The following is a 72,089-nucleotide window of genomic DNA, read 5'->3' on the forward strand; positions in this document are numbered from 1 at the left end:
CAGTAGGCCTCCGAAAATTAAGTTTCTACGAAGGGAAGGGACATACAACACATTACGCAACATTAATTGTTTCAGAGAATACCACTTACCTCGGAGACGCTAGAGTTCCCCATGAACACTTGTTCCCTTTCAGAGATAGGCTCGAACTCCTTGAACATATTTGTGTTGTTACAGAAGTGGCGAGATGCTCCTGTATCCACAACCCACTCTTCTAGATCTCCAACGATGTTGGCCTCCCTCAGTTATCACAGCTTCTATTACCTCAGTGTTCTCCGTGTTTTCCAATATGGGAGATTGGTTCTTAGGTCCTTCATTGTTTGATCTTTGTGTGTTCTGATTGCTGACCCCTTTGCGGTGATAGCATTGAGCTGCACGGTGACCTCGTTTCCCACAAACGAAACATTCACCACTTCTTCCTTTTTTTTCTGAATTTTTCCATTCTTGAAATGATTATTGTTGTTGTTTTTGGAGTTCCTCTTTTGGTTTCTATTTTCGTCACCAGCTTTTGGCCTGTCAAAGCCAATACTTGTTTCAACAACGTTAGCTATTATATTATCATAAAGAATACCAGACATGTACACATTATTGCAGGATTTTCCATTTATAGGCAATCAATTTACTAGGGAAAGATCCCGCGGCACAATGGATATGGTGGAGGAGAAACTAGATCGGATTCTTAAAATTGATACTTGGCTAATACTGTATGAAAGGGCCAAGGCTCAATCACTCATTGTTCTATATAGTGATCATTTACCTCTCTTGTTTACCCCAGTGTTAGTCAAATCAGTTCCGAGAAAGATACTTGTGGTTGCGGGAAGATACTTGCAAAGAAATTGTAACGCAAAGTTGGGATAGAACTATGAGTTTGGATGTTTGGCCAGAATTGAGGTGTGTAGTCGTGACATATGGAATTGGGGACGAAATTACAATAAAGATTTTTTACGGAAAATTGAAGCATGCAAAGCTAAGTTAGAAAATCTTCGTTCCAGAGTTGATGGTGACGGATGCACAGAATATGGACGAACAGAGAAGGAACTACTTACTCTTCTTGAGCAGCAACACACATATTGGAAGAAAAGGGCAAAAGAGCATTGGTGGAAAAGTGGAGATTTAAACAAGAAATTCTTTCATAACTCTGTTACGGCTAGAAGGAGGTGAAATAAGATAGGAAAACTCAAGAATGATCATGGTGTGTAGGTTGATAACGAAAGTGAAATTGGAGTAGTTATGGTTGAATATTTCAGAGACTTATTCATGGTCAAAAATGGGAATATGGATGAGGTTATTGCATGTATCTACACTCACATGCAACCTGAGGAAAATGCAAGACTAATTCTTCCATTTAGTGCGGGGGAGGTGCGAGGTGTAGTGTTTCAAATGCATCCGGACAAATCTCCCGGACCGGATGGTTTTGGACCCGGGTTCTATCAACATTTCTAGGAAATAGTCGGTGGTGATGTGACTCAGTTCTGCCATAAGTTCATTGAGACTGGACAGCTGCCAACTCGAGCAAATGACACTTTCATTGTGTTAATACCTAAGAAAGGGAACCCGGAAACCATGAAGGATTTACGGCCCATAGCACTTTGTAATGTCATCTACAAGATTCCTACAAAAGTGTGTGCGAATATAATGAAATCGTTACTTGATGGAATTATATGTAGTGCTCAGGGTGCGTTTGTGCCTGGCCGGCTTATCTTAGATAACATCATGCTCGCTTATGAGGCCCATCACTATCTTAAACGAAAAACACTAGGGAAGGTTGGAGTTGCGGCACTCAAAGTCGACATGAGCAAAGCTTATGATCATGTTGAGTGGAAGTTTCTTAGAGCTGTTATGACTAAAATGGGCTTTGATAAAAAAAAAAAAAAAAAAAAAAAATGGGTCAGCATTCTGATGGCAACTGTTAGTTCGGTGCAATACCATATTCTACATGAACCGCGCAAACTGGGACCTATAATTCTTGGAAGGGATCTTAGACAAGGAGACCCGCTATCTCTTTACTTATTTTTATTGGTTGCAGAAGAACTAAGTGCACTCATTGAAAACAAAATGCAGAGGGGCCAATTGCATGGAATTAATATTGCGAGAGGAGCTCCTCCTATATCACACCTCCTTTTTGCTTATGACTGTTTTCTATTTTTGCGTGCTAATAGGGAGGAAAACATACAGATGAAGAGCATCCTGAACATGTACTCTACCGCTTTTGGCCAAAAGGATAAATTTTGATAAATCTTTGGTATGTTTCAATGCTAATGTGTAACAATAAAGCCGAAGTGAGGTCGTTCATATTCTTGGCGTAAGTCAAGGGGAAACTCGTGGGAAATATTTGGGACTTCCAACACTCGCGGGAAGAAATAAAAAGGAAATTCTCAGTTTTCTCAAGGACAAGATTTTGAATTGTATCAAAAGCTGGAATTTGAAATTTCTTTCCTGTGAGGTGTTATTGAAAACTGTTCTCCAAGCGTTACCATGTTATGCCATGATGGGTTTTCTGCTTCGGATCGGATTAGCCTTTGTAGGGATATTGAAAATGCTCTAAATGAATATTGGTGGACTGGGGCTATTGGTAGCGGAAAAGGGATGCGGTGGCGTTCATGGAATGGTTTGTGTGTGCCTAATTGCAAAGGTGGCTTGGGTTTTCGTCGACTAAGGGAAATGAACCTGGCTCTACTAGGTAAGAAGGCGTGGCGCCTTATTACAAAACCTGATTCACTGCTTGCTGGCGTCTACAAAAGTAGGTATTTTCCGCATTGTTCATTTTTTATGCCACTACGTGTAGTAATGCATCTTTTATCTGGCAAGGCATGTTGGAAGCGTAGAAAGTAATAAAACAAGGCTGCAGACGTGGTATAGGGGATGGTAGGAGTACATCAATTGGGTTTGACCCATGACTCTCTGCTGATGATGAACCATATATCACTTCCAATCTACCAGACAATATTAAAGATGCTAATGTTTTATCTCTATTTAATGCGCAGAATATGGGGTGGGACGAAGAGTGTGTACATGACATTTTTAACGATCGAGATGTGAGGTATATTCTGAATATTCCAATTAGCATGCGAAAACCTCCATATACTTGGTTTTGGTACTAGAATTCGAGAGGTAATTATTCTGTTAAGTCATGCTACAGAATGCTTGTTGGTGAGGTTCATGCTGATCGACCATGGTCGCGACTTTGGAATTTACGGGTTCCACAGAAAGTAAAGTTATTCGGTTGGAAATTAGCCTCATCTTTCTTGCCAACGCGTGATGCTCTGAACAGAAGGAGGGTCCCGTGCGATTTGCCATGCCATATGTGTTGTCATGAGGAGGAGTCGACCCATCATCTTTTTGTTGAGTGCCAAGAAGTTGGTCGAGTATGGAGCAGTATGGGGTTGCCTGTATTGCCAATCCAACAAGGTAAAGTGATTAACTGGTTTTTTCATTATCTTACTGTGTGCTTAATGTGCGTCGGTTTTGTACTTTAAGTGCGTCAGATTAATGCTTAACGTGCGTCCACCCGCATAACCGCACGGGAAGCCCCACCCACACCTGATCCCTTCCTTTTCTATATATATATATATATATATATATATATATATATATATATATATATATATATATATATATATATATATATATATATATATATATATATATATATCATACTAAAAGTTCAATAGACAATGAATCATTATGAATCACATTAAATATTATTTTTATTGTTGAAAATAACATTTTTATTTTTTTTACATACCTTGGTAAAAAAGTTTCGCTTTCAAATTTAAGTTTATTAATATTTATATATAAAATACAAACAAGCTTCAAAATGGCAAGAACTTGTACTTTTGGTAAAAGATGAGGCTTTAAGTTAAGGATTGTCTATTTTGTGCTAATTATTTTTGCATTTGGCCTTGCAGGTTAAGTTAAGCCAATTTTTCAAAAATATTTTCCAACATTTTGTCATTGATCGAGAAGTGAAGCTTACTTCTCAGTTCCGAGAAGTGCCAGAAGCAGCTCTATGACCGAGAGGTAAACTTACCTTCCGGTTACATATGAGAGTTTACTTCTCGGCTGAACTTACATTTTAGTCCAACATTTTCACTACATTTTGAAGTCTTTGGGTGTCTAAACTCGTGAACTTATATATATATTCAGTATTTATGAAAGTTACGAAACGAACAGCGTCAATATACCCCTATACGGGGGTTCGAACCTGAGACCTCTCGTTTGAGGGGTCACAACTATGTCACTCAACCATGAAACTTATTAAATAAAAAGTATATGAGTTTTTATGAAAGTTATGAAACTTATTGTAAAACTCAGTGTTGCAAAAAACCCGCCTAGGCATCGATTAATCCCCGCATAGGCGCTGGCTGTTGACTATTTCCAAAATGGTTCCTCGACTATTTCTCAGTGTATAAGCATATAATAATAGGTAAACGGACGAAAATGCACCCCCCCCCCCCCCCATTTTAACATTGAGGAGACGAAAAACCTAATGGAGAACTAAATTGAGTGAGTTTTTGAAAGTCCATGGACCACATTTGGTGCAATTGAAAGTCGAAATGCAAAATTAAAAATAAAAAATAGTCGAAAGACCATTTCGGGAAAAAACTCTTTTTAATATTGCAATTCGTTTACAATAATTAGTTTAGTGAAAATATTATTATTATTATTATTATTATTATTATTTGAGATTAATGGTTCAAATCTTATTTTATACAAAATTATTAACTTTGATCGAGAGAGAGAGAGAAAGAGAGTGTGTGTATATATCAATTGGCATTATTGTATAAAAATAAAAAATAAAAAAAAAATGAAGTGCTTCAATTAGGTATAACTTTGATGGTTAATTATGATGTCAGTATTTAAATTTTATTTCAACTACGATGTAAGTGGGTATAATTATTTTATATAAAAATAAATAAATACTTCGGATCTAACTCAAAGTCGGCTCACAAGAGGCCCCGAGCCAAATACGGAACTGGCTCAAGTAATTTAGGGTTGATCCCAATCCGTACTAGCCCAAGTTCGGGATTAATCCAGGACCGATCTAAGTTCGAACTTTAACCACCTCTACAAGTATCATTGAAAACTACTCATTTTTCATTAAGAAAAAAAAAAAAAAAAAAAAAAAAACTATATGTCGAGTATATGAGATTGGGCCAGAAGAAATAAATACGGTGATGTACTGGCCATCTCGTTTGACCAATTTTGGCTATAATAAGCCTCCAGCTCGCATCTCTTCTCTTGTATTAGCCGCTTGCCTTCTATAAATATAGCTGTCCCCTCCCTCGGTTTTCACTCACATAACATATATACTACAGCTAGTTAACCGCGATGGGTTCTCTGGATAACCACTCTGTTCATGGCTTCTCCATTCCGGCTGACACTGCTGGCAAGGTCATTACCTGCAAAGCTGCTGTGGCGTACAGTCCTGGCCAGCCCTTGATCATCGAGGATGTGCTGGTGGATCCGCCTCAGAAGCTGGAGGTTCGAATCAAGATCCTCTTCACTTCAATATGTCACACAGATCTCAGTGCTTGGAAAGGGGAGGTACATACTATTTCTGTTGTTGGATAGATTTAATTTGTTAACAAATTAAAGTTAGTGAATTTAATTTGCGGGCAGAACCAAGCTCAACGTGTTTTCCCTCGAATTCTTGGGCATGAAGCCTCTGGGTAAGTTCCGTTTAGTAATTTGGATGTGATATATATTATGTTCATGCAAGTAAGTAATGAAAAGTTGGACGACGATTAGAGTGGTTGAAAGCGTGGGAGAAGGCGTGACGGAAATGGAGGCCGGAGACGTGGTGGTGGCGATATTCAACGGGGAATGCGGCGACTGCGCCTACTGCAAATCCAGCAAGACCAATCTGTGCAAGAAGTTCAGAGTGAATCCGTTCAAAAGCGTGATGGCGGGGGACGGGAAGTGCAGGTTTTCCAGCAAAGATGGGAACCCAATCTACCATTTCCTCAACACTTCCACTTTCTCCGAATACACTGTCCTGGATTCTGCTTGCCTCGTCAAAATTGACCCACTCGCTCCACTCAAAAAGATGACCTTGCTTAGTTGCGGTGTTTCTACCGGTATCATCTAACGCCGCCTTAATTTCCTGCCCTTTTTAATATTCCACTTCTCTCTCATATTTATTATTATTATTATTATTATTATTATTATTATTATTCTTATTATTATTATTATTAGTTTTTATCCTTTTCTTTTTATGCGCTATAAATGCTAATTCAATAAGAAATTAGAAGTAATTATGATATATTTCATAGAAACAGTAAAGGTCAAAGAGTTGCTTTTCCACGTTTTCGTGATCAACTTTTATATTTATCAGAGAAGAAAGCAGAGACGACTAAGACTACAACAAAAGACAAGCCAAGTCAATTTTTAATAATAATAATAATAATAATAATAATAATAATAATAATAATAATAATAATAATAATAATAAGATAAATGTATATAAATATATAATGTCTTGTGATGATACTTTGTGCTAAAGTTTTTACCAAGTTTTACGAGTATGAATATTTTATAATAAACATGAATATATATATAATTTCACTAAGAACACGTAAGGATTTTATATAGGACTATATAGTTCTCTATTTCTCTTTGCATTACGCATGAAAAAAAAATTACTCTTTATTTTTTTTATGTAATATTATTATAATTATAATTATCTATAAATTGATGATTAATTATGAACAGACATGTATTCGATGATAAATACAAAATAGAATGTAGTATGCACTCATTAAAAATATTATATAATTAAAAAAAGGAATTACCTTTTGGATAGTTTTTTATTAGTATTTATAATTTTTAAGTTTGAAGCCCTAAACTTAAGACTTTCTCATTGTTATTAATCCGGAGATAGATGAATGAGGTAAATCACATTGTGGAGCTATTTGGTACAATCGTTATACCCTACACCACGGCGCACATAGCATTGTGCGCCGCTCGCCTCCCAAAACGACGTCGTTTTGGGGTCGTTTTGGGAGGTGCGGTAGGAAGTTGCTGGGATTATGTGTATTTGTTCACACAGTTATGTACATTTTTTATACAATTATGTACATTCTTTTTATACAATTATGTACATCCGAATCAGAAAATTTGTGTATATTATGTTAATAGTTGATGTGTATTATGTTAAAAGTTTATGTCTATTATGTATTATGTTAGATTATGTGTATTATCTTTTAAAAAGAGTATGTATATTTTGTTATATAATTATGTACATTCATGTATACAATTATGTGTATTCTAGTATAACATTATGTACATTCTTGAACAGCGAGTTTTTTTTAAAGAAGAAACTACTGCCATTCACTGGGGCGGAAAATTTCAAAAAAAACAAATTAAAACGACGTCGTTTTGCATCTAGGCGCATAGTGCAACGCGCGCCGTGGTGTAGGATATAAATTGCCCCTATTTGGTAAATAGTTGTTAACGGATGGGGTTAGTGGATTTGACTAGTTGATAACATTAGTTGATTGTAAAAAATATTTGGTAAATTAGCTGTTAGCTGATAGTTGATTACATGTATAATTATTTTCTCAAAAAGCTGATTTGAGCAGCTTTTTGAATTTTAGCATTTTGGAGCAATAAACTGTTATAGAAAGCTAATTAATCAAACACTCATATTGATTATTTAACCAAGTCAAACAGTTAATAGTGGTTAAATAAACCAAAATTGTTTGATATACTAACTATGTTACCAAATATGACTATATGTGCATCAACTGGTCTATATGTTCTAAATATTTTGTACATTAGTACCAATATATAAGAAGGTTAAATTCATACTTTTTTTTTTTTTTTGCGGTTTATAATTTTTCAAATTAAAAGTGGGATGTTAGGTGTTTTATTTATTTATATATTTCTTGCTTGGGAGAATAATGATGTGATATTGCAGGCCTTGGAGCTGTATGGAACACCGCCGACGTTCGAGCCGGCGAAACGGTAGCCGTTTTTGGCCTGGGAGCAGTCGGTTTAGCGGTAATTAACTGCTTTCCGCTAATTAAGATATAATCAATCCTTATTATTATCGCTCTTAATATATACTCTTAATATAATTTCATAATATAATTATAAGCACACAATTAATATAAAGAAAATTGACTTCAAATTGTCCTCCCGAGTTTAGGTTACTGGTTCAGTAAGTAGTATTTGGAGAAGAGACTAAGCTAGGTTTGGACCTCGAAAACGGTAGTGTGGGGATTATACTCAATGTGGACAGATTCTTTTTGCGTACCGACATTTGACCATGTTTGAACCATTGAGTCACCGTAATTCACATATATCCTCCCAAATGTTTTCTCAGGCCTTTAAGGTTGGAGATTCAATATTTTAAGAGAAGAAAAATGGACTTTAAACTATAATATAATTTCATATTAAATGTACCTACCGTACCGGCCTTTTTATTGACTGGACATGCATATCAATCGGGACGGTTTTAATTCGTCACATTAGCTTTATGATGTCGCCTTCTTCAAATTAAATGCAACATTTAATTTATAGCTAGCTGTTGTAGAGTGTAGACATGTAGTAAGATATAGCTATTGGTTAATAATTAATACAAGGTGTGAATCTCCATGGCCAAATTGATAAGATTGAAAACGATCTTACGCTCTGATCTAAACAATTATTTGTTTACTTGGGAAAAAGGGCTATTAGGTAAATTCACGTCCAATGACAATACATATTAATAATTCAATAATAATTACAATCTTACTATCAATATACAGGTAGTAGAAGGTGCGCGAACTAGAGGTGCGTCAAGAATTATTGGAGTTGACATTAACGCTGAGAAATGTATCAAAGGTAACGTTTGCGCATTCAATTAAATTAGTCATAATTCATAAATTAAAATTAAAGTAAAACCGAAAGGAAAATAATAATAATCATAAAATGAAGTAATAAATCATATATGTGCTCTTTTGTCCGCAGGTAAAGCAATTGGAATTACGGACTTTATAAACCCTAAGGAACTTGACAAGCCTATTCACGAGGTTAGAACATTACATGTTTACATTTTATACTAGTAAGTATAGTATTTTTTACCAAAGATCTTGTGATCGAGCGCGGCATGATTGTGACTCTCCTAAATGAAATGTCGATTCTTTGTGCTTCAATAAGTTGAGAAAGTATGTATGAACATATATTACATTATAACAGAGTTAGTAGTACTCAAAAAAATACTCCGTAGTTTTTTTTTTTTTTTTTTTTTTTTTTTGTATTATAACAATTGTTATTATATTTTGATGATAACTAGCGTGGCATTTTGTGTGGGTGCAGAAAATTCGGGAAATGACAGAAGGAGGGGTGCATTATAGCTTTGAGTGCACGGGAAACTTGGATGTTCTCCGCGAAGCGTTTTTGTCAACCAGCGACGTAAGTGATGTTGCTTTAATTTAATAATTCCTTAAACTTATTATTATTATTATTTTTATTATTATTATTATTATTATTATTATTATTATTATTATTATTATTATTATTATTATTATTATTATTATTATTATTATTATTATTATTAGGGAAAATGGCACTTTTTCCCCCTATGTTATATACTTATAGCACTTTTTTCCCCTCAATTATTTATGTAAGCACATTAGTCCCCTCAATTATTTTAAAAGTGGTGGTTTTTCCCCCTAATATATTAAATTGACATTTCTACCCTTAAAGTAAACATTTTATTTATTTTACTTCTCCAACAAATTATTGCGTATATGTAGCGATTACCACGGTTCGGTTCGAACTAAACCAGACACTATAGCAATCGAATTAAAAGCTTTCAGTTATGATTCAGATCTAAAACCCAATATTTGGATTTCAATTTATTAAATTTAAGAATAAAAAAAACTGGATCATGAACCGGCGGTTCCGGATCCCGTTCGCGATTTTGAACTGTCTATATTTTAAAATTTTATTTTTTATTTTAAAATAGTTTAAATTCAACAATAAATGTATTTTATTTTTTCAGTTCGGAACATGAACCGGCCATTCCAGTTCGCGATTTTAATAAACTCTAAATATCGCGTTTTGATTATAAATTGTAATTGGAATATTTTGGTTTGGTTACTATAGTATCTGGTTTGAACCAAATTATAGTAATAATTTATTGGAGAATAAAAATAAATGAATTATTTATTTTAAGGGTAAATATGTCCATTTAACATTTCAGGGGGAAAAAGAGCCACTTAAATAATTGAGGGGGAAAAAGTGCTATAAGTATATAACATAGGGGGAAAAAGTGCCATTTTCCCTTATTATTATTATGTCATCGTTTTCATCAATTGTAATTTGTAAACTAAATTTACGGAATTTAAGGAGCACATTAAAGTCGTATGCCGCCTAAGCTTGACCAAACAATATTGATTCAATGAATGTTAATCCGCAATAATATTATTCAAATGTTATACTATGGACCAGGGTTCGTCCATCTTGAACTGTCTATACTCATCCAAAAATTATGCTTTTACAATTGACATATTTTATATTTGTAGTTAATAGTTTATTTGTCTGTAAATAATTTGAAAGTACATAACATATATTTACCATGTTATGTGTTTGCAGTTAACATGTTATATGTTCAATTTATTTACATACATGTAAACGATTAATTGGAGATACAAAATAAATAAATGCAGACACATATATAATTTGAAGATTATTTTGGATTAGAATTCACAATGCAAGATAATTCATGTATGGTATGGTATAATTTGCCAATAATATTGGAGTCAATTTAGGGTATGGAATATACAGAAATGGGTTGTACTGTGCTTTTATTTATATATGTTTTGTTAGTTGGAGGCAAGAAGCTGTCTGTCTGTCTATCTAGTAGTAGTACAGTACTGATTTACTGACACATGATGTGGATTGGTACTGCATGTATCATGTGATTGCGTCCAAATTAGTTCCGCAGTATTAATTAAAAACTTAAACTGATAATTGGACTGACTCTCACATGATTTGCAGGGTTGGGGGTTGACGGTGATTCTGGGAATCCATCCGAGCCCACGGCTGCTGCCGCTGCACCCAATGGAGCTGTTCGACGGGCGGCGAATGGTGGCGTCGATTTTCGGGGACTTCAAAGGGAAATCGCAGCTGCCGTTGTTCGCAAAGCAGTGCATGGCAGGGGAGGTAAATCTGGACGAGTTCATAACTCACGAGATGCCCTTTAGCCGCATCAATGATGCCTTCCAGCTGCTCCTCGACGGCAAATCTTTGAGATGCCTTCTTCACTTTTGAGGTGTATGCATTCGCAATTTCGCATTCCTCCCTCCCTCCCGCTCCATCTTCGTATGCGCGCTCGCTGTTAATTGCTTTCTACATACTTATACTTATGATATGATCGAATTGAAGATCGATGATGATCTGTACAACTCTACTCTACTTAGCTTTAATTTCGATAAGCTAAGGCCATATGATATGCCTATATCTATATATAGTGTGTTTGGTTGCGATTTAATAATAAGAATAATGAGAGATCGATTTAATGTATTATTATGACAAAAACCTGTGTGTCTGTACATGCTTTTGGACATCTCATCTCCATCTGTCAAGTCATTACCAAACCATTTTTTTTTCAAAATTTACAGCAACCTCATTAGTTACAAATCTCATCCCTGGTTTTTTAGGTTTGAAAAATCTCTCCAAAATGCAAAAAATTGAATGCTCTTAGTGGTGATGTTTATTAACATATTAAAATAATAAAATAAATAAAACATTATATTATAAACTGAATTTAATTTATACTTTAATCAATAATAATAAAGATCAGTTAGTTATTGCCTAAAAAGTAAATATTAAATTTTATCAAAATGCTTTACATTATTATTAGACAAAATTAAGTATATAACTATTTTATTTTCTTGATATTTTTCAAATTTGGCAATTAAAAATTGATCACTATAATAAATTATAAAAGATAATTTGTCTTAAATTTTTTAAATAATGTTAACAATGCGTTATTATGAGACATAAATTTCTTTGATTTTGTTCTCAGCAATTGGCAGGAGGAAGGGAGGAGGGGAAAGCAATTATTATACTATGATTCTATGAACCATAGTTCACCTGGTAAGGTGGATCAATGACATAAAGTTCAATTTTAGTATATTAAAATTTTATTTTCAATACATTGAATTATCATTTTTAAAAAGTTTATTTTTATTTTAATAAATTACATAAAATAAATATTCAAAATATTAACAATAAATTTTTAATATATTAAAAATAAAAATTTATTAATGATTCATATTGTAATGTGGACCATGTTCACAGTATAAGGCCGAATGGGCATGAGGCCTTGATATGGGGCTTGTTGGGTTTTAGCTAAATGGGCCGTGCCAACGCTTCAAGTGATTAGTCCGTTGTATATTGCATTTAAAGGTGTGGAAAACATTTAGAAATAAAACTAAGAGTTAATATCACAAATGGTTCTCTGAGTATAGGGGTAGCAAACTAGCAGGGTCAAATTTTGGGTTATGCAAACTGGGTTACAGCACAGGATCCCAAATTATAGAGGGTCCCAAATTTTAGATACCCAATATTTAATTTTTACCTAGCTAGTTTGGAAATAAAAACTAAAATTTTTAAATTAAATTTAAAAGAATCTATGAAGAAATGGTAGGAATGCATGTATATTGTATTTCAACTAGGAGGTTAGAGGTTTAAAACTTTATTTTACTCCAACTTTTGTTGTTGTTGTTGTAGTAGTTGTTGTTGTAATTTATTCCATAATTTGTCTTTTGACTTTTTCTTTGCGCACAGTAATATTTTACCACCTTATTATTATTAGAAAAATTAAGGTATTGGTTTTAAAGATTGTGATTTTGGCACAGGGCCACAAAAAATCTAAAAATCGGCCCTGATGGTAGTACTCCTTTTAGTACTCGACTTTCAATTCGACCAAAAAACATATCTTGACTTTCATCTTTTACCACGAATAGTCTTCCGTTATAATTTCTGCTAAGGGTGTGTTTGGAAACCTGGAAAATGAGTTCTGGAAATCATTTTCCAAGTTTCCAGTGTTTGGATGTGCCTGGAAAATCAAGTCAACGGAAATCATTTTCCGTTGACTTTGGAAAATAGGCTTGTTTTGGAGGAAAATGACTTCCCATTTTTTTGGGGGGAAGTCATTTTCCAACTTTTACACCAACATCACACCACCACCAACATCATCAACACCATACCACCATCACCACCACTATTACCGCCGCCACCACCACTATACCCCCGCCACCATCACACCCCCACCACAACCATCACCAACACCGCAACCACTACCACCACCACACCACCACCTTCACACCACCGCCGCCGCCACCACCACTACCATACCACCGCAACCACCGTTGCCGCCACCACTACCACCATACCACCGCCACCGCCATCACCACCATACCACCGCAACCACCGTCGCCGCCACCACCACCACCACCACCATACCACTACAACCATTGTCGCCGCTACCACCGCCGCCACCACCATACCACCACAACCACCATCGCCGCCACCACTACCACCATACCACCGCCACCGCCATCACCACCATACCACCGCCACCACCACCACACCACCACACCACCGTCGCCGCCGCCACCACCACCACCATACCACCGCAACCACCGCCGCCACCACCACCACCATACCACCGCAACCACCGTCGCCGCCGCCACCACCGCAACAACACGACCACTGCCACCACCGTCATACTACTACCACCATAACACAAACACCACTACCGCCGTCGCCGCCACCACCAGCATACTACCGCAATCACCGTCACCGCTGCCACCACCATACCACAGCAACCACCGCCACCACCATCACACCGCCGCCGCCGCCACCTCCACGACCATACCACCGCAACCACCACCGTCGCCACCACCACCATACCACCGCCACCACACCACCACCGTCATATCACCACCAATTATTATTATTATTATTATTATTATTATTATTATTATTATTATTATTATTATTATATAACGAATAACACCACTACCACTACACCACCACCACCATCACCATAATATTTTTGATATATTATTAGTTTTTTTTTTTTTTGAAAAACTTAGCTATTTTTTATTATATTTAAAATTAATATTATATTATTATATATTATTATACATGTTGTAATATTCTAAATAAAATAATTAAAATGTTTAATTATACAATTCTACTCATTTTCCAGAAAATGAACTAAACACAGAAAAACAGTTTTCCATAATGCAACCAAACACTGGAAAGGAAAATGTTTTCCGGAAAATGACTCATTTTCCAGAAAACATTTTCCAGAAGTCATTTTCCTGCTTTCCAAACGGACCCTAAATGGATGTTAAATCTAAGTTAATATCGTCAAATCTAAAAATATTAAATCTTCATGGCGGAATGAAACCACAACACCCACAATTTGGAGAGAGAAAATGCTAAATGCCCTTCATTCTTCCTCAATTTTCCTTCACAACTTCAACACCCAAAATTTGGAGAGAGAAAATGCAATACCCTTCATTCTTCCCTAATTTGCCTCCAGAACTTCAACACCCATAATTTGGAGAGAGAAAATACAATACCTTTCATTCTTCCCCAATTTGCCTCTACAGCTTCAACACCCATAAAATGCCAAATACTGTTCATTCTTTCTCAACTCTCTTACACAGCTTCAACATTCAAAACATGGAGAGAGAAAATGTTGCATCAGAACATCAATTTTTTTTTTCCTTTTTTTGTGCATCCATTTATTGTCTGTATTATGATCATGAGATCGATTACTGAATTATAAGTAGCTTATGGCCTTTAACACTGCCTGTATGTTTAATTGTTCAGTGACGGATGGATTCTCAATCTGTACATTTAATGTTTTCTTTGATCGAAATTTTATTGTGAGAGGAATATGATACTATATTTTATTTTACAAATGATTTTCATTTTTTTTCCAAGAGTTTTTGCTTCGATGAAAATAAAAACGAAAAGAAGAAGAAGAAGAAGATAATTGTGTGATAATTGATAAAGTGCGGCTAAAGGGTTCTTGTACAGTATCATAGTTTGGCTGTCTGCATGTTACATGTTTGTTCAAATGCTCTGCACCATGTGTCATGTGTGTTTAACTTGTTTGTTATAAATGGGTCTTTGTAGACATTGTTACTGTGATCTAGCTTTTATCATTTCATACTTTGATGGAAGAAACATATGTCATTATGATTGAATGAGCAAAATGCTATATGACTTTAGACAAATGTGCTTTTTTTTTCCTTAGTATTAGTAGCTTCTAGGTAGTGAATTTCCAGGTTTCATCAATTGACTGAATTTGATCAAGTAAAAAGGAGCTGCCTTAGGCGTTTGGCTGGTAGCTTATTTGAATTTGTAATAGATAATTGTAATCTTTAGTATATTTTGGAAGATAATAAGTTGATGTCTATAGGAATTTTTTTTTTCGGTGTAAAACCACACATTGTGGTCCGGGTTTTTCTCTGTCCATTTTAATGGTCCAGGTCCACCCGATTCGCTCCGAGAGGCACAGAAACTGGCACTTGTGGGAATTGAACCCAAGTTATCCCGGAATTCTCCCCCACAAAGAGAGCTCATTTGCCACTTGAGCTACCCTGTTGGGTTGTCTATAGGAATTAATATGCAGTGGAAGCATTCAATTTGGAAATAATCTTCTGTTGTGTGTGTGTAACAAAGCTTTTATTATTCAATTTGAACAGTATGCTAATCTTGTTATTTGATTATAGGTTAAATATTTGAAGGAAGTATTATTTGAAGGAAATATAGTGAATATCTGGGAAGCTAGTGTATTAAACTAGAAAGAATGGATGTTGAAGCTATGAAGGAAAATTGTTGAAGAATGAAGGGTATGTATTTAGCATTTTCTCTCTCCAAATTTTGGGTGTTGAAGCTATAGAGGAGAATTGGGGAAGAATGAACTCAATGAAGGGTATTGGTTTCATTTTGCTAACAGAAATTATAACGGAGGACTATTTGTGGTCAAAAATAAAAGTCAAGGTATCCTCGACCTAAAAGAAATACTTAACATATATTTTTTGAGATTTTCATTGTCGAACATAGTTACTAAATCCCTCGCCTGAAGATCTAAGGCTGCTCCATATCCAAAGTCAAGGATTGAATCCTTAACCTTTTGGTTAAGGATGAATGAGTCCATTCCACTCAACCGCATCACCCTTCAGGTTATTTATTTATTGTATACGATAACAAACAAAAGTTTAAAATGTCACCAAATTAATTTTGAAACAAAACTTAAATTAGGAACTTAATGTACTCATACAAAATTTAAAATTTACATATTTTGATTTCTAAATATAATTCTTTTGATTATTGTTTTTTTTTTTAATGCTACTAACTCTATTACTATTACAATGTAATATATGTTTATAACTATTTTCTCAACCTAGTGAAGCACAAAGAGCCAATAACGCCTCCACTAAGGTTCGAACTCACAACCTCCCATTTGATTATTGTTCATATATATTGTTTCAAGAGTAAATACCCAAAATGGTCCCCCGACTATAGCTAAATTCACAAATTGGTCATCAACTTTCAATTTCAACCACTTAAATTCTTAACTTTGCAATTTTGACACGATTTGGTCCTCCATCTATTTGACCGTTTGTTGACCGTGATCGACGATCTCTAGAAGAACCTTCAGCTCTCGTCGGAGCACGTGGAGGCCTCCAGGATGACGTTGCACCGGTTCGAAAACACGTTGTCTTCTTCGCTCTGGTACGAACTCAACTACATTGAATCCAAAGGGAGGATGAAGAAAGGCAACTGGATTTGGTAGATTGCTTTCGGCAGTGGATTCGAATGTAACAGTGCGGTCTGAAAATGCAACCGGAACCTTAAAAAATCGATGATGGACCATGAAATTACATATGTATCCTCAAAAATCACAGTCAACAAACGGTCAAATAGCCAGAGGACCAAATTGTGTTAAAATTACAAAGTTAAGGACTTAATTGGTTGAAATTGAAAATCAAGGACCAATTTGTGAATTTAGCTATAGTCGAAGGACCATTTTAGGTATTTACTCTTGTTTCAATTATAATATATATGAAATACAATTATGAATTATAATTTAATTATGTAAATTTCATTTATAAATTTATCGAAATACGTACATGATTAGGTAGTATATTAACCATACGAAATTTTATTTTTAATTTTGTATATTTAAAAATACATACTTGACTAAATATATGAAAAGTCAAACTTTATTATTATATTGTATATTTTAACATATTTTTATTTTTAAATTTTTTTATTTAAATTCATGATTGCAAAATTTCTTTTTCATCTTTTGTGAACCCACGTGTAAAACACTACTTATTATCAAACAAAAATATAAAATTGTTTCTCTTTTTTCTCTCACTATAATTTTTTCAAATATGATAATTAAAATATTTTCTTTTAAAAAATTATGAAATATAATTTAAACTAATTTTTTTTTTATTGTTTATCAATATCTGAATTTTCATACATCGCACTTACAAAATGTTATACTTAAATACATGCCAATAATTAAACAATGCACGCCAGTATACATGCCCAAGCTTCCAAGTTCATTCCAAGTGATTAGTGTTACAACTGGGTTTTGTACTTTAGTGCTTTGCGATTGTACAATGTTGGCTTCACCATCCTCTTCACGGTCGTGCCACTCCCACTATCGCCGTACCTCGAATGGTACTCTTCGATAATCATATCAATCAAGCCTATGGGATACGTTTGTTAAAGTGATTTATAATAATAATAATAATAATAATAATAATAATAATAATAATAATAATAATAATAATAATAATAATAATAATAATAATAATAATAATAATAATATTAATAATATTAATAATATTAATATTAATATTAATATTAATATTAATATTAATCATCATCGAATTTACATGACAAATGATTTAGATCAGAGTACGTCTAAACTATGGCCACAATTGAGCAACTACAAAATGTCATTTTCTGTATATAAATCTTTAAGAAAATAAATATAGTCAACTTTCTTGAAGTATTATATGATTTTTGGAGATAATACAAATACGATTGTTGTTTTTGTGAGAGTTTAAGTATAAGGTTATTGATTTATTAAACAATGCTTTTTTTTTTTTTTTTTCTTACATTTATTTCATAATATTGACATTCTAACCTGGTAATAAATTTTTTTTATTCATTACTTATTCTGATTTTACCGACTTTCCCCAACATTTTTTATTGGATCGGGGTGGGTGGGGGTGGGGGTGGGGGGGACCCAACTATGATAAAAAAAAAATATCTACCTATCAATCAAATGTAAAATAAACTAACCAAATATTAACTAAGGAGGTGAAATCATGAGAAAAATGTTGCATTACTCTTTACTAAATCGGGCTTGATGTCCTTTCAAAAAAAATAATAATCGGGCTTGAAATAATCTAAAAATTTTTATATAATATGCAGTAATTTATATAATTCTTTTTTAAGATCAACTCAAACAGAAACTTATTTAAACTTTTTTTTTTATTATTAAAATGTGACTTTCAAATCATATAAAATAAATTTACCTTTCAAAAAATTGGTTTTCTTAAATCTTTTAGCCGTCGTCGACATGGGCATGACGATGAGTAAAAGTAAAAGAAGGATGGCTACTCTTTTTTCCATGGATATGGCAAATCTTGCAATGTAGGGTATTGGTGGTTGATTGATCCATGAATGCTTAGATTGTGCATTTTTATAACTGAAGTTTAGGGCAGGGCTTACTATGGGATGCAATTGGACAAAGATATTACAGCTTCTTGAGATTATTAATGGTAACGTTACAAGAACTTTGGATGTGCATTTCTTATTAATTATGTACTTATTTTTTTATTTACTAATAATCGGGATTAATGATCATTAACGTATAAATGCATCCGGTGAATTATGTAGGTAATTAATGAGTTGACCAGACAATTGCTATATTAGCATATTTTGACATGTAGACATGGTAATGTAGACGTTACTCTATGGTAAAATAGTTGATAATTAAGTTCGTGTGTTAAAAGTTAACAAAATGAATTGAATGTGCTTATGAACTTATTATGGTGTGGTTTTTTTTTTTTTTTTTTGAATATTATTGACTCAATTTTAAGGTTGTATCTGTTCTATACTTTTTATAACTAAAGCAGTAGTCTAAAGAATCAATGCCCCACCACCGAAGTTCAATCCTGTGACCTTCCCACAAGTGGAGCCACAAATGTGCTATCTGAGCACAAGATGCTTGGCTTATGGTGTGGGTATTGAGAAGCCAAATTCACATCTAATTTGCCAATGGACAAATTTGACAAATCAAATTGAATTTGGAGGAACTATACTCACCCCAAGTTTGATACAAAATTACGACTTAAACCGATCACAAAAGAGATACATGTAAATTTAAAAAAAAATTAAAATTAAAATTAACCCTTCTTCCTTTCAAGTGAAACAACGTAGCAAATTAACCAAGTCAAATTAAAGAGAAACAACAAATTAATGAAGTCGAATTTCTCAATGATTCTAGCTTAATTTGTCTTAAGGGAAAATCAAGCTGACAATAATGTTGCTTCAAACTTTTACTCTGTAAGTTTTTGCCACAGTTGGAGAAGTAGCCTTGAAAGAATGAAAGGTAATAAATTCATAGGTTATCCCTCCAAAATCGTAATAGTTTGACAACACATGAAACTGATGAGCAAGAAAGATTATTTTAATTTGTTATTTTTGGAATTTTACACTTCTCGACAAGTATTTGTATGATATTTTAAATTTTTAGATATATGATTAACAGTCTAACACCTTATTGTAATTTTTTTTTTTTTTTTTTTTTTGAAAGAACACCTTATTGTAATTTTATAACTCAATTTTCTTATTTATTTTGAAGGAAATCTGAAATTGCTCTAGCAGATTATATATTGATACAAGATCGAGCATAAACATCTTGCATTGAGCTTGTTATTAATTGATCGTGATGTCAAGCTCCTCACCAAAGTTCTGTTGGAGGTTGGCATTCAAGGATGTGCTTTAGCTTTAAGTTTGGCTTTAAGGCTTGTCCCACATTGGTTTTCTAGAAGGAAATATCCTACCTTTTTAATACCACTCCAAATGGGTTTTTTGAAATGTTTTCAAGAGAGAGGAAAGGGGAAGTCTCGCACGCGTTGTCGCCGCACGCTCGGCTTGTGCCGTACGTGACGCGGTGGGGTCAAAGTTTTGTTTTGTTGTCCGGTTTTTGCGCTCCAGAAAGAGTCTTGTGGCCAGGAGAAAATCGAGCAGAACAAGTGTGCGTAACCTCTCCACTCTCTGCGTTATTCTTTGTGGAGGTCGTGGGGAAGGCCGTTGGTTCGACATATTATAAATACCAGGCCTTCCAAACCTCATTTCACAAGAATAATTCCAGTGCTAATACGTATTCTCTCTGTGCAAAGACATACGTGAGTTATTCTGTGTTTGCTGGTCGAAAGCACCCGGGTTAAAGACTTGCACGGTCTCCGGCAATAGCTTTTAAGGCAGTGTATACACACGTCACAGAAACAAATAATTCCATTCTCGTTTCTTTTAAAACAGCCTTAAACACACCCTAAAATAATCCCCGCACAACAGTTAAAAGCTATTTTACCGTAACAAAAAAATATGTCGTTGTTCGTCGCCAAAGCTGCTGCTGATCTCGCCAAAATTGAGCTACTGAACGGCCTGAACTACCGAAGATGGGTGGTCAAACTGATGATCCATTTTGAGGCACTCGAGCTCGACTACGTTGTCACCTCTAATGATGCGGCACATCTGTTCGAGCCTGCCCAGTCTGCTCAACCAGCACAAACAGCAGCTACAGACGATGAACAGGTTGAAAATGCAGTCACCGAACTGGAAACAGCTCCAGACCCAAAGGCTGCAGACCTGAAGACATCCGAACGAGTCCAAGACACTTGTACCAAGTACGAGCGTGACAATAAAATGGTAAGGGGAATTTTGTTACACTACATGACTGATGCTCTACTCGACATCTATGCTAGTTATAAGAGCGCAAAAACCATCTGGGATCTTCTGCGAAAGAAGTACGGATCAGACGACGCAGGTCGCAAGAAGTACGCAGTTGCCCGTTGGCTAAACTACAAGATGACAAACGGTAAGCCAGTAATTGACCAAGTGCATGAATACGAGAACTTAGTTGGGGATCTAATCACCGAAGGTATACCAGTAAGTGGTACTCTTCAAACCTACTCTCTCATTGAGAAGTTAACAGAATCCTGGTCAGAGTTCCAAAACAAAATGAAACACGAGCATAAGTTATGCACCTGGGAGGAAATGGTGAATCATATCAACATTGAGGAGGCGTTTCGCCTCAGACAAAGGTTTGCTTCTGTTCCTGAAAATCCAAAGGCAAATGTAATAGAAACAAGTGACGGGTCTAAATCTGGAAATGCTGGCCATAATAAAAATTGGAAGAAAAGTGTGAAAGTAAATAACACTAACAATTTCAAGACAAATAAAAACCAAAAACTAGGTAAAGGAGGTCTGTGCTACGTCTGTGGAAAACATGGACATCGGGCATCACAATGCTATTTCAAGAAAGGAGGACCTGAACCGAAGGGGAACTAAGGCGGACCCAAAAACCAAGCCAACGTGGTGGAAGAAAATGAAGTGGTGGCAGCAGTAATAACACTACAAGCAAATGTTGTAGAAGATACCAAGGAGTGGGTCGTGGACACAGGTGCCTCACGCCATTTCTGCTCCAATAAAAGTCTCTTCAAAGTCTTCCAGGCAATTGCTCAAGGATAAGGAGAACAAGTCTACATGGGCAATGATAGCATGGCCGAGGTAAGATGTAGTGGTTCTGTAGAAATAAAGCTATGTAGTGGAAAAAATCTTTTGTTGAGCAATGTAATGTATGTACCCACTCTGCGGAGAAACTTAATCTCGGGGCCTTTGTTGGTCAGAGCAGGGATCAAGTTAGTGTTTGAATCAGAAAGAATGATTATGACTCACATGGGGGAATACTTGGGGAAAGGGTATCTGCGTGGGGGGCTTTTTGTGTTACCCCTCATAGCATACACCAATGAGAACATTGCAAAAACAATGAATAAACTGAATGATGTGGCCAGTGGTTCTGGCAGCTTTGCTTACGTTACCGTTTCAATTGATATGTGGCATGCTAGATTAGGGCACATTGGTAGTAAGTGTATGAATAGATTAAAAAAATATGAACATGTTACATAATGTGTCTAGTGATAATGCAACTAAATGTGAAACTTGCGCTGAGGTAAAGTTTACGAAAAAACCTTTTTCATTAGCTCAACATCACTCAAAATGTGCATTAGATTTAATTCATTCGGATATAGCAGATTTTAGAAATACTGAAACTAAAGGTGGAAAAAGATACTATATATCTTTCATAGATGATTTTACTCGGTTTTTTAAAATTTATCTGCTAAGAACAAAAGATGAAGCCGAAGAAAATTTTGTGATTTTTAAGACCGAGGTCGAAAATCAACTAAGTCTAAAAATCAAAAGGTTGCGTTCAGACAGGGGGGGGGGGGGGGTGAATATGAGTCGTTGTCCTTTAAATCATTATGTGAAAAACATGGAATTATCCATGAAGTGACAGCACCATACACCCCTCAACAAAATGGAGTAGCCGAAAGGAAAAATCGGACTCTAAAAGAGATGATAAACGCATTCTTGATAAGCTCAGGTGCCCCAACGCGTTGTGGGGGGAAGCTGCACTTACAGCTAATCATATCCTAAATAGGATATCTCACAAGGGGTATGAGAAAACACCTTATGAGATGTGGAAGGGATACACCCCAAATTTGAAATATTTCAGAGTGTGGGGGTGCTTAGCCAAGGTTGGGTTACCTACTTTAAAAAGGCCTAACCTTTGGTCAAAGACCGCAGATGCAGTCTTCGTGGGGTATGCAGAAAATAGTGCTGCATACCGATTCATGAACTTAGACAATCGGTCTATGAGTGAAGCAAGGGAAGCAGAATTTTTTGAGAATATCTTTCCCTTAAAGTCTCCAATTAGCTCTCATAGGAACGAACGAAACTCCGTTTCCACTCTTACAAAGTGAGAATGAGCCTGATCAGCTCAGGAGGAGCAAGAGACAACGAACTGAAACAAGCTTCGGTTCAGACTTCGTAACATACATAACTGAATTGGAAGATATAGATGAACTATCTGATCAGTTTGTATGCCAACTAATTCTCGGAGAGGAGCCAAAAACCTTCGAGGCTGCTATGCGCTCGATTGACGCTGTGCTTTGGAAAGAGGCTATCCAGAGTGAACTAGACTCAATAAAGTCTAATCACACATGGGAAGTGGTAGAGCTTCCAAAAGGGGCAAAGCCTATTGGTTGCAAATGGATTTTCAAAAGAAAATTAAGACCCGATGGGTCAATAGAGAGGTTCAAAGCAAGACTTGTAGCCAAAGGATATAAACAGAAGTTTGGGGAAGATTACTTCTGTACCTACTCACCTGTGACAAAAATAGCAACAATACGGGTGCTATTCGCATTGGCCGCAGCGCACAAGTGGACAGTCCATCAAATGGATGTCAAGACGGCCTTCCTAAATGGGGATCTAGAGGAAGAGATCTACATGGAACAACCGCCTGGTTGCGTTGACCCAGGACAAGAAGTAAAGGTGTGTAGACTCATAAAGTCCCTTTATGGGTTAAAAGAAGCTCCCAAACAGTGGTATGAAAAATTTCATAGGATACTAATGGATTTGGGATACATGATCAACAGATCAGACGCTTGCCTATACGCGAAAGAGGTTGAGTCAAGCGTGGTACTCATCTGCATCTACGTTGATGACATGCTAATCTTCAGTCCTAATGTCAATGCTATAATAGAGACTAAAAAATCTCTGTGTGAGAGATTTGACATGAAGGACTTGGGGGAGGCCGATGTGATATTTGGAGTAAAGGTCACCCGAAATGGGAATGACTACAAGCTATCCAAAGTCACTACACAGAAAAATTGTTGAGAAAGTTCGACAGTTATCAAGTGACTCCGGCCTCAACCCCATATGACTCCAGTGTAAAGTTGACAAAACACACTGGAGCAGGGGTAGCACAAGAGGATTATGCGAAACTAATTGGGAGCTTGATGTTCTTGATGAATTTCACCCGATCCGACATTGCTCTTGTAGTGAACAGGCTTAGTCGGTACACTCATAACCCGAGTGAAGCCCATTGGCATGCACTAAAACGTGTATTACGCTACCTAAGAGGTACAATCGAATGGGGGCTTAATTATACTGGGTTTCTAAACGTCCTAGAGGGATATTGTGACGCTAACTGGGTTAATGACAGTGACGATGTCAGTTCCACCAGTGGCTACGTATTCACCATGGGTGGAGCAGCTGTGTCATGGAAATCAACTAAACAATCCTGCATAGCCAAATCAACAATGGAAGCTGAGTTCATAGCTCTGGATCTGGCTGGGCAAGAGGCTTAATGGCTAAGAAACCTACTGGCAGACATGCCGTTGTGGGGGAATTCCACTCCATCAATGCCCGTACATTGTGACTCACAAACTGCCATATGTGTAGCAAAAAATAGTGTTTATAACGGGAAAAGAAGACACATAAGAGTCAGACATGAGTCTGTGAGGCAGTTAATAGTAAATGGTGTAGTCACACTGGAATATGTGAAATCTGAGAGGAACATTGCAGATCCTCTAACGAAAAGATTAAACAGGAAAGTCATCCTTGATACGTCAAGAGACATGGGGTTAAAATAAACCGTAAGGAATGGTAAACGAAACCATAAATCCTGCGTACCCATCTGAGACGTAAAAATGTGTGTTCAATAAAGCTGATGTGTGCACCAGAGTTCAAAACTACCCACTTCTCAAAGAGTTCAAGACTCAGTTCATTCCTGAGAAGTAAGTTACTCAGGTCACTACGTGCCAGTTCAAGTTCTACACTGGCATTAAGATCGGCTGATATTCCAGTCCCCACACTCCTTGAATGTGTGGGGGATTGTTGGAGGTTGGCATTCAAGGATGTGCTTTAGCTTTAAGTTTGGCTTTAAGGCTTGTCCCACATTGGTTTCCTAGAAGGAAATATCCCACCTTTTTATTACCACTCCGACTTTTTCGCTTGAATTAGTCTATTTTGTCTGATTTTTGCGCTCCAGAAAGAGTCTTGTGGCCAGAAGAAAATGAGCAGAACAAGTGTGCGTAACCTCTCCACTCTTTGCGTTATTCTTTGTGGAGGTCGTGGGGAAGGCCGTTGGTTCGACATATTATAAATACCAGGCCTTCCAAACCTCATTTCACAAGAATAATTCCAGTGCTAATACGTATTCTCTCTGTGCAAAGACATACGTGAGTTATTCTGTGTTTGCTGGTCGAAAGCACCCGGGTTAAAGACTTGCACGGTCTCCGGCAATAGCTTTTAAGGCAGTGTATACACACGTCACAGAAACAAATAATTCCATTCTCGTTTCTTTTAAAACAGCCTTAAACACACCCTAAAATAATCCCCGCACAACAAGTTCTAGTAGTAGCAATTTGGTTTTCTTGACCCTTAGCTCATTAGTAATTTCATTTCATTGGGGAATTGAATTTGATTTTTTATTTTTTGTTTCATTTTATTTAAACGGGGGTTAATGAATTATTTTGAACATTCGTTGTTAGTATTGAACAGACCCATGACTCTGTTATACATTCTTGGTCGCGATATTGCTCCCATGAACAACACAAATGCTAACAAACTTAGACTTGTACGTACGTATGAAGTTCCTGAAAGAAGAGGGCATCAAACATCAAGTGCCAAGAGTGTATCTTTCATGAGAAGGAGATAAATGTTTGTGGTATGGTATACTTCACAGTTTAATAGTTTTTTCATTATGTAGTTAGTGTATGTAATGTATAACCATTGAACAAGGGACTGTCCTCCATGCAAACATTCCGAAAGATTTGGTTGAGAAATATTCTGCTATGCTAAAGGTAGGTCACGTGTATTCAATAAGAAATATCCTGGTCATTAGTAACTTCTCCTACTCATAATCTTTTTAGAAGGTTATGAATGACCCTAAATTAGTAACAGTCTACTGTCCAGAGTGATTGGATGCACCTGATAAGGACCACATATCTAAACTGCATCCACTAGATGAAGGATTTTCTGAAGAGGTGTTAATAGTTGAGTTGTTAGGGAACTAATGTGCTCTGAACTAGTTGAGTTGAAGAATATTTTTGAAGTATTTAAATCCCAAAGAAACAGGAACCACTACAGAGCAGATCAGAGAACTATTATGGGATTAAATTGAAGAATATTTTTGAAGTATTTTAATCCCAAAGAACCAAGAACCACTACAGCGCAGATCAGAGAAGCCGTTCTACATGATATTGAGACCCAGATACTTCCAGAAACGTGAGAATGCCAGAGCAATATCAGATGAAGTTTGGGAACTCATTTACATGAGGTTGAAGCTCTACAAACAGCTAGATTATCTTTCTGATACTTTGCCAGAAGATAAGATAAGATCTTTGACAAAAGATACAAGAATTCAAAAATGTAATCGTCTCTTTCCAACGGGCAGATTCTCATTACCAGCTATATAAGGATGAAGATATGAAGACTTGAAGACAGAGCTACAACACGAACTCACGAACAAGAGTAGGGAGCATAAGAGAAAAAGAGCTACATTTGAAAATCTTCAAGTGAGAAAAAGAACTCAGAGAGCTTAAAGAAAAAAATCTATAGAGTTCGAAAAACAGAGCTAAACAAGTGCCTACATATCAAGTGCTATACTTGATACATTCAAAGAGAGAAAAAACACTCAAAGCTTACAAAGAGATATCCAGGAGTGTTTAATCTTCATCAAAGAGACTTGCTGCATATTGAAGATCATCTACAGAGTCTCAGAAGTTAGAAGTAAGAAGAAAACTTGTCTTTGAACAAGTGATATTCCTACGGGGGTGTAGGAAGGGAGGAAAGTAACACGGAGTTGTGAAATCCTAGATTGTCACATGGAGCTGTGAGATCCGAAGCAGCAGTGTCGGAGACACTAGGCGTGATTAGTGTGGGCTTTGTGATCAAAGCACTAGATCACGGAAGAGCGTTTCTACCGGAGCGTAGAAGACGGGGGGAAAATAACGCCGAGTCGTGAAATCCTGGGAAAGTAGTGCGGATACGTGAAACCCGAAGCAGCAGTTTTGGTGGCACTGGGCATGATTAGTGCGGGCTTGGTGATCAAAGCACTAGATCATAAAATTCATTGTATCTAGGAACCATGTAGCGGTGGATATAGTGAATTGATCTTGGAGATAAGAGCAAGTGGAGTAGGATGACTACACCACCTCCGAACCACTATAATTGTCTTGTGTTCTTTACTGCTTTCTTTACTTACTGCTTCTTCCTTGCTTCTCACGAGATATACTTGACACAATCTCTACACACACTTGCTTTATTTATTTCCGCTGCGTACCATACTCTAACAATCTAGTTAAGAGTGTTGGTTTCTCTGTGCCTTAGCAATTTTTGTGCTGTGCGAAAAAGTTTAAAAGTCTATTCATCCCCCCCCCCCCCCCCTCTCTCGACTTTTACCTTACCTCTTTTGGGACCAACAAACAATAAACTTTAAAATCAACATAATAATAACATAATTAAACTTTTAAAAATATTAAATATTACATTGTATAGTTATACTTACATTTTTAGTAAAACTAATTCTGAGCTGAAGAACTATTTACGTTTTTCTGTTTCCACAACCATTACTTTCTTTGCTAATTTAGAGGATGTCAAAATTTAATTGGTAAATTTATTCAATTAATAAAAGTCCGTGCATCGCACAGAAAAATTACAATATATATATATATATATATATATATATATATATATATATATATATATATATATATATATATATATATATATATATATATATATATATATATATATATATATATATATATAACACAATGATTAACCCTTCTTTCTTTGTGAAAAATTTATATTTTCAAATAATTGTAAAAAATTTACCAACAAACATAACAAAATCCAACTAAAACTTTTTCATATTATCAATAAATTTTCCAAGGGAGCTGGCCTGGATACCCATGTATGAATTTCTCCTATATAATCTTGCGTTGATATACTTTCAAATATTTATTTAAATATAAATATTTGGACATTAATGCATTCCGGCAATGCGCGTACAAAATATCATATAAAGATAGCATTGTATAATGGAAAAAAATAAATAAATATCATCATTATGACCAGTGGCGGAGCCAGAAAGTCGGGGTTGTGGGGCCAAATTTATAGAAAAAATTTATCATCTTAGTCGATATTAGTATCAACCACAGAATATTATTATATATACTATATGTGATTGTGTCAATTATTATTGATAATTATTTTTAATTATACCATGTGCAATAATATATGAAATCTCTATATCTCTATATATATTAAAGCAAAATAATTGTCTAAAAAATTTTCCCTCCAAATGTGAAAACATTTATTGTATTCATATTAATTAATTTATAAATAAATTCATGTAATTCCCAAAAATATTCCATCGAAATGTGAAAACATTTATTGTATTCATATTAATTTATAAATAGATTCATGTAATTTAACATGTTGATTAAAAGAAGAATATAATATTAGTTACTATTATTTTATATATATATATATATATATATATATATATATATATATATATATATATATATATATATATATATATATTATAGTAATTATTATAGTAATAATAATTCACATACAGAACGAATTTTTCAAATAGAGAAACACGGAATCATGCATCCTATTAGCCTTAACAAATTATTTTTACTATAATTACTATTCACTGTAATAATAATAATAATAATAATAATAATAATAATAATAATAATAATAATAATAATAATAATAATAATAATATACTATAATAATGAATTAGCCAATTTATAAATAAATGCATGTAATTAACATGATGAGTAAAATAAGAATATAATATTAATTATTATAGTATATTATTATTATTATTATTATTATTATTATTATTATTATTATTATTATTATAGTAATTATTAGAGTAATAATAATTCGTTATTATAGTATATTATTTTAATTAAATTAAATTATTTAAATTAAATCATCCTTAATTAAATTATTTAAATTAAATCAGCCAATATAATTAGTATTACAAATAATCATTCTTAATTAAATTAGATCATCCTTAATTAAATTAAATCATCCTTAATTAAATCAGCCTATATATTTAGTGTTGCAAATAATCATCCTTAATTAAATTAAATCATCCTAAATTAAATTCAATCATCCTTAATTAAATTATTTAAATTAAATCAATCTTTAATACAAACGTAAAATCAACCTTAATAACAACACAGAAACGCGGAATCATCCTATTAGCCAATTATTATTACTATTACTATTTATTAAAATAATAATAATAATAATAATAATAATAATAATAATAATAATAATAATAATAATTCTATAATACTATACTATAATAACGAATTAGCCTTACAAAACAAATTATTCACATATAGAAACGCGGAATCATGCATCATATTAACCTTAACGAATTATTATTACTATAATTACTATGCACGTGTAATTCATGGTATTCAGTATGCATGGCAATTATTATTCATCTGTTACTATGCACGGGAATCATGCAATAGCTATTAGTATTAGTATTTAGTATTTCATAATTAAATAATTAAATAATTAAATTAAATTATTCATTTGTAATTCATTTCCACAAATTCATAGTTATAAATACCTCATTGGTCTTGCTTCTCATTCATTTCCAATCCTCTTCATGTACTTTTCATACGCTAAACTTTTCAACTTTTCAATATGACTCCCACCTTCAATCTACTTAACCAAATCACCGCTACCTCCACGAATTGGGCGATACAAGTTCGTCTAATCCGAATGTACGAGTCAACATTCAATAATAACACCTACAATTCTCATACTTTAGAGTGTGTGTTTCAAGATTCTGAGGTATATTCGTCACTTTTAGTATAGATATATATAGATTATCTTTTAGTATATATATATATATATATATATATATATATTATTTCATAATATATTCAATACCAATATATATTTTTCTTAATTTTAGTTTTATAATTCACATGCTAATATGTTTGTTATGTAACACATATTCATGTATTTCATATTCTATTATAATATAGATTTCCATTAAATTTTTACTTTTTGCTAATTTAGGGTACGCGTATACATGCAACAATAAAAAAGGCTTAAGTTGATGAATTTTAAAAAATCTTTTTTGAGTGTCATTTGTACTCCATTAAAAACTTTATTGTTGCAACAAATAACATGAGATACAAAACTACGCACCACAAATACAAGATCTTGTTCATGCATTCTACAAAAGTCTTTCAGTATAACATGTTGGGAGCAATATGTTGATCAACTATTACAGCATGTCAACTATGACAATCCTAATCCAGTTGTTTTACTCATTCAGTTTTGTCGTGCAAAAATGCACAACAGTAAGTTACTATTCTGTATTCACTTTTTTTCTACTATTTTTGACATATTCTGTGTTTCGTAGTGTTCATATTTTACACTCATTATTCTATTGCTTTAGATGAGGTTTCAATATCTAACACATGGAATGCTACCAAGATTGTGGTAGATGCAAATTGTCAAGAGATAAGTGATTTTCAAAAGCGGTAATAAATATAACTATTTCTAAATCTATATTTATATCTGTTAGGAAGATGTTTATTTAGATTTTGATGATACCAAACTAACTAGGAATATAGACCCCTCTTTTTACTCTCGTTATTTTGCACCTTTCGTGTTAGACGAAAGTAGTTATAACTCACCATGTGATTCGTGCTCAGTAGCACATTAACACGAATTAGAGTTGTTTTAAGTTAGATCTACTTGAAGAAGAGAAGAACAAGAGAAGGCCGAGAGATCAATTGTGACTGAAAGTTATGGAAGGGCTCATCTCTCATGTATGAAGAGTCTAACGAAAGATAAGGTCAATCTTTCGTTATTGCATGACCTGAGACTACAAGTCAAAAGCCTGACTTTATTAGACATAATTCATATGCTATCAGAAGCATATTTGTCTAAGTCTCTTTGCTGGGTGAATCATCCTGGACAAATGGTGTCCTAGGAATGAAACTTTCAAATACCAAGGAGCATTAAATAATTTGTACCTTTGTCAGTGAGAAAGGACAAAAAGACAAACAACTTTTTGTTGCCAACGGCTACACAGTACAACCGCATTAAATGCTCCGAACTTAGTGGATATTACACGCTGGTGAATATGTTTGAAATTCCCATCTCCCTCCAAAGGATGGATTTTCCTCTCCTATAAATACCTCTCTTCACCACTGAAGAAGGTGCTGTTTTTCACTTAATCTTTATCTACAAAAGCTTTGTTAACAAGTATCATCCAAAAGCTTTCAAAACCAGTGTGTTGTTGTGAAGTATTTTTCAAAGAGATCATCTAAACCTCAATTCTTCACAACAGAAGGAAATCTTGCAACTTATATTTGAAGATTCAAGCACCACCGAGTCAAGATTTCACAAGTTAGAGAACATCATCAATTCTTTCCAACCCTCAACTCTGAAGAAGACGTTGATAGAGGCGGAGTAAACTCTAGGAGTTGAAAAACCTACACAAGTAACTGTCCGGCTTAGTGATCAAGGAAGCTAGCTTGTTTAGTTTGTATTAGGAGTGATAGTGTAACACCCCGTGTTTCACTAAATATTTATATTAGTTATAAATATTTACCAAATAGAGCTATTTACTTATAATTAAATATTTTGCTAAATATATATATATATATATATATATATATATATATATATATATATATATATATATATATATATATGTACCCGAATGTGTTACTATGGGCTTTGGTTAGTTATTTTATAAACTTTTTAAGTACCCAAATCCCTAATTTATTGATACGGTCCATGATGGACCGTGGACCTTTATATGAAATAAAGCCCGGTAGCTTTTGATAAAATAAGGAGGGTCCATTTACCTTTTTAGATTAATATTAGGAATCCTAAGCCTTTACCTTTTCAGATTTGTATTAGGAATCCTAAACCCCTTACTCATTCAGATTCGTATTAGGGATCCTAACCTATATATAGGGGAATTAGAAGGCATTAGAACCCTATCACCTATATCTCCCTCTCCCCACACGAAATCCTCTCCCAAGAACATAGTCAAAGAATTCCCCATCACCGGGCTTAGGGATGATCGATTGAGGAAAGATCTTAGGAAGTTGTGAGAAGTTTAATTAAGCTAAAAAGGTAACCCATGTCTTACAAAACCTATTTTCATTGCTATCGTTTATTGATTGGCTCTGTTGAACGATTGAATGTATGATTTTGTATTTGTACTTTGTTAGAGATTGGCGTTAGGAATTTGTGATATTAATTATTGTTATTCTTGATATTCTCGATGACCCTGTGTGGTCTTGGTATGTTCTCGTATTTAATTATGTTTAGAGCTTGTCCTTAGGGTTTATATTGTAAATCTTGTTGTTGTGATGTTCTTGGTGTTCTTGGGTGGGTTTATGCATGTTCGGGTGTTGATTCAAGGTTAGGGCTTGTTTTTAGGGCTTTGCATATAGATTTCTTGATGATATTGAGGTTCTTGATTGTAACACCCCGTGTTACGATCTCCAGACATGGAATTAATAATATAATTAATTACGCCTAGAACAGTTAATAGGGAATTAATTTCCATTAATTGATTAAGGTGACCCACAGAGGACCATGTACCCGTGGTATCCTTAATCCTATTCGTATACGTATATATATCCATATACATACATATATATATATATATATATATATATATATATATATATATATATATATATATATATAAATACATGTATATACTACTCCTACCCTAATCATACCTAGTATACGTATTTATACTAAGGGCTTAAAGAATACATTCGTAGGGCATGGCCTCCGAACACCCACCCCCTTCACATATCGCTCCCTCTCTCTCAGACAACACCGGCAAACCCTCACCGCACCACCGCCCTCACCATGGCGGCAACCACCAGCCCCAATCCTTCCCTAAGCTCTAAACCATGAACCCCTCTCCCTCAACCCTCCATTACAGACGGACGACCTTGATACGATGATATACAGTGCAAACGGCGACAGCGGACTTACGCGACGGTGGCTCTCCCCCTTCGAGCGTCCTCCGGCTACGACGGCGACCCTCCTCCCCCCAGCAAGCATACTAGCACGGAGGCCGTGGGTGGCCGGCAGGAGGAAGTGCGCCCGTGGGACAACCGCTGTCCCTCGGCGAAACAGATCGAGGAAGAAGATGAAGGTAAGTTACAGACTCACGCCAGGATAGCTATTAAATATTAGATTTAGGTAAGGAGTAACAATTGAGGGCTTAGTCTAGTGGTAAGGCGCCGGTTCGGCTAATGGTTTGGCTTTGCTGGCATGTGTTGGTTGTATATGCTTATCATATTTTGGGTATAATTATGGGGACGATTAATACGCTTAGGGACGGTGATGATTTGCCGACTAGTACCAATCTCCCTACTGTACTGTTATTCCGTAGGCTTAATACGGTTATATTACTTACACGATGGGTAGATGATTGATTTGGGTTTTAGGTTAATAATGGGTGAGTTAGCTTAGTTGCGTAAGACATAGTTGGTGTTAGGAGAAAATCTAGGGTTCGAATCCCTTAGGGTTTAATTATTTTATAGCTCGATTATTTAGTGAAAAGTCCGATTTCATTCACAGGTTCCGTTGATGGTGTTTTGGATTAATAAGCGAATGAGGTAACCCATGTCTCAACAAAACCTATTTTCCTTGCTATAATTATCTTCTTTGGTCTCCTCTCCATACTTGTGTCTTGATGAATCGTTTATGATATTGATGATATGTTCTTGATGATTGCGAGATGATTTTATGCGTGATCTTGATGATCTTGATGATGATAAGATGTTCTTGATGATTATGTGATGTTCTTGATGAATCTTGATGTTTTGGCAATTAAAAGATGAACTATGATTTTATTGATTTGAATATGATTAGAGCCCTAGGTTAAAATTGGGAATTTCGTATTGTGTTATTCTAGATATAACTGGGAAGGATTTCACATGTTCGGGTGTTGATTATGTTTAGAAGTCATGATAGGATATGTGCTATATGATTCTTGCTTTTGATCCGTTAATTGCCTACGTGGTGTCATCAATTGCGTTTAAAAGTGTCTAAGCATGGTTTCGGGTTCTACAACGGATCCCGGGACGTTTATTTTGATAAAGAGTTAGTGGGGGGAGGTGGGGGTAGGGGGACCCGCCACCTACCCGCTGCCCGAGAAGGGTGTCGCCGGCAGCGGGCAGCCGGCGGGCAGGCGACTGCCCGCCGGGCACCCGCTGCCCGGAGACTTGTCGCCGGCGGGTGGTCCTCCATCCACCGGCTACCCGCTAGAAATTGTCCAACTCGGGACTCCGGCTTCCCCGTTTGATGTTTCCCCGACCCTCGTGGTGTCCCAACGGACTCCGTTTATCGTGCCTAAGTCTAGTTTGATGTTTCGGGTACCGTTCGTAGGATAATTGAGTCTTATATATCGCATGCTAGTTGAATTGGTATCCCGTTGGCCTAGGTGAAAGAAGTATGAACCCCTTAGGACTATTCCTAGTTTGTGGATGACCACGCATAGGTTTCTTTATATGTTTTCTCTCCTTTCCCAATGTGCTAATATGAGTTGCATGTGCTTGCTATGTGTTATGTGTGCATGATACCCCAATTTGGTTGCGATCAAATTGGTTATTCCTGAGCTGCGGTTCAGAAGCTGGCTGCGGTCAGAATTACACCCTCGGGCTGCGGTCCACCGTTTGGTTGCGATCAAACGTTTTAGATGAGCTGCGGTTCATATTCCTGGCTGCGGTCAGATGATCACTTTTGGGCTGCGGTCCACCGTTTGGTTGCGATCAAACGTTTTACATGAGCTGCGGTTCATATTCCTGGCTGCGGTCAGATGATCACTCTTGGGCTGCGGTCCACTGTTTGGTTGCGATCAAACATTATGATGAGCTGCGGTTCATCGGTCGGTTGCGATCGACCCCTTCGTATTGCGATACGAGGCAAGGTGCTGCGGGGCCGTGCCAGAGCTATATGCGCTGACCCTCATGTATGGGCATGCGATTGGTCTTGTGACGCCACCAAAGTATGCTTGTGTGATGAGATACGAATTGAATGATGATATGAATGGGATGAAGTGAATCCGTGACCATAGGATACATGCTAGTATCTTTATATGCTTTATTATAACTGTTGAATGTGCTTATCCCTATTTGTCGAGTCTATTCTTGGTTTTAAAACTAGTATCTCTTAAGTGTATATCTTCCTGCTTCAAAATGATTTTCGTATATCTATATATAACTATCTATAATGTATTTCAACGCGTTGGAGTGGGTTACTGGCATCTCTTGCTGAACAGATATATTTGGCTTTCAGGCACCGATGAGTAGATCCCAGAGTGCGCTAGAAGATCGCAGATTAGATAGATAGTCTTTCTCTTCGGCCTGCGTGCCATAATGATGTATTGAGGATATTAGTTAGTTTAGCCTGTGCATCTGAGTTCTCCAGCTCAGATGTGGCATAGCACCCCGTACACTTATGATTAATATTACTCTGTTTGGGATTTTATGAGAAATTGCCTTTATTATATAAAATTTAAAAGTTTCAAAATTTCGGGGTGTTACATTGATGTTCTCGGACCGTTATGTGTTTAATCTCGAGTCTTGGCAAGTTTAGGGATGGTGTTTAAGGTATAATTGTGGTGTTTCTTGGTTTAATTCTTGTTGATCGAGTCCATATTGTTGTTGATACGTATTGTGATGTGTTTGGACATGATTTTGGGTTTAATTGTTGAATTCTCTAAGAGGAAAAATGCCAAGTTACCATCGTACCAGTGGGGGGTAGGTGGGGGGACGAACCCCCACCTGACCACCAGCCGGTTACCGCCCACCGTACCAGTATCCGGTGGTACAGTACCGCCCACCGGCGGGTGGATGGCGAGTGGTTGACCAACCACCCGCCGTACCACCCGCTGGTACGAGCGGGGCGGGGTGCTGTTTTATCCTGTTTGTTGTTTCCCCGTGCCGCGTTGTGCCTCATTTGGTGTTTATGAGTCTCGTGTGATGTTTCGGGTACCGGTTTATGAGTTGTGTGTCGTGGTTATTGTTGTTGTTGAGCTTTGATTATTGTTGTTGTTGAGGATTGACTATTGTTGTTGATTGAGTGTTGTTGGTTTTTGTTATCCTGAGTATTGGTTGTGGTGATTGATTTGTCCATAATGAGAAAAGATATGTGATTGGTGGAAATGATTTGTTAGCGGTTTAGCACAACGAGTGCTCGGTCATTGTGCTATATGCACAGACCACCCCTTGATTATAGTGCTATAGGCATAGATCAAGTTATAAGCACTGCGGTGCCATGTCATGTGCTATAGACACTAACCCCTTGATTATAGTGTTATAGGCACGGGTCATGCGAATGGTATTGCGGTGCTACCATGTCGGTGGTTTTGTTGGTGGTATGTCGGTGGGGAGCATTCGTGTCCCGGACGAATAAGGGGGGCGTTGTAACACCCCAGATTTTCAAGACATTTAAAACTTATAAAATAAGGGTATTATCTCATTAAATCTCAAAACATAATACAAGTGTACGGGGTGCTATGCCACACCTGAGCTGGAGAACCCAGGTGCACAGGCTAACTACCTAATATCCTCAATAATGTAAATGCATAATATGGCACGTAGGCCGAGAAGGGAACTATCTACTTCTACGTTCCGAGTTCTAGCGCGCTCCAGTGACTTATTCTTCTGTGCCTGAAAGCCAAATATATCTGTTCAGCGAGAGATGCTGGTAACCCATTCCAACGCGTTGAAATACAATACATATAGAGATATATATAGATATACGAAAACCATTATGAGCATGAAGATATATCCTACGAACTCTAGCTTTCAAAACCGGGAATGACTCGACAGGTAATGCCAGACACAATCAACAGTTATAATGAGCATATGCAGTTCACAACAGATAAGGCAGATAAGGCCAAGCATAAACGCTAATCATAACCCAGCATGACAATCCCCAATATAAATCCCATAGTCACATCCCCCCAAGGCACTCATAGTCACAATTCGTCCATATCACACACATAGCGCACATTGTTGGCGCCACGGGACCGATCGCATGCCCATACATGAGGGTCAGCGCATATAGCTCTGACACAGCCCCGCAGCACCATGCCCCGTATCGCAACACGGGGAGGTCGATCGCAACCGACCGATGAACCGCAGCTCATCATAATGTTTGATCGCAACCAAACAGTGGACCGCAGCCCAAGAGAGTGTCATCTGACCGCAGCCAGGATAAAGGACGAACCGCAGCTCATATAGAAACGTTTGATCGCAACCAAACGGTGGACCGCAGCCCAAGAGAATGTCATCTGACCGCAGCCAGGAATACCAATCTGACTGCAGCCAGCTTCTGAACCGCAGCTCAGGATACCAATCCGATCGCAACCGAATTGGGGTAGCACACACACATAACACATAGCAGACACATGCAACCCACGTTACACATTGGGAAGGGGGATAAAGCGTATAACAAACCTATGCGTGATCCATCACATACTAAGAATAGTCCTAAGGGGTTCATACTTCCTTCAACTAGGTCAACGGGATACTAATTCATCTAGCATGCGATATAACAGACTCATAAACCTACGAACGGTACCCGAAACATCAAACTAGACATAGGCACGACAAACGGGGTCCGTTGGGACACCACGGGGATTGGGGAAACATCAAACGGGGAAACCGGGAGCCCGAGGTAGTGTAATTTCCAGCGGGTAGCCGGTGGGTGGGGGTCCACCCGCCGGCTGCCACTGTTCCGGGCAGCGGGTGCCCGGCGGGCAGCTGCCCGCTGACGGAGCTGCCCGAGAATGCCGCGGGTAGGTGGCGGGTCCCCTACCCCCACCTACCCCCCACTGACTCTTTTCATCACTTTTCGCCCCGGGAACCGTTGTGGAACGCGAAACCATGCTTAGACACTTTACAACGCAATTAACAACAACAAGTAGACAATTAACGGATCAAATACGGGAAACGAACGGCACATGGCCTATCATGCTTTTCTAAACATAATCAACACCCAAACATGCGATTTCCCACCCGATAATCCAAGAATCAAAGCATACAGTACAACCTAGGGTTCTAATTACTTTTATATCAACAAGAATACGATTCGTCTTCTAATTGCAAGATTCGGTAGGAACAACACATAATCATCAAGGATACCAATTTAATCATCAAGAACATCATAATCATCAAGAACAACACGTAATCATCAAGAATCCCAATTAATCATCAAGAACATCACAATTATCAAGAAACTCCCAATATCAAGATTTCCAAGATTCCCCATGGAATCATTAAATCAACATCAATAATAATCATAGTAATTCGCCATTTACAATCATATGGGGGAAACCCTAAGGGGAAATTATAGCTATGAAAATAGGTTTTGTTGAGACATGGGTTACCTCTTTGCCTTAATTAGTTCCTTGGCTGTGAAGGGTCTTTCTTTAAGCTTTCTTGCTTTCTTCTAAGGGAATTCTTGGAGCTCTCTTGGGGAGGTGGGGCGTTTAGGCGTGTGGGAAGTTCCAGGTGTTTCCTAAGTCCCTTATTTATATATTTAGGAGTCCTAATTAGGAATTAATACTATAGGCTTGCTAATTCTATTTCTTTCGGAACTAAGGATTGGGTTTAGGGGTTGGGTTTATATATGAGGGCCCATGGGCTACGGTGGGCCTTTTTCCCTAATTGACCATTATGATTTATTCCTTCTCTTGGGCTTATTGATTGATTAATTAAATGGTTTTAGGAGCCGTAACACGGGGTGTTACACTCTTCCCCCCTTTACAAGGGCTTCGTCCCCGAAGCCTGGTGTTATAGTCCACCCTTTCACCCCCAGACACCTCGTAGCTCGGCCTCTTGATTAGGGTTGCGGCCTTACGTTTGTCTTGGCTTGGGGTAGGCTGAACTTTTGATGGTGTTGTGATAGGGGAGTTTTCGGTTGTACCTCGGTTTCCTGCGCTGGAACTGGGTGCACCGCGAGCGCCCAAGGCGGCCTCGATCGCTGCTACCCTTTGATCGAGTGCGTGTGTGGTGCGGATCAGGGATGAGAACCCTTCTTCCATGATTTGATTTTGTCGGTCGAGCTGTGCGAGTATGCGTTCGTTGACCGAACCCTCGTCTCGCCCCCTCGGGTTCCCTCCTGGCTGTGGGTGCACTGACGGGTTAGGCCCGTCTTCCTCCTCTTGTCCTTCATTTTCTTCCGTGCCTCCGCAATCTTGCATGGCCCGCTTGAGCTTTTTGTTGGAGATGTCCAACCGATCAACCAATTCCCTACGTTCCTCATCGGGTTTGTGGCAGATTTCTTCGAGGGTGAGATAGTGTCCTCCTTCGATGAAGTAGATGTCGTTGCGGCGGAGGTTTTGGGCATTGAAAACCATGCCATTGGCGGTTTTGACCTCGGTGTGGCTTAGGTCTACCCCCTTTTTCTCCATGATCCAACTTAGGATCATCCCGTAAGGTAGGCTAAGTCGGTTGTTTGTTTTGCAGAACTCTATGTGCCTTAGCATGAGTGCCGGCAGGTTGAACTTGATTTTATGTTTTAGGAGATACGCAAAGGTGCACTCCAAGCTTCCCACATCCTTGCTCTTGTTATTGGTGGGCAAGAGGCTATCGGTTACAATCATAACCAATATCTTTTGCTCCGCCGATAGCCATTTCCGGTTTGGTCGGGTGGCCGAGGTGAACCCATCCTCTTTCCCGAGTAAGTACCCGAGATAGTCCTTGTATCCCGTAGTTTGGGTGCCAATCTACCCCTTCCGGTCATAGTCGGACACACCCGTGGTGGTCAATTTCAAGAGCTTGGCCAAACGGCCTTCGGAAAGCACAATTTCCTTGCCGCGGACTTTGGTGGTGATTTCTACCTTGTCACCCCGTTTGGTGGCTACAAGGTGTCGATAGAACTCCTTCACCAATTCGGGGTACGTATCCCCTTTGATGGTGAGATACGTATCTAAAAGTCCTTGGTGTTTAAGCATATCAACCAATTCCGGAGAGAATTGGTCGGGTTCAAGTGCTTTACCTCCGATCACGGTGTAATCGGCATTGTTCCACTCCGGGGTGCGGATTCCGAGGGGTTTCTTTGGCATCGCGATAGGTGGTACTTTTCCGGTAGATTTTCCGGCGAGGTTTCCGGCGAGATTTCCGGCGAGGGGGGGGCAGCGCTCCGGCGCGTTTTTTCCGGCGGGTGTCGAGGCGGCGTCTTCCGGCTGCGGGGGAGGCGGCGGCGAGGTGGGGTTCACGATGAGGAGGAGATGGCGTGAGATTGGCGTTCGGGTGGAGGCGGCAGCGGGTCTCGGCTGGGCGGACTCCGGGCGGATGGCGGGTGGTCTCCGGCGGCTTGGTCTGGACGGCGGCGAGGCGAGCGGCTCCGCCGGGGTGCGTCCGGGCGGTGGCAGCGTCGGTGGGAGGTGGTGGCTGTGGTGGGGCAGTGGGGTATGCGAGGGGGAAGAGGAGAGGGTGTGGGGAGAGAGAGAGAGAGAGGAAGAAGAAGAAGAAGAAGGAGAAGAAGGGTTTTTGATTTGGGGATTTTGTGGGTTTTAGGATTTAGAGGGGTTTAACAAGGGAGTATCCCCTTGAGGTTTCAAGAAACACTCATGGTTTGGTAGTTGGGACTTGGACTTATAAATAGGAGGTTTAAGGTTCAATCCCTAGTGGTGACATTAGGCATTTTTTAATGATGTGTTTTTGTCCTTTTCCTTGTTTCGTCTTTTAGTGAGGAAGGGTTGGTTGGATGGCATAACTTGTGTTTTACTCTCGTAGTGGAATCGGAATTTGAACGAAAAGAAATCTTTATTCATAATACTTTCTAAGTAGCTAAGCTAAGTAGACATAATCCTCCCGAAGTAATTAAACTAAATAAGTGGTCTATACGATACAGGGGGTGGTTACAAGGGGGTGATGGCTTATCCTAGGCAGAATTCGCTTTCGGGGTTTTCTTCGGCGGGGTTCGTATGGTCCTCGTCTTCAGGGATTGGGTTTTTCCCCTTCTAGGCCTTCTTCGTTTCCGAGGTCGGCTTGCGTTTGGCTCATGACGAATACTTTTCCGGGAGCGCCATAGCCCCCTTGGTGACCGGTACCCCCGTGTTGGCCCGTGGTGGTGGGACGCGGTCTTTGGGGCCGAGTGCATTGGAAGGCCTTGTGTCCTTCCTCCCCGCAGTTGAAGCATCGCCAGGGGTTGCCTGCGCAGTCCTTGCCTCTGTGACTTTTGTTGCATCTCGGGCAAGGAAAGTTTCTTGGGTTCGCTTCGTTGCTTCCCGGGGGCGGTCTTGGGTTAGTCGGGTTGTTTGATCTCGTGCCGATGTCGTTCCTTGTTCTTTTCACCGGTGGTGCCCCACTTCCGGTGTTCCTTCTTCGCATTTGTTCCTGAGCCCCGCGTTGAAGTAGTTGGATCCGATAGAGGTTCGCGGCACTGACGTAAGCCTCGTTGAGGGTCCGGGGCCTACTTACTACTAGTGCCTTCCGGGCTTCGAAGTTGAGGCCTGATACGAATCTTTCTACCTTGGTCACCTCGGTGGGGACAAGTTCGGGTGCGAAGCGCGCCAGTTCGAGGAATCGTTTATGGTACTCCACGACGGTGGCCGTCCCTTGCTTTAGATGAAGGAACTCTTCATACATGGATGCTTTTATGTGGGTTGGGTAAAACCGTTCACGTAATCGTGCCTTGAGGCTTTCCCAGTTGAACCCTGGCTCTTGTCGGTGGGTGGGTCCTTCGTGGATCCACCAGAGGTCGGCCTCGTGTCCGAAGTAGAACGAGGCTATCTCTACACGACGCTCCTCTGGGCATTCTACTACCCCTAGAATCTTGTGAAGGGTCCGAATCCATTCCTCCAGGACTGCGGGGTCCTCTTCTCCGAAGAACGTGGGTGGTCGGTGATTCGAGACTTGTCGAGCGACGTCAGAGTTTGTATTCACCGGAGGCGGTGGGGCCTGGTGTTGCGAAGGGCCGCGTCGCTTAGCGCCTGCGCGACTTGTGTTAGTTGCTGTAGGGTTTGGGTCAAGGGGTCGTTGGTGGCGGGTTCCGGAGTCCTTGATTGCCTTCTGTTCGGTGCCATGCTATCGTCTTTCTGGTCAGTGTTTATAAGAATGTTAAGTTAGAGTTCGACGCACTTCTGGTGAAGTGATAAGTGGGGAAGGGTTTTAGAATGGGGAAGGGCAACGTGTAGGGAAGTTATGTGTAGGTTTCACAATCTCACCGCGCGTCCTAAGATTCCTGAGTCCTATGTTCCTAGGTACTTAGAGCTCAAGCCTAACGTCCTAAAGTCTGGTCTTAAGAGTCTTATCCTAGGGTCAAACTTAGGCTCTGATACCAACTGTAACACCCCAGATTTTCAAGACATTTAAAACTTATAAAATAAGGGTATTATCTCATTAAATCCCAAAACATAATACAAGTGTACGGGTGCTATGCCACACCTGAGCTGGAGAACCCAGGTGCACAGGCTAACTACCTAATATCCTCAATAATGTAAATGCATAATATGGCACGCAGGCCGAGAAGGGAACTATCTACTTCTACGTTCCGAGTTCTAGCGCGCTCCAGTGACTTATTCTTCTGTGCCTGAAAGCCAAATATATCTGTTCAGCGAGAGATGCTGGTAACCCATTCCAACGCGTTGAAATACAATACATATAGAGATATATATAGATATACGAAAACCATTATGAGCATGAAGATATATCCTACGAACTCTAGCTTTCAAAACCGGGAATGACTCGACAGGTAATGCCAGACACAATCAACAGTTATAACGAGCATATGCAGTTCACAACAGATAAGGCAGATAAGGCCAAGCATAAACGCTAATCATAACCCAGCATGACAATCCCCAATATAAATCCCATAGTCACATCCCCCCAAGGCACTCATAGTCACAATTCGTCCATATCACACACATAGCGCACATTGTTGGCGCCACGGGACCGATCGCATGCCCATACATGAGGGTCAGCGCATATAGCTCTGACACAGCCCCGCAGCACCATGCCCCGTATCGCAACACGGGGAGGTCGATCGCAACCGACCGATGAACCGCAGCTCATCATAATGTTTGATCGCAACCAAACAGTGGACCACAGCCCAAGAGAGTGTCATCTGACCGCAGCCAGGATAAAGGACGAACCGCAGCTCGTATAGAAATGTTTGATCGCAACCAAACGGTGGACCGCAGCCCAAGAGAATGTCATCTGACCGCAGCCAGGAATACCAATCTGACCGCAGCCAGCTTCTGAACCGCAGCTCAGGATACCAATCCGATCGCAACCGAATTGGGGTAGCACACACACATAACACATAGCAGACACATGCAACCCACGTTACACATTGGGAAGGGGGATAAAGCGTATAACAAACCTATGCGTGATCCATCACATACTAAGAATAGTCCTAAGGGGTTCATACTTCCTTCACCTAGGTCAACGGGATACCAATTCATCTAGCATGCGATATAACAGACTCATAAACCTACGAACGGTACCCGAAACATCAAACTAGACATAGGCACGACAAACGGGGTTCATTGGGACACCACGGGGATCGGGGAAACATCAAACGGGGAAACCGGGAGCCCGAGGTAGTGTAATTTCCAGCGGGTAGCCGGTGGGTGGGGGTCCACCCGCCGGCTGCCACTGTTCCGGGCAGCGAGTGCCCGGCGGGCAGCTGCCCGCCCGCCGGCTGCCCGCTGACGGAGCTGCCCGAGAATGCCGCGGGTAGGTGGCAGGTCCCCTACCCCCACCTACCCCCCACTGACTCTTTTCATTACTTTTCGCCCCGGGAACCGTTGTGGAACCCGAAACCATGCTTAGACACTTTACAACGCAATTAACAACAACAAGTAGACAATTAACGGATCAAATACGGGAAACGAACGGCACATGGCCTATCATGCTTTTCTAAACATAATCAACACCCAAACATGCGATTTCCCACCCGATAATCCAAGAATCAAAGCATACAGTACAACCTAGGGTTCTAATTACTTTTATATCAACAAGAATACGATTCGTCTTCTAATTGCAAGATTCGGTAGGAACAACACATAATCATCAAGGATACCAATTTAATCATCAAGAACATCATAATCATCAAGAACAACACGTAATCATCAAGAATCCCAATTAATCATCAAGAACATCACAATTATCAAGAAACTCCCAATATCAAGATTTCCAAGATTCCCCATGGAATCATTAAATCAACATCAATAATAATCATAGTAATTCGCCATTTACAATCATATGGGGGAAACCCTAAGGGGAAATTATAGCTATGAAAATAGGTTTTGTTGAGACATGGGTTACCTCTTTGCCTTAATTAGTTCCTTGGCTGTGAAGGGTCTTTCTTTAAGCTTTCTTGCTTTCTTCTAAGGGAATTCTTGGAGCTCTCTTGGGGAGGTGGGGCGTTTAGGCGTGTGGGAAGTTCCAGGTGTCTCCTAAGTCCCTTATTTATATATTTAGGAGTCCTAATTAGGAATTAATACTATAGGCTTGCTAATTCTATTTCTTTCGGAACTAAGGATTGGGTTTAGGGGTTGGGTTTATATATGAGGGCCCATGGGCTACGGTGGGCCTTTTTCCCTAATTGATCATTATGATTTATTCCTTCTCTTGGGCTTATTGATTGATTAATTAAATGGTTTTAGGGGCTGTAACACGGGATGTTACAGGCGTTATAAGGGTGACCTGGAAGTATAGGTTGGAACTGATATAAGGATGAAGAGGAGTAAATGTTGGAACTTGGTATAAGGTTGGATCATGGATGTACTCCCTGTTGACTGCTTGTTGTTATTAATTGTTGTTGAACCCCATTGTTGCCATTGTGTGTTATTATTGAGCTTTGTTATTATCTTATCCTGCGGGCTTAGGATGCATGCCAGTATCTTTATGGTGTTCATAGTGTCAGCTTGTTGTTGTGTCTTGAGTCTTGATCTTGGTTTTAAAGCTACCGTTGCCTAGGATTATATATGTATTCCAGTCTTAAAATGATTTTCTTATATCTACCTATATTGTACTCAACGCGTGGGAGTGGGTTACCAACATTATTCGCTGATGGTTGTTACACCATATGTTTTTCAGGTACTGACCAATAGCTTCGGAGCGCGCTGGTTGGACTCGTGGAGTTGGCTTAGATAGCTCTAGTATTAGTTAGATGGCATGTGTACCTTGAATTGTATTTGAATATTGATTCGCGGATTATACTTGGTTAGTTAGTTTATCCTGTGCATCTAGGTTCTTAAACCTAGATGTGGCATAGCACCCCGACTCTCTTGCTTAGCTTCTGTTCTGTTTGGATAATTAATGATAGATTCGCCTTTGTTTCATAAGCTTTAAACGTTTTAAAAATTAGGGGTGTTACAGATAGTGCAAACCCTTTCACAAGTTGTGGAAGAAGAGTGGAGTAGGCTTAGTTAATAGCCGAACCACTATAAAAACCTCTCTCTCCTTTCGGTTATTTATCTTCACTGCATTGCATACATATTGACCAAACCCTAATTTTCCATAATTAAAGCGTGCAAAGAATATTCTAAAATGAACTCAAATTTTCCGCTGTGCATTACTCCCCGAAAGTTATTTTCAAAAATTCGAGTAGAGTTTATTCACCCCCCCCCCCCTCTAGACTCTCTTTCAACCCTACCGGGACCAACAATATCTATTATTATGCCAAAAATTTTGTAATATCTTTTAATATTTGAAACTTTGAATATATTTTCATAAGGTTGGAAGTTCACTCAACCCCAAAACTCTCTTTGAATACACCATCAAGAATTTCGTCAGCTACACTAGAAGATGAAATTAATGGGGATACACTCAAGACCTGTACCATTGAGCAGTTGTATGATTTTTCGGAGGTATTTTTCTATTGATATAACTGTCATTTATTAATTATTAATTTATTAATGTTAACAGACATAATAATTAATAATTTCCCAATTCCTTTATATACACTAATATAATTGTTAATTAATAGGTGGGAAGTTATTGGGTGTTGGCTACAATTTTACCCATTCAGACAATAGGCGATTGGTGGTACCTCTCATGCAAGAGATGTCCAATAAAACTAGAACAAGCATCCAACTGTTTCTACTGTGACAAATTTGATAACTCATATCCGGATGGAAATTTTTGGTATAAACTTATAATACGCGTTGTCGATTCCACTGGAAATGCACCATTTCTATTGTGGGATCGGGAATGTAATGAATTGTGTTAGGAACATATGTACTTACATTTTGATGATACCAATGTAATTTAGACTGTTGATCCCTAACTTTTGAATCGTTTCTTTTGATACTTTCGTCTTAGACGAAAGGTGCCATAACTCACCTTGTAATTCGTGTTAAGCTAGACAAACACACGAAACCGAGTTATGATCTTTTAGTTAGGTTTACTTGGACGAAAGAAGATCGAAATATTGAAGAAAAGCTACATCAGTCAGAGAATCCATCTCTCGGTTATGCAGCAAATGGAGAAGTACTCATCAAAGCTGCCAATTCAAACGAAAGATAAAGTCAATCTTTCGTGAAGAGGCTTTTAGTCTACAATCAGATTGCCAAGACAATTCCTCTTTACAAAATTCAAGAAGAATGTTGTTAAGTCTCAGCTGGGAAATCATCCAAGGAATAAGTTGTTCTAAGAACAAGGTGCACATCAACCAAGATGCATTAAATGTCTTGTACCTCTTTACAGAGCTAGAAGACAAAAACACCGCAGAAGTTCTTGCCACCAACGACTACATGGTACAACCGCAATAAATGCAGCATTAAATGCACCAAGTCCTCCGGGCAATACCCACTGGTCCATAGGTTTGAAATATCATCTCCCTCCAACGGATGGATATTTCTTCCCCTATAAATACCCATCTTCTCCACTGAAGAAGATGCTGGTTTTTCACTCAACTGATTATATTCACGCAAAAGCTCCTTATATAAAGTTCACTCTTCCAAGCTTTTGAAAACCACTGATTCAAGGTGTGAAGTTTCAAAAAGAGCCATCAGATTTCATCTTCACAATCTTGAAGAAGTCTTGCATTTTCTAAACGTTGATCATCCATCATTCAACCAGCCAGTCAAGACTTCAACCTGTTGGAGAAACACGCAAATCTTTTCATCCAACTCTGAAGAAGACGTTGATAGAGGCGGAGTCAACTCTAGGAGTTGAAAAACCTTCCAAGTAGCTGTCCGGCTTAGTGATCAAGGAAGCTAGCTTGAAGTAGTTTGTACTAGGAGTGATAGTGCAAACCCTTTCACAAGTTGTGGAAGAAGAGTGGAGTAGGCACAGTTGGCCGAACTACTATAAAAATCTCTCGTCTTTCTCTCTATTTACATATCGCTTTACTTTCTTGCATTGCATATCATTACTCCTTCAAACCGAAAGTTCCTTAAGCGTAAAACAGTGCAAAGCTATACTAAAATCTACTTAACAAATCCGCTGCGTTATAACCCCGAAAAGAGTTATTTATGTAAAAATCGAATTGAGTCTATTCACCCCCCCCTCCTCTAGACTCTCCTTTCGACCTTACCGGGACCAACAAGTGGTATCAGAGCAGTTACCTTGATCGCTAAACGCTTTGCCTTTACTGCGTGGTAGATCCCTTTTCAAAATTTTATAAAACTGCTATTTTTCGTCTTTGCACTATTTTCACAAATAGAAAATGGAAAGAGATCATCCTAACCGTTCTAGGCCTCTTGCCTTTAATCTGTCTAAGTTCGATGACTGGAAAGTCAGAATGCAGGCACATCTTTTAGCCATCCATGACGAAATGTGGGATGTGATAGAAGATGGCCCGATAGTAGTCATGATGGTAAACACACAGGCAGCGGCAGAAGGAGAAGACCCCGAAGTCATGATCCCAAAGCCTAAATCTCAGCTCACCTCCGACGAGAAGACAAGAGCAAATCTTGACAATGTTGCACGAGATATTCTCTACAAATCTCTAGATGACTCCTTATTCCCGAGAGTACGGAAGTGCAAAACGGCTAAGGAAACCTGGAATATCCTCATGAATCTGGGAGAAGGAGACGAGCAGGAGAAGGATAACAAGCTTACTGTAGCTATGAAGAAATTCGAGGACTTCAAAATGCTGCCAGCCGAAACCATCCCTGATATGGAGTTCAGATTTACCAAGCTGATGGGAGAAATTTCTGATCTCGGCAAGGAACCGACAGAAAAGGAAAAGAACCTAAAAATCCTTCGTGGACTTCCCAAGTCATGGGAAATGAAGGTGGCGGTAATGAGAGATCATCAAGACATGAAGACTATATCCTCGATGAAGATTTTTAGCGATCTCAAGGCACACGAGTTTGAGCACGAACCAAAAGAATCTGACGAAGCCGAAACAAGAAATATTGCCTTGGTTGCAAACCAGCAACCCTCAACCTCAAACAGGTCAAAATCTAACCCGAGTGATTTTTTATCTGATGAACAGTTTGCCTTGTTTGTACGTAGAATGAAGTGGTCTATTAGGAAGAACAACTTCCAAGAGCAACAAAAATTTCAAAGCCCATCAAACCGAAGGCAATATGAGAAATCTCCTCAAGCTTCCACACAAGAAACAATCGATGGACAAATGCTCTGTTACAACTGCCAAAAGCCAGGGCATTTCAAAGCGAATTATCCTCGTCCAATGGTTCGCAAATATCAAGATCAAGAACCCAGCACTGGTGCATCAAAGGATGTCGCTGAAGTAAGCAAAAGAGGTGATAAGCGAGAGCAAAATCAACCTCGGCACGAAAGAAGAAGAAGAGCTATGGTTGTGAACGAATCAGCAAAAACTATTGAAACCGAAAACAGCTCTTTAAGCTCGAGCTCAGACGACGAAAGCACTGAAGAAGAAAAAGGACTGCTTTGCTTGTTTAGTGAAGAAGAGGAAACTAATGATCTATGCCTCATGGCTCAAGATGATGAGGTAAATTCTCAATCTTCCTCTTCTATTCAAATGGAGTCCAGTTCAGTCAGTGGCCAAAGTTCCAATGAATCAGTCAGCGAGATGATGCGGGACTTTATAATCATAAAGAGCACATACTCTAAGCTAAAAGAGGAGAACTCTCAGCTAATTATCATCCATGATGAGCTAAGGCGAGTTCGAATAGAGAACATTAAGCTAGCCATCGTAAAAGATCAGCTCAAAAAACAAGTTCTTTCTCTTAAAGAGCAGTGTACAGAAAGAGAGTTGCGGGAGCAACAATTGCGTAAGGTTCTTGATTCGTTCAATAATTCGTCCAACTTGATGGACCGAATGGTGAATGGATCAAAACCGCTTGGGGAAATAACCGAAATTGGTTATGACCTCAGCTCCCCTTCACATGTCTTATTGAACAAACCCACAAACGTATACTCTCGTGAGAGTTTCAAATTTGCGTTTGTTCAAGGCCCCACTCAAATATCTGTGTAACACCCCCCAAACATGCTATGTAAAAAGCCTTAACACATGCAGATCATACAACAAAACTAGCACAGCGGAAGATAAAAACGAGAACTGGATAGAAGAAATCCAAACGGGGTGTTATGCCACGTCTACCAAACACGGTAAACGCTACGGCGATCAATCTGCAAGTGTATACATCTACCCCAAAAAGGTAACAGTCTAACACTACAACGGCACACATGCCACAAACAAAGGTAAAGATACTAGACTACCGACCACTAACATCACGCTCGTCTAGACATCACCTGAAAGATACAAAGATAAACATTGGGACGACGCCCGGTTAGCGATAAATGCTGGTAACCCACCAATACCTGTTAAGTATCATACATAGGTAGGGTATATACAAAATCATTTCGAAACGGAATACACACACACACACACACACACACACACACACACACACACACACACACACACACACACACACACATATATATATATATATATATATATATAAGTGTAAAACCAAGAGTAAACACCAACTCAAGACTCAACACTCATCAACAAAGATACGGGAACACATCCCAAAACCACAAAGGATAACCACAACGCAAAGGATAAAGACAAGACCGGTGGCAACACATGCCCTTGTGACTACACACGTCATAAGAAAGAGAACACATAACCACGGCTACACAAGCCCTCGTGACATCACCCGCCACGAGTTGATATGCCTTCCTTATGCCCTGTTCCAACCTTATTGCTATCCCCAACCTTGTATCTTCTTCCAACCATTACCTCCAGGACCCCCTGTACTTCTTAGTCCAACCTTTTCCCTCCTGGGACCGTAGTCCCCCACCAACAAAACCACCAATTCATAGTACACGAGGTACCGTACACGCACATGGCACACATGCCCGGATAACACCTGTTATCCCCCAAAAACGTGAACCTTACACAAAGGCCACATCTCCATAATCACGCCACGGCCACCACGAGGACCGCTGCAATACCTTGGTGACTAGTGTCCCATACCACTAATCGTGGAATCCAGGTAAAGCCACACACGCACCACAACTCAACAAGAGTCAAACAACGGATCACAACGAAGGTATGAAACATACTCAATCAAGGAACGGGTCACAGCCCAACAACATCAACGATGAATAACACAAGTTATCATCAACCAAACGGAAAAACCACACACACGCTAGCATTAAGACAATAAACTAGCATGCTTAACAACGGAGAAACTCAAGATAGTTCCGAGGAACACACAAGACACCTCTCGGTCCAACGAAACACAATGTTGAACACTTAGAACGATTCAAGACACCAAAGTCCTACATGGATACCTACCATATAGTTCTAGACATACGAAACATCAAGAAGACGCTCAAATAGTTCCATAAAAGAACATCGGGAAGTCAAAAGACCAAATACTGAGTCAAACGAATCACGGGGAACAAATCCCATCACAACACCAACCATGTACCCGCAGGTGGACCCACGGGTAGTGCCCCACCCGTGGTTTCGCCCGCTGGAACATCATCCCACAAGGCCATGTACCCGCGGGTAGGCCGGCGGGTGGTGCCCCGCCCGCCGTTCCGCCCACGGGTACACACTTGTACCACAACAAATCCCTTCGAGGATTTTCTTCTCCAAACACAAATTCAAGTCCAAAACATGCCAAATCTCACTAAACACAACAAAATGACTTGAATCATGGAAAATGCCAAGCATTGGCACAAAGGAACCCTAAACACAAGCTCTAGATATGCAATATCACAAGACAAATGCATAAACCCTGACATTTCATAGCAAAACAGAAGTAGAATCCAAGAAATCACATATAGGTAAGCAAAATAGGTTTTAGTAGAGCATGGTTACCTCTTGTAGACCAAAAGACTTCACTTTACACCTCAACAAGCTCCTTACAAGGCTTACTATCCAAACCCACTTCAAGATCAAACCAAAAGATCATAAAGATCCTACCTTTAAGAAAAAGATAACTAAGATGGAACCAAAAACACAAGATGGACTTAGATCTTACCCTCCTAGATGCCCAAATAGGTGAAAGGTTGAATCTTGGGAGCAAATCTTGGAATCTTGACAAGGGTCTCAACTTGGCTTGGAGAATAAGCTACACTTCTTTTCTAGAGAGAAGGTAGAGCTAATTTCTACGAATTGTAAGGAATGAAATGAAGAAGTCTTCTAGGTTAGGTTACAATACTAACTCTTGGTGAAAAGTCAAGAATACCCTTACTAACCTTTAGAAAGTGTAAGGAACAAGGGAACTCCCCTCAAAGCTCAAGGTACAACACAACTTTAAGGTTGACTAGTCAAATACTAGTCCTTAAGTATTAACAATCAGGATTTTAGGAATTAATTCCTCAAATAAAATAGGATTAATTACTCAATTAATCCATGGATTGAACGTGGATTTTTGGGGTGTCACAATCTGAGCCGATGAAAAAGATTAACAATTATGATCAACCACAATCGACAAGCTTGCCGAAAGGAAAGGCTGTACAACGTATTGTGGAACCACGAAATGGGAATAACTTGAAAGGCAAACCTAGGCATGATACTAATGTCAAAAGGAATGAACCGAAAGATAATAGATCTAATCTATACTATCAAAAAGGTCAGCCTACAAGGAATAAGCAATCGAGGGTAAGAACAAATGTTAATCAGAGGCAAAATCGTTCTAAGCATCCACGAAAGGATCCTCTACGAGGAAACCCGAAAGGAGAACGTAACAGATATGCCAAGAGGTCATTTAGAAGACCAATGACAGGTAACGGATGGAGTGGACCATCCGAAGAAGATTCGATTGTTTATCCCGAACCTTTGTCAAAAGTGCAATTTGAGAAAATCCATCGGCATAAACAAACCAATTATTCTAAACAGTATCGCAATCCACCCGGTGATTATTTCCAAAGTTGATACAAAGCTAAATCTTTTGCCAAAATCTACTACGATTATCAAGTTTTTAATAGATACAGAGGACCGAGGATGAGTCGAGTTCACTCTAGGTTCGTATGGATCCAAAAATTGACCACTAACCCCGAAGGACCCGCAACCGAAGGGGTACCTAAAACTTCATAATCTTTCTTGTAGGAAAAACAGGTCATATGGTATGTAGATAGTGGATGCTCAAGACATATGACCGGTGATAAAACAATTTTGAGCAACTATAAAGAGATTGACGGTCCAAAAGTAATCTTTGGAGGAGAAACGAGTGGTAAAACTCATGGAACAGGAGACATTATCATGAATGGCATAACAATTCAAGGTGTCTCATATGTCGAAGGACTAAGATTCAATTTGCTAAGCACGAGTCAATTCTGTGACAAAGGCTATAATGTTGAATTCTCAAAAGACAAATGCAACGTTGTCAGCACGAGAGATGGTGACACCGTTCTCACAGCCAAGCGGAAGAAAAACATGTATGTTGTCTCTTGGAATTTATCTAATGCTAATGTTTGTCTTGTCGCAAAAAGTAATGCAGATCTAAGCTAGGAATGTCACAACAAATTGAGTCATCTGAATCTAAAGACCATCAACAAACTAGCCAAGAAAAATCTCGTGGAAGGCCTACCGAAAGCCACCTATGTTAAAGATAAAATATGTGAGGCTTGCCAAAAAGGAAAGCAAATCAAGACCTCGTTCAAGTCCAAAGACTCAGCCGTGAGTTCTCGTCCACTAAGTTTATTACATATGGATCTATTTGGACCAGTTGATCCTGCAAGTCTGAGTGGACGAAAGTATTCCCTTGTTGTAGTAGATGACTACTCAAGATATACTTGGACTCTTTTCTTAAAAAAGAAGAATGAAACAGAAGTCGTGCTACCTGATCTCCTAAGACAACTTCAGACTGAAAAGGAGATCAACATCATAAGAATCAGATCAGACCAGGGAACCGAGTTTGTGAATAAAGTCATCAAAGAGTTCTGTGGACAAAATGGCATATTCCATCAACTCTCGGCTGCACGTACTCCTCAACAAAATGGAGTGGCCGAAAGAAGGAACAGAACCCTGAATGAAGCAGCACGAACGATGATCGCACACTCTTGGCTTCCTAAACGTTTTTGGGCCGAAGCTATCAACACAGCATGTTACATGCAGAATCGGTCCTTAATCAACAAAGCTCACAACCTAACTCCATACTATGGAAAGGTAAGAAACCTATTGTTATCTATTTTCACTTCTTTGGATGCAGGTGTTTCATTCACAACAATGGGAAGAATCATCTAAGAGCCTTTGATGAAAGAGCCGATGAATGATTATTCATGGGATACTCCTCAGTAAGCAAAGCCTTCAGAGTTCTAAACAAGAGAACTATGGTTATAGAGGAATCTATACACGTAACACCCCATGTTACGGCCTCTAGCCCAAACTAATTATTTAATTACTTACCCTAAAAAAAGAGAATTAAAATCCATTAATTAACTAAGAAGGGTCCACCATAGACCATGGACCCTTATCCCTAAACCAAACCCTTAGTCCTATAAGAAATAGAATTAGCAAACCCATATCATTCAGACCCTAATTAGGACTCTTAGACTTATAAATAGGGACATAGGAGGCACCTAGAATTCACACCACAATAGATATCGCCACACAAGAATTGCCAAGAATTCTCTTATCACCAACGTAGGAGAAATCAAGAAGAAGAGATCTTAGAGAAAGAACCTTAATAGCCAAGGAACCTAATTAACGCTAAGAGGTAACCCATGTCTCAACAAAACCTATTTTCTTTGCTATAATCTTCTTCTTTGGCTCCTTCTCTATGCTTGTGTCTTGATAAATCTTTTATGATGATGATGATATGATCTTGATAATTGATGAGATGATCTTATGTGTTGATCTTGATAATCTTGATGATTAAAGAGGATCTTGATAATTGTGTGATGTTCTTGATAAATCTTGATGTTCTAGATTTTAAAGATAAACAATGATTTTGATGATTTGAATATGATTAGAGCCCTAGGTTAAATTGGGGATTTCGTATTGTGATATTCTTGATGTAATTGGGTTGGAAATCGCATGTTCGAGTGTTATTTATGTTTAGAAGTCATGTTAGGATATGTTCAATATGATTCTTGGTTTTGATCCATTATTTGACAACGTGGTGTCGTCATGTGTGTTTAAAAGTGTCTAAACATGGTTTCGGGTTCCACGAAAGATCCCGGGGCCAAAATATTGAAAAAGAGTCAGTGGGGGGTAGGGGGACCCGCCACCTACCCGCTGCCCAAATTAGCGTCACCAGCAGCGGGCAGACGCCTGCCCGCCGGGCACCCGCTGCCCGGAGGCTTGCCGCCGGCCACCCGCTGGATTTTTCCCCACCTTGGGATGTTGGCTTCCTGTTTGATGTTCCCCAACCCTTGTGTGTCCCGTCGGACTCCGTTTATCGTGCCTAAGTCTGGTTTGATGTTTCAGGTACCGTTCATAGGATAAAAGAGTCTTGTGTATTGCATGCTAGTTGAATTGGTACCCCGTTGACCTAGGTGAAAGATGCATGAACCCTTAGGATTATTCCTAGTATGTGGATGACCACGCATAGGTTTCTTTATACGTTTTCTCCCCTCTCCCAATGTGTTAATGTGAATTGCATGTGCTTGCTACGTGTTATATGTGCATGACTCCCCAATATTGGCTGCGGTCAAATTGGTTTTACATGGGCTACAGTCCACCGATTGAGCTCGTCAACGGTGGGTAGGGCTGCAGTCCACAAAGAGGGCCACGGTCCACCTATTGAGATTGTCAACGGTGTGTAGGGCCGTGATCCGCCGATGAGCTCGTCAGCGGTCTTACAGGGGCTGCGGTCCACAGACTGAGCTCGTCAATGGTGTGTAGGGCCGCAGTCCACAAAGAGGATCACAGTCCACCGATTGAGCTCGTCAACGGTCTAATGAGCTACGGTTCATCGGTTGGCTACGGTCAATCCCTTCATGCTGCAGTATGAGGCAGGGTGCTGCGGGGCCGTGTTAGCGCTATATGCGCTAACCCTCATGTATGGGCATGCGATTGGTCCTATGGCGCCGCCAAAGTGTGCTTATATGATAAAGATGATTGATTGAAAGATGACGTGAATGACGTGAAATTATCCTATGACCTTAAGATGCATAATGATATCTTTAAATGCTTGATTATAACTGTTGAATGTGCTTATCCCTATCTGTTGAGTCTGTTCTCGGTTTTAAAGCTAGAGTCTCCTAATTATATATCTTTCTGCTTCAAAATGGTTTTCCTATATCTATATACATATATATACCTATATCGTATTTTAACGCGTTGGAGTGGGTTACCAGCATTATTCGCTGAACAGATATATTTGGCTTTCAGGCACAGATGATTAGCCACCGGAGCGCGCTAGAGGATCCCGGCTTAGATAGTTAGTCTTTCCGTTCGGCCTGCGTGCCTTAATGATGTAATGACGTTGTTTGAGGATAATTAGTTAATGTAGCCTGTGCATCTGAGTTCTCCAGCTCAGATGTGGCATAACACCCCAGATCCTTATGTTCAGAATGCTATATTTGGAATTAATTAATATAATTGCTTTCATATTATAAGATTGAAATGTTTTAAAAATTTCGGGGTGTTACAGATGGTATTAGAGCCTAAGTTTGACCCTAGGATAAGACTCTTAAGACCGGACTTTAGGACATTAGGCTTAAACTCTAGGTATTTAGGAACATAGAATCAGGAATCTTAGGACGCGCGGTGAGATTGTGAGCCTGCCTATCATCACATGATCTTCCCTAACTTTATCTTTCGTTAATTTAAAGAACTCCCCCTTCGCTTATCGCATCAAGGTAAGGGTGCAACACTCTAACTCATCGTTACAATAAACATTGGCCTTGTAGACCGACGACATGGCACCAAACAGAAGACAGTCAAGAACTCCGGAACCCCCCACACACGATCCCCTGGCTCAAACTCTACAGCAACTAACACAGGTCGCCCAAACACTAAGCGACGTAGCACTCCGCATTAACAACAGACCACCGCCACCACCAAACACAAACTCAGAAATCACACGGCAAGTTTCAAATCATCGACCACCCATCTTCTCGGGGGAAGAAGACCCTGCAATCCTCGAAGAATGGATTCGAACCTTCGACAAAATCTTGGATTGGTGGAATGCCCAGAAGAACGTCGTGTCGAGATAGCCTCGTTCTACTTCGGACACGAGGCTGATCTTTAGTGGATCCACGAAGGGCCCACTTACAGATAGGAATCAGGTTTAACTGGGAGAACCTAAAGACACGACTGCGAGAGCGGTTCTACCCGGCACACGTGAGAGCATCCATGTACGAAGAGTTCCTCCACCTAAAACAAAGAATTACCACCGTCATGGAGTACTATAAACGGTTCCTCGAACTAGCCCGTTTCGCACCAGAATTGGTCCCTACCGAGATAACAAAGATAGAAAGATTAATATCGGGCCTCAACTTCGAAGCCCGGAAGGCACTAATAGTAAGCGGACCCCGGACCCTCAATGAGGCCTACTCCAGTGCCGCCAACCTCTATCGAATCCAACTACTACAACATGGGGTCCAGGAACAGATTCCTAAGAGAAACACGGGAGGTGGAGCGCCACCCGTAAAAAGAACAAGAAACGACGCTAACACAAGGCCAGGTAACCCGGCCGGCCAAGGGCCGCCTATAAGGAACAACGAATCTAATACGAGGCCCTCCCTTTGCCAGAAATGTAACAAAGACCTCAAAGGCAAGGACTGCAGGGGAAACCCCTGGCAATGTTTCAACTGCCGAGGGGAAGGCCACAGGTCCTTCCACTGCACTCAACCCCCAAACTCGGGCCCTACAGTCATGGGCCAGCACAGAGGCTTGAACAATCAAGGAAATTACGGTGCTCCCGGAAAAGTGTTCGTCATGAGCCGCACTCAGGCCAAACTTGAAAACAAAGACAACTTCGACGAAGAAAACGTGGCCCCACGAGACGAAGACCCCACAAACCAATCAGGAGAAAACCAAGAAGACGAATTCTGTTTAGGCTAATTAGTGAACCCCCTGTAATCACCCACGTAGTAAAATTACTTGTTTAGTTTAGCTACTTCGGAATTATTATAAATGAAATCAAAATAAATTAGCATAAAGGACAAGACAATCCCGACAGACAAAAATCCAAAGGGGTGCCAAACAAAGAAAACTAATGTTACCAATGGGGATTGAACTCTAAACCCTCCACTTAAACAACTATATCCCTAACCACTAACCCATGAATGTTTCTTAAAACCTCAAGGGAACACTCCCTTCTTAAACCCCTCCAAATCCCTAAAACCCACAAAATCCCCAAATCAAAAACCCTTCTTCCTCCTCTTCACACACACTTCCTCTCTCTCCCCCTCTCTCCCCCTCTCCACGCCGCCGTCAACCACCCAAACCAACACCACAACCCACCCCACGAAGCGAATGATCACCAACAGCCATCGCCCACCGCCCGGTCGGACTACTACCCCGTGCCCTGCCGTCGCCGCCCTGGAAGCCGCCCGGCCGCACCCCGCTGCCACACAGCACCCGCCGCACGCCCAGCCTCTCCTCACTGCCAGTGCCACCTACTCCGCCCAGGCCGACGCTCCCCCGCCATTGACTCCGGAACGACATACCACGCCGCCCCTTCGACACGGCCTCGTCACCAGAAATCCCTCGCCGGAATCTCGCCGGAAAACACCACCAAGAAAAACGTCACCACCTAGAGAAATCCCAAAATGCCGAAGAAGCCCGTTGGTATCCGAATCCCAGAATGGAACGGCACTGATTACACGGTGATCGGAGGTAAAGACCTCGAACCCGACCAATTCTCTCCGGAGTTGGTCGATATGCTTAAATTTCAAGGGCTCCTGGATACGTATCTCACAATCAAAGGGGATACGTACCCCGAGTTGGTGAAAGAATTCTATCACCACTTGGTAGCCGTAAAACGGGGTGACAAGTTGGAAATCACCGCCAAAGTCCGAGGCAAGGAGATAGTACTCTCCGAATGCCGCTTGGCCAAACTCTTAAAATTGACCACCACGGGTGTGTCGGACTATGACCGGAAGGGGTGGATCGGTACCCAAGGCACGAGATATAAGGATTACCTCGGGTACCTACTAGGGAAGGAGGAAGGCTTCACCTTGGCCACCCGACCAAACAGGAAATGGCTAACCGCGGAGCAAAAGATACTAGTCATGATTGTAACTGATAGCTTGTTGCCTACAAACAACAAGAGCAAAGATGTGGGAAGCCTAGAGTGCACCTTCGCCTACTTCCTAAAACACAAAATCAAGTTCAACCTACCGGCCCTTATGCTGAAACACATGGAGTTTTGCAAAACTAACAACCGGCTTAATCTACCTTACGGGATGATCCTAAATTGGATCATGGAGAAAAAGGGAGTGGACCTAAGCCACACGGAGATCAAACCAGTAAGCGGTATGGTCTTCAATGCCCAGAACCTCCGCCGCAACGACATCTACCACACCAGAGAGGGACAATACATCACCCTTGAGGAGGTTTGTCTAAAACCCGAAGAAGAACAAAGAGAATTGGTGGACCAACTAGACATCTCCAACAAGAAGCTAAGGCGGGCAATGCAAGAGTGTGGAGGACAAGGGGAACAGGAGGAACGAGAGGAGGACAACGAGCCTAACCCACCAGCACCCACACAGGAAAAGGAAAATCCGGAAGAACAAGATAGAGAGTCCATCAACGAGTGCATCCTCGCGCAGCTCACCCGGCAAAACCAAATCATGGATGAAGGGTTCTCATCCCTAATCCACACGAAGCGCGCATTACATCAAAGGGTGGCAACAATCGAGGCCATGTTGGGCACACGCGGGGCATCTAGCTCGGGAGCAGGAAACCAAGGTAGATCCAAAACCCTTCCGAACACCACCAAACCAAAGTTCCACTCTACCCCAGAAACAACGACACGTGGAGCCACATTTCCTAACCAGGGGGCCAAAACACGTGACGTCTCGGGGTGAAAGAATGGATCCACGCGCTGGCTTCGGGGACGAAGCCTGTAACACCCCGTGTTACGACCCCTAAAACCAATTAATCATTTAACCAATTACCCAAAAGAAAGAATTAAATCACAATAATTAATTAGGAGAGGCCCACCATAGTCCATGGGCCCTTACCCCTAAACCCAATCCTTAGTCCTAAAAGGAATAGAGTTAGCAAACCTATAGTAATTAGGCCCTAAGTAAGACTCTTAGATATATAAATAGGGAACATAAGGAGGCACCTAGAACTCCCACCACAATAATCTCTCACCACACCAAGAATTCCAAGAATTCCCCTAGGAGAAATCAAGAAAGAAGAAAGCTTAAAGAAAGACCCTTCATAGCCAAGGAATTAATTAAGGCTAAGAGGTAACCCATGTCTCAACAAAACCTATTTTCATAGCTATGATTCCCCTCTTAGGATTTCCCCCATATTCTCGTGTGTTGATGATTCGTTATAATGATCTTGATAAATGGGTGTTATGATTCCATGGGTAATCTTGATGATAAGAGGTTCTTGATAATAATGTGGTGTTCTTGGTGTTCTTGATGATTATATGATGTTCTTGATGTTCATATGATATTCCTACCGAATCTTGATATTAGAAGATGAATTGTGTTCTTGTTGATTTAAAAATAATTAGAACCCTAGGTTATATCGTGGAATTCGTATGGTATTATTCTTGGTAGATTAGGTGGGAATTTGTATGCTTGGGTGTTGATTATGTTTAGAAAAGCATGATAGGTTATGTGCCATATGTTTCTTGATTTTGATCCGTTAATTGTCTATGTGTGTTATCAATCGCGTTTGAAAGTTTTTAAGCATAGTTCCGGGTTCCATGGTGGTTCCCGGTGCGTTTAATTGTGAAGAAGAGTCAGTGGGGGGTAGGTGGGGGTAGGGGACCCGCCACCTACCCGCGGCTAAAAGTGGCATCGACGGCAGCGGGCAGCCGGCAGGCGGGCAGCTGCCTGCCGGGCACCCGCTGCCCGGAATAGTTGCCGCCGGCGGGTGAACCCTCACCCACCGGCTACCCGCTGGTTTGCACCCCAATTCGGGATTTTGGCTTCCCCGTTTGATGTTCCCCCGACCCCCGTGGTGTCCTAACGGACCCCTCCCATCGTGCCTATGTCTAGTTTGATGTTCGGATACCGTTCGTAAGTTAAAAGAGTCTTGTATATTGCATGCTAGTTGGATTGGTATTCCGTTGGCCTAGGTGTAAGGAGTATGAACCCCTTAGGACGATTCTTAGTTGTGGATGACCATGCATAGGTTTCGTTATACGATTTATTCCCCTTCCCAGTGTGCTAATATGGGCTGCTTGTACTTGCTATGTGTTACGTGTGCATGTTACCCCAATTTGGTTGCGATCAAATTGGTTATACGGGCAGTTGGATGGGTTGAGAACCATACTAACTGTTAACCAGGCCGGTTAAGATCGGTCAGGTATATAAATATTATATAGGGCTGCGGTCCACTATACGGGCAGTTGAATGGGTTGAGAACCATCCCAACTGTTAACCAGGCCGGTTAAGATCGGTCAGGTATATAAATATTATATAGGGCTGCGGTCCACTATACGGGCAGTTGAATGGGTTGAGAACCATCCCAACTGTTAACCAGGCCGGTTAAGATCGGTCAGGTATATAAATATTATATAGGGCTGCGGTCCACCGTTCTACATGAGCTGCGGTTCATATTTCCTGGCTGCGGTCAGATGATATACTCTTGGGCTGCGGTCCCCCCCTTCCCAGTGTGCTAATATGGGCTGCTTGTACTTGCTATGTGTTACGTGTGCATGTTAACCCAATTTGGTTGCGATCAAATTGGTTATACGGGCAGTTGGATGGGTTGAGAACCATACTAACTGTTAACCATGCCGGTTAAGATCGGTCGGGTATATAAATATTATATAGGGTTGCGGTCCACTATACGGGCAGTTGAATGGGTTGAGAACCATCCCAACTGTTAACCAGGCCGGTTAAGATCGGTCAGGTATATAAATATTATATAGGGCTGCGGTCTACTATACGGGCAGTTGAATGGGTTGAGAACCATCCCAACTGTTAACCAGGCAGGTTAAGATCGGTCAGGTATATAAATATTATATAGGGCTGCGGTCCACCGTTCTACATGAGCTGCGGTTCATATTTCCTGGCTGCAGTCAGATGACATACTCTTGGGCTGCGGTCCACTGTTTGGTTGCGATCAAACTATGATGAGTTGCGGTTCATCGGTCGGTTGCGATCGACCCCTCCGTATTGTGACACGGGGCAGGGTGCTGCGGGGCCGTGTCAGAGCTATATGCGCTGACCCTCATGTATGGGCATGCGATTGGTCCTGTGGCGCCAACAAAGTGTGCTATATGATGAGATGAGAAGGATTGATGTTGTGACTGTTATGGAAACGTGACCATAGGATTCTTGCTAGTAAACTATACATGTTTAATTGTGATTATTGGTTGTGTTTATCTATAACTGTGCCCTATGTCGAGAATTGTATATACTTGGTTATGTCTGTGGATTGTGTGTACCCCTATTTGTCGAGTCGGTTCCCTGATTTGAAAGCTAGAGTCTCTTAGGATATATCTTCATGCTTCGAAATGACTTTTCGTATATCTATGTATATATCTATATGTATTGTATTTCAACGCGTTGGAGTGGGTTACCAGCATCTCTCGCTGAATAGATATATTTGGCTTTCAGGCACGGACGAGTAGATCACTGGAGCGCGCTAGAGGTCGGGGCGTAGATTAGATAGTTTTCCCTTTCGGCCTGCGTGCCATGATTTGTATTGATACTGATTGAGATTGTTAGAACTTAGCCTGTGCACCTGAGTTCTCTAGCTCAGGTGTGGCATAACACCCCGTGTCCTTATAAACGTATTTTGGGATTTATGACTATTTACCTCTATTGTATTGTCTTTAAAAGTTTTAAAAATCCCGGGGTGTTACAAAGCCTCTTGTAAAGGGGGGAGGGTGTAACACCCCGTGTTACGGCCTCTAGCCCAAACTAATTATTTAATTACTTACCCTAAAAAAAGAGAATTAAAATCCATTAATTAACTAAGACGGGTCCACCATAGACCATGGACCTTTATCCCTAAACCAAACCCTTAGTCCTATAAGAAATAGAATTAGCAAACTCATATCATTCAGACCCTAATTAGGACTCTTAGACTTATAAATAGGGACATAGGAGGCACCTAGAATTCACACCACAATAGATATCGCCACACAAGAATTGCCAAGAATTCTCTTATCACCAACGTAGGAGAAATCAAGAAGAAGAGATCTTAGAGAAAGAACCTTAATAGCCAAGGAACCTAATTAAGGCTAAGAGGTAACCCATGTCTCAACAAAACCTATTTTCTTTGCTATAATCTTCTTCTTTGGCTCCTTCTCTATGCTTGTGTCTTGATAAATCTTTTATGATGATGATGATATGATCTTGATAATTGATGAGATGATCTTATGTGTTGATCTTGATAATCTTGATGATTAAAGAGGATCTTGATAATTGTGTGATGTTCTTGATAAATCTTAATGTTCTTGATTTTAAAGATAAACAATGATTTTGATGATTTGAATATGATTAGAGCCCTAGGTTAAATTGGGGATATCGTATTGTGATATTCTTGATATAATTGGGTTGGAAATCGCATGTTCGGGTGTTATTTATGTTTAGAAGTCATGTTAGGATATGTTCAATATGATTCTTGGTTTTGATCCATTATTTGACAACGTGGTGTCGTCATGTGTGTTTAAAAGTGTCTAAACATGGTTTCGGGTTCCACGAAAGATCCCGGGGCTAAAATATTGAAAAAGAGTCAGTGGGGGGTAGGTGGGGGTAGGGGGACCCGCCACCTACCCGCTGCCCAAATTAGCGTCACCGGCAGCGGGCAGACGCCTGCCCGCCGGGCACCCGCTGGATTTTTCCCTACTTCGGGATGTTGGCTTCCCGTTTGATGTTCCCCGACCCTCGTGGTGTCCCGTCGGACTCCGTTTATCGTGCCTATGTCTAGTTTGATGTTTCGGGTACCGTTCGTAGGATAAAAGAGTCTTGTGTATTGCATGCTAGTTGAATTGGTACCCCGTTGACCTAGGTGAAAGATGCATGAACCCTTAGGATTATTCCTAGTATGTGGATGACCACGCATAGGTTTCTTTATACGTTTTCTCCCCTCTCCCAATGTGTTTATGTGAATTGCATGTGTTTGTTACGTGTTATATGTGCATGACTCCCCAATATTGGCTACGGTCAAATTTGTTTTACATGGGCTACAGTCCACCGATTGAGCTCGTCAACGGTGTGTAGGGCTGCAGTCTACAAAGAGGGCCACGGTCCACTGATTGAGCTTGTCAACGGTGTGTAGGGCCGTGGTTTGCCGCTGAGCTCGTCAGCGGTCTTACAGGGGCTGTGGTCCACCGATTGAGCTCGTCAACGGTGTGTAGGGCCGCAGTCCACAAAGAGGATCACAGTCCACCTATTGAGCTCGTTAACGGTTTAATGTGCTACGGTTCATCGGTTGGCTACGGTCAATCCCTTCATGCTGCGGTATGAAGCAGGGTGCTGTGGGGCCGTGTTAGCACTATATGCGCTAACCCTCATGTATGGGAATGCGATTAGTCCTGTGGCGCCACCAAAGTGTGCTTATATGATAAAGATGATTGACTGAAAGATGACGTGAATGACGTGAAATTAACCTGTGACCTTAAGATGCATAATGATATCTCTATATGCTTGATTATAACTATTTAATGTTCTTATCCCTATCTGTTGAGTCTGTTCTCGGTTTTAAAGCTAAAGTCTCCTAAGTATATATCTTCCTGCTTCAAAATGGTTTTCCTATATATATCTATATACATATATATACCTATATCGTATTTTAACACGTTGGAGTGGGTTACCAGCATTATTCGCTGAACAGATATATTTGGCTTTCAGGCACAGATGATTAGCCACCGGAGCGTGCTAGAGGATCCCGGCTTAGATAGTTAGTCTTTCCTTTCGGCCTGCGTGCCTTAATGATGTAATGACGTTGTTTGAGGATAATTAGTTAATGTAGCCTGTGCATCTGAGTTCTCCAACTCAGATGTAGCATAACACCCCAGACCCTTATGTTCAGAATGCTCTATTTGGAATTAATTAATGGAATTGCTTTCATATTGTAAGATTGAAACGTTTTAAAAATTTTGGGGTGTTACAATACATGTCAAATTTGATGAGCAAGTTGAGAAGATCCAGGTTGATACCGAAACATCCAACGCAAGAAATCCAAGCACTCAGGCGAACTTAACAAATGAAGAAGAAGATTCAGATCATGAAGATCATCTTCCATCTTACACGAGATATCAATCAAGATCTACATAACCCGAAGCAAGAGTTTAAGATGATTTAGTCCCACAAAATGTGGATCCTAATGTTCAACCTACTTCTGAACCTATGATATATGTTGAGCTACCTTATATCCCTGAAATGGATACTCAAAATCAACAAACATCTTTTGAACCTGATTTGAGATGGCTAAGAGACCATCCACCTGATCAAGTTATCGGAAATATTCAAGAAGGAGTGAGAACTCGCGCTTCTATACATGAAAATATGATGGCGTGTTTTCTATCTCAAATGGAGCCTAAATCTATCGAAGATGCTTTAAATGATCCAGACTGGGTCATAGCTATGCAAGAAGAACTCCATCAATTTGAGCGAAGACATTGGGAACTTGTTCCTAGGCCTACTCATCAAAATGTTATTGGAACCAAATGGGTGTTCAGGAACAAAATGAGTGAAGATGGCCTAATTGTTAGGAACAAAGCTCGGCTTGTAGCTAAAGGTTATTGCCAAGAAGAAGGCATTGATTTTGATGAAACCTTTGCCCCCGTTGCTAGGCTTGAAGCAATAAGAATGTTTTTAGCCTATGCAGCTTATAAAGACTTCAAAGTATACCAGATGGACGTGAAAAGTGCGTTCTTGAATGGTCTTCTAGAAGAAGAAGTCTATGTGGAACAACCACCTGGTTTCGCCATAGATTGTGAGAATGAAAAAGTATATCATCTAAAGAAAGCTCTATATGGGCTGAAACAAGCTCCACTAGCTTGGTATGACACTCTATCATACATTCTTATAAATTGTGGATTCACGAAAGGAGCTGTTGATAAAACACTCTTTCGTATCAAAAATGATGATCATGTGTTGCTTGTACAAATATATGTTGACGATATCATTTTTGGATGTACGAATCCTGACCTATGTGAAAAATTCTCCAATCTCATGCAAGGGAAATTTGAAATGAGCATGATGGGAGAACTAAACTATTTTCTTGGATTGCAAGTTAAACAGTGTCCTGATGGGATATTCATCAATCAAGCCAAATATAAGAAAGACTTGATCCAAAAGTTTGGGATTGATGGAAAGTCATCAGTTAAAATTCCTATGAGCACATCGTTACGAATGGAAATTGACAACGAAGGAAAGGATGTGGATCAAACGAAATTTCGTGGAATAATTGGATCCCTTCTTTACCTAACAGCAAGTAGACCTGACATTTCTTTTGCTGTCGGGGTAGGCGCAATATTTCAGTCAAAACCGAAAGAAAGCCATTTGAGTGCTGCCAAAAAGATCCTAAGATATCTCAAGGGAACAAAAAGTGTAGGAATTTGGTACCCGAAAGGAGGATCTTTTGATCTTATTGGATACTTAGATGCTGATTTTGCTGGTTGCAAGATTGACCGAAAAAAGTACCTCAGGAACCTGCCAGTTCCTAGGGGGAAGACTTCTATCATGGTTCAGCAAGAAACAAAACTCTATTGCAATTAGCACAGCTGAAGCCGAATACATTGCGGCTGGTAGCTGTTGTGCTCAGATTCTTTGGATGACACATCAATTGAGAGATTATGGTGTGAAAACACGAGAAGTGTGCATAAAATGTGACAACACAAGTGCTATAGCTATCACACATAATCCGGTTCTACATTCTCGAACAAAACATATCGACATCAAGTATCACTTTATTCGTGATCACGTTGAAAAGAAGGACATTTCTCTTGAATATGTCAATAAAGACGATCAACTTGCTGATATACTCACCAAACCACTATGTGAAAGTAGGTTTGCTACCTTACGACATGAAATCGGAATGATTGAAATGATCTAGCATACAGGCTTTACGTGTGGAATCTATCTGCAAGATTCTTGAAAGATTCCATAAAGAAGATTTGGTACATGGAAATATCTTCACGCAATCAACTACCTTTTTACTACTATAAAGAGGTCCCCTTTCCCAGGAGAAAAATTCACACTAACCCACTAACATATTTTCTGGTGTTTTAGTAATTTTGATTGCAGAAATAAATCAAGACAAAGGAAAAGGGAAAATGGATGAAGCTGAGAGGCGTGCTGCTAGGAGAGATCGATACCTAAAGGAAGGAGAGTTGACGAATGCAACTGTCATTAAGATAAGAGAAGATCGTGACACAGTAAACATCACTTACTCTCTATCGAATACAGCAAGCAGAAAGGAAGGAGAAAACATAGATAAAATCATCGCAGAATCTCAGGCAAAAAGAGAATATCTTTTGGTACAAGCTCGAAGAATGGCAAACGAGAGGATTAAGGTTCTCAAAAATGCTTGTGGCAATTCATCCCAAGAGTCCTCACCCACCTTTCATTGGTACCCGATTTCTGAAGTTCCTTAGAAAATGGAAGACTTTTCTCTTGTTCAGACTTAGCCAACATCAGAAAGTGGTTCACATGAGCCCACCCTCTCTCTTGAGGAATTGGTCGAATATGCAAATATTGCTCGTGTACCCGAAAGGATTGATGAAATTTCTCATCTGGAACTCCACATGCCTTACTTATTTCTCTAAGCAAATATTTGTAGTTATTTCTCTTGTAAGCTGTTGTCGTCTGGGAACTTTCAATAAATATCTTTACTTCTGGTCACTATTCTCTTATGAGTTCTTTGACCAAGACCTAAAATTGCTGCACATTTGCAAATCTAGTCAAGGGTCGAATTAAATTCTGAAACGACACCTTATTAATTATTTAAACCAGAACTTGAGAGTTATGAGGAATTTTATGGTCTTAAATGCTGTAGCCTCAGTCAGTTACGATTATCACGTGAATTCAATTTCTCTAATATTGACGTAACACAAGATTCTTGTATCACCATTCTATGTAAGACACGTCAATCGTGACTAAGTTTGGAATATATTAAGCCTTCATCAAAGAAATCAATGCTACGTTGAGAATGGGTGAATGCATTGAATGGCTATCCCAAATCTTGATTATAAAAGGAGACAATCGTAGATGGATTATCCTCACCTCAAATCTCAATTGCAATGCCTCCTCGTAAACCCATCACCAGAGATGCAACTAGGAGACTCAAGGAAAGGGCTCGTCTAGTCCGGGAAGAACAAGGTGACTTGTACCCAGGAAACAACCTGCGAGCACCACTGGACGTTTCATCTGATTCTGAACCACCCACAAACTATGATGGGTTCATTACATATGAATCTGATGAAAACTCCCCATGAGCTATTATTGAAGAAGCACCTCCTTCCATTGAAGAAAGAGGATTTTTATCTGAAGAGGCTTGGAACAATCCAAATTTTGACAAAGATCTTCGTACTTACCTCAGTATGCATAACGGCTGACCTATTTGTGGATATATGAAGGAAGTCTCATATGATGAACCAAGATCTTCTGTTGCCTCATTTCGTCCTGACTATTCTGCATCGAAAAAGAAAGCAAGAAAGGATAAGGGAGAATCCAGCAAGACGAAGAAGGGAAAAGAGAAAAAGTACTTTCCCTTTCGGTTATTTTGAGATGTAATGACTTATCTTCTAAATAACTGTTCTCTCGTCTTGAAATAAAATAAAAGTTGGTATTTTGTGTTTTCCTGAAAAGAGCTCCAGTCTTTTGCTAAAAGAGAGATAAATCTTTATTTGATTTATTTTATCTATTGGGTATATTCTGTCACATCTATCTCATTTCGTCAGGAATCTCTTCAGAAGCCTTGGAAATCATGAATATCTTTTAAGATCTTGATTCCATTCAGTGTTAAGTCTTTCAAAATTGGGATATGTGTCATACCTCGAAACGCTCAAATGGACGACCATTTTCACCTATAAATAGGCATGCATTGCCACGGTATGCTCATTCTATCATCTGAAGAAATGGATAAAGGAAAGAAACACCTATCTTCTTCAGTAGCTTTACCAAAGGGAGAAATGAAAGAGGTTCAAGAAAAGTTCAAATCCCTCAGCTTATCATATGAGCAAGGAAATTTCTCCCAAGGTTCTATAACCCCCCCCCCCCCCTTTACTAAGAAGCTCCCCTCTGCTCTCCTACAAAGAAATCCACCTCCACTTGCCCCATCTCCTCTCACTCTCCATAACTCTATGTATGATCCAAACTACATCATTTGGGTGAGAGATCTAAATCCTAGCGACACTGAAGTCAAAGACCTTGTTTCGGAGGATGAGATTGATCCCGAGCTCACTGATATCATTGCGTACGAACTCTTTCGGAAGGACTATTTTGAGAAGAAGGACCGAGAGATTGAAGATGCACATCTCAAGAAAAAGGCAAAAAGAAACTGAAGATGCAGTTGTTAAATGTGTTGTATTACTATAGGTCGAGAGATGTTTGTGATATCTACCAAGCTAAGTTCCTTATTATTATAAAACATCTCCTTGTTTCGTATGTTCCTTATATCTTATCAACATGCTTATTAACACGAAACATCAGCACACCTATTCACGAAACTTTATTTGTTTGGTGAAAATACGAGAATCTTTATTTGATTATCGCAAAGGATTCAAATGTCATCGGAAATCAAATGAACTGACGGTTATTTGGAAATGAAGAGTTTCATCCCTAACCATTCGATGAAGGTGGTAGGAGAGATCATGTGGCCACAAAAATCGGCCCACTACCCCATGATCCTCACTGCCAATGTCAGTCGATCTGACAGGCATTAAATGAGGATGTTTGCACTCAAGTATTTTTCTCTACCCTATTTAATTGGGAATGATCAATTTTGATATGATACTGGCCTTATCAGTAACCCATACCATATAAGTTTACCTTATTTGGAGTATTGCAAAAGTCATCCATATTCAAATTCGAATACAAGTCCGGTTTACCCAGTTGAAAAACTTGACCCGTAGAAACTCTCCTCCTTTTTAACCTAAACCACCACACCTATTTCACTTTTTCTTCCATCTTCTAAACTTAAAACCCTCTCTCTTATCAAAAACTCCCCTCTTCAAACCAAGAAATTCATCTTTTCTCATAAGCTATGGCCAAGAAATCCAAGGTGACGGTTTCGGATGCAGAACCAGAATCGGCTAAAGTAGAAGTGTTGCCAAACTTTCCAACCTCCGACGTGAACTTCATTCAGTCCAGAGTTCATTTTGTTGTTGGCGGATGTATGTGGGATGCTCATGGATTTCTCCAATATGTTCTTGACAAATCCTTTGGAGAAAAGATCATCCATTTACTGCAGGACAGTGGGTTGTATGGCTTTGTGACTCACCTCTACACGTTTTGGTTTCCGGTGGATGTTACTCAGTTCTATCTGAATGCCAAAGTGTTCGACGATGGTTCACTGATCTCTTCTGAAGTCAATGGCACTTCCATATCTCTAAACTATGAAGATGTGAAGAAAGCTTTCAGTTTTCCAGATCGTGATAAGTCGTACCACTCAGATTTTTCTGGATACTACTACGATTAAAATGAGTTTTATGGAAGCATAAAAAACAAGCAAGGACCAACTGAAATCACATGGCCCTTGAAGAAAAAGTGGTTTCGACTTGATTATGAATTTGCAGTTGACATCTTCAACAAAGTCGTAGAACACAAGACGTCTGGAACAGATGATGTGACGAAAGATAAGCTGAAGATGTTCCATGCCTTTCTTCACAATTATAAAGTGGATTGGTCGAAAGTTGTATTCAACCAGCTTCGTCACATCATCACTTTTGGAAGATCATCACCAGGAGATATGCCAAAGAAGATTGGTTTCGGTTTTCTCGTTAGTCATCCTCTAGCTAAGAAGATGGTTCCTCTTCATGAAGGCATTCTCCCTAGACCAAAGGCCTGTCACATGAAGTCGAAACTTTCTGGTTATGACAAGCAGAAGGCACTGGAGTTGGGATTACCTTTGGACTCAGTAAAGTCGAAAAGAAAGTCCAAGAAGACCAAAGAATCTGATGATGATCAGCCCAAGCCCAAAAGACGAAAGAAGGAGAAAGCACCTCCCACATCAGATACCAAAGGCTCATCTGAAGCTCAGCCTCTAGCAATGCCATCGGAACCGAATCCTTTGACTATTGACAAGAAAGATGATGCCCCTCAAAATGTTACCTCTTTATCTCCACGAAAGATTCCTCAGGTTTCAAGTACAACAGCAGAACCTGTAATCGTTGAAGATTCGTCTGAAGACGAAGTTGCTACTCAACCCATCCTTGCACAACCAAAGGAAGGTCACTTCAGACCAACAATTGCGAAAGCCAACGAGATAATGACCAGATTAGCTCCTCCTCCTTAGTCCAATTTAAAAGAAAAGCTGAGAAAGAAATCTGCCACCACTCAGGGGGAAGAAAGTTCCAAGCGAAAGGATGTTTCTCGCAAGTCTTCGAAGAAAAGGAAGACCACATCTGATAGTACCGAAGGTTCAGCACAAAGCTCCTTGCCACAAGAACCTGTCTCGATAGAGCAGATCAACCCGAGTCTGACACAAGAACCTGATGAGATAGAAAAGGATAGTTGCAAACTTCCACCTTCATCTGATCACTTAAGTCTCCCACAAGAACTTGGCTTGCCAGAAGAGACGAGAGAAGTGACCATCGATCATATCGTTGTCTCAACACATGCCACCGAAACTTCCCTTACACAAGAACCTACTCCAGCAGAGCAGATCATCCCGATTCTGACACAAGAACCTGCTGTGGTAGAGAAAGACGAAAGCTTGCCACACTCTTCGAACCACTTAAATCTCCCACAAGAACCTGGTTTGCCAGGAGAGACGATAGAAGTGGTTACTGAACCCGAAACTGATCCAAATCCTCCCCCATCACGAGATTAACTGCTTCAACTCTCAATTGAAAGTGATTACCAGAGAGTTTTGAAATGGCAAAAGTGGCGAACTTCACCTCTCAGATTATTTCTCGAAAATTTCGATGAAATGAAGGATGAAGAAGATTTCGCTCTCGAGTGGCTTGGATGCAAAACATTTATGAAGCAACAAGGCATGAGACCATAAACCGAGCTTACTCATACAAGCTGACCAACCGAAGTCTGGCAAAAGGAAAAGCCCCTATTTGCCTTGAAATGAAGAAACCATCTCTCGATCCTGCCTTTGAAGAAGAGATGAAGGAATTAAGAGCCACTCTTTTGTTATCAAAAATCAAAACTGAATTAGAGAAGCTCCATCAAAATGAACCAGCTTGCAATGTCAGCGGATCCAAGGACGAGAATGGGAAT

General features: G+C 39.6%; 3 protein-coding genes across 3 annotated transcripts; all 3 read left to right on the forward strand.

Annotated features, from left to right (window-relative positions):
- The first annotated feature begins 5,291 nt into the window (after nucleotides 1-5,291).
- On the forward strand, nucleotides 5,292-11,511 carry LOC109179952 (alcohol dehydrogenase-like 4). The gene is made up of 8 exons (XM_019329429.1): nucleotides 5,292-5,544; nucleotides 5,620-5,669; nucleotides 5,749-6,077; nucleotides 7,919-8,001; nucleotides 8,751-8,826; nucleotides 8,953-9,014; nucleotides 9,301-9,396; nucleotides 10,987-11,511. The coding sequence occupies exons 1-8, from the start codon at nucleotides 5,329-5,331 to the stop codon at nucleotides 11,257-11,259; spliced, it is 1,185 nt and encodes a 394-aa protein (XP_019184974.1). The 5' UTR covers nucleotides 5,292-5,328; the 3' UTR covers nucleotides 11,260-11,511.
- Nucleotides 11,512-30,451: 18,940 nt separating this feature from the next.
- On the forward strand, nucleotides 30,452-46,425 carry LOC109179963. The gene is made up of 4 exons (XM_019329438.1): nucleotides 30,452-30,539; nucleotides 30,638-30,722; nucleotides 45,931-46,063; nucleotides 46,183-46,425. Exons 1-4 carry the CDS (start codon nucleotides 30,530-30,532, stop codon nucleotides 46,423-46,425), a joined length of 471 nt encoding a protein of 156 aa, XP_019184983.1. The 5' UTR covers nucleotides 30,452-30,529.
- A 1,440-nt stretch (nucleotides 46,426-47,865) lies between these two features.
- Nucleotides 47,866-49,605, forward strand: LOC109179964. The gene has a single exon (XM_019329439.1). It carries the CDS (start codon nucleotides 47,866-47,868, stop codon nucleotides 49,603-49,605), a length of 1,740 nt encoding a protein of 579 aa, XP_019184984.1.
- Nucleotides 49,606-72,089: the final 22,484 nt, after the last annotated feature.

The sequence above is a fragment of the Ipomoea nil genome, unplaced genomic scaffold, assembly GCF_001879475.1.
Source record: "Ipomoea nil cultivar Tokyo-kokei standard unplaced genomic scaffold, Asagao_1.1 scaffold0982, whole genome shotgun sequence".
Lineage (NCBI taxonomy): Eukaryota > Viridiplantae > Streptophyta > Magnoliopsida > Solanales > Convolvulaceae > Ipomoea > Ipomoea nil.

What these genes read in the sequence shown, in the direction of transcription:
- LOC109179952 (XM_019329429.1), top strand. Translation starts at nt 5,329, where the DNA reads ATGGGTTCTCTGGATAACCACTCTGTTCATGGCTTCTCCATTCCGGCT. An exon ending in TGGGAGCAGTCGGTTTAGCG is followed by an intron (nt 8,002 to 8,750) that starts GTAATTAACTGC and finishes ATCAATATACAG; the next exon opens with GTAGTAGAAGGTGCGCGAAC. An exon ending in CGTTTTTGTCAACCAGCGAC is followed by an intron (nt 9,397 to 10,986) that starts GTAAGTGATGTT and finishes CATGATTTGCAG; the next exon opens with GGTTGGGGGTTGACGGTGAT.
- LOC109179964 (XM_019329439.1), top strand. Translation starts at nt 47,866, where the DNA reads ATGGAAAGAGATCATCCTAACCGTTCTAGGCCTCTTGCCTTTAATCTG.
- LOC109179963 (XM_019329438.1), top strand. An exon ending in ATAAGTGATTTTCAAAAGCG is followed by an intron (nt 30,723 to 45,930) that starts GTAATAAATATA and finishes TATTTTCATAAG; the next exon opens with GTTGGAAGTTCACTCAACCC. An exon ending in AGTTGTATGATTTTTCGGAG is followed by an intron (nt 46,064 to 46,182) that starts GTATTTTTCTAT and finishes GTTAATTAATAG; the next exon opens with GTGGGAAGTTATTGGGTGTT.